General features: G+C 37.3%; 5 protein-coding genes across 6 annotated transcripts; 2 read left to right on the plus strand and 3 right to left on the minus strand.

Annotated features, from left to right (window-relative positions):
• The first annotated feature begins 9,528 nt into the window (after positions 1-9,528).
• On the plus strand, positions 9,529-10,901 carry LOC110777822 (signal recognition particle 43 kDa protein, chloroplastic). Its single transcript, XM_021982408.2, has one exon. The coding sequence runs from the start codon at positions 9,539-9,541 to the stop codon at positions 10,745-10,747; it is 1,209 nt and encodes a 402-aa protein (XP_021838100.2). The 5' UTR covers positions 9,529-9,538; the 3' UTR covers positions 10,748-10,901.
• A 169-nt stretch (positions 10,902-11,070) lies between these two features.
• Positions 11,071-14,376, minus strand: LOC110777823 (uncharacterized). Of its 2 annotated transcripts, XM_021982409.2 has the most exons (4): positions 14,116-14,375; positions 13,915-13,983; positions 13,109-13,534; positions 11,071-12,967 (listed from the first exon to the last, which is right to left on the minus strand). In XM_021982409.2, the coding sequence occupies exons 3-4, from the start codon at positions 13,508-13,510 to the stop codon at positions 12,221-12,223; spliced, it is 1,149 nt and encodes a 382-aa protein (XP_021838101.1). In that variant the 5' UTR covers positions 13,511-13,534; positions 13,915-13,983; positions 14,116-14,375; the 3' UTR covers positions 11,071-12,220. The 2 variants fall into 2 exon arrangements, with proteins under 2 accessions (XP_021838101.1, XP_021838102.1); XM_021982410.2 differs by lacking the exon at positions 13,915-13,983 and having other exon boundaries at positions 14,116-14,376.
• Positions 14,377-15,120: 744 nt separating this feature from the next.
• Positions 15,121-17,815, minus strand: LOC110777825 (GTP-binding nuclear protein Ran-3). Its single transcript, XM_021982412.2, has 8 exons — positions 17,670-17,815; positions 17,497-17,566; positions 17,164-17,220; positions 16,958-17,075; positions 16,073-16,162; positions 15,798-15,977; positions 15,628-15,705; positions 15,121-15,486 (listed from the first exon to the last, which is right to left on the minus strand). Exons 1-8 carry the CDS (start codon positions 17,670-17,672, stop codon positions 15,417-15,419), a joined length of 666 nt encoding a protein of 221 aa, XP_021838104.1. The 5' UTR covers positions 17,673-17,815; the 3' UTR covers positions 15,121-15,416.
• A 7,536-nt stretch (positions 17,816-25,351) lies between these two features.
• On the plus strand, positions 25,352-32,063 carry LOC130465467 (leucine-rich repeat receptor-like protein kinase TDR). Its single transcript, XM_056834237.1, has 9 exons — positions 25,352-25,572; positions 30,507-30,596; positions 30,670-30,797; positions 30,942-31,089; positions 31,176-31,251; positions 31,357-31,464; positions 31,639-31,767; positions 31,872-31,940; positions 32,037-32,063. The coding sequence occupies exons 1-9, from the start codon at positions 25,352-25,354 to the stop codon at positions 32,061-32,063; spliced, it is 996 nt and encodes a 331-aa protein (XP_056690215.1).
• Positions 32,064-36,613: 4,550 nt separating this feature from the next.
• Positions 36,614-41,480, minus strand: LOC110777824 (protein DUF642 L-GALACTONO-1,4-LACTONE-RESPONSIVE GENE 2). The gene is made up of 3 exons (XM_021982411.2): positions 41,231-41,480; positions 38,253-38,750; positions 36,614-37,517 (listed from the first exon to the last, which is right to left on the minus strand). Exons 1-3 carry the CDS (start codon positions 41,307-41,309, stop codon positions 36,991-36,993), a joined length of 1,104 nt encoding a protein of 367 aa, XP_021838103.1. The 5' UTR covers positions 41,310-41,480; the 3' UTR covers positions 36,614-36,990.
• Positions 41,481-72,089: the final 30,609 nt, after the last annotated feature.

Here is a 72,089-nt window from a genome sequence, read left to right on the forward strand (position 1 = left end):
TCATTTCATTCATACTTTGGTCTGTGGATGTGACAATGTGTGTGTGTGTAAGTAATACAGTGTGTAACCAACCTTGTAACTATTTTGATTGGATTGTTAAAGTTGTATTAAATTTTATATTCATTATCCATTCAAGTCTAAGATGTTGTGTTCTATTGTTCTTTGTATTGATTGGATTAGTGCAAATCAGTACAAAATCTAAGTATGACCAAGTAATTCGCGAGTTTAATGAACGTGCAAAGCGTTTATTTTATACATGGTGCAGAATGTGTTTGAGGTGCACACGGGTGGACGAGTGATGCACGGTAGAAAATCAAACAACAGGATCCTTCCCATATGAATTATGGTTTGTTTAGTTGGAGTATTCAAGCATTATGTACCGAGCTGTAATCAAATTTAACTGGTCTAAGTTGTTATAAACTGGTCTACACTCGGTAGTTTTATGTCTATAATCAAATTTCCAGGAAGACATGAATTATGTACCGAGCCCTGAGCTTGCGAACCTGATCTGAACAGATCAGAATCTGACCTGTTCAGCTGCTGATCTGCTGCTGCTGATCTGCAGCTGAACAGATCAGAAACTGATCTGTTCTGCTGCAGATCAGCGCAGCAGATCAGCAGGTGAACAGGTCAGTTTCTGATCTGTTCAGTTGTTGATCATATGTCTTGCGCTCGGGAATTTATGCTTGGGACTATACATGTTAACTAACATTTCCATGTTTATTTGTTTGTGTAGAATCAATTCCATATTGAACCTTCCCAAGCTAAGAAGGACGTTTTTGAATCTAATCTACGTATGAGATTCAAAATTTTCAAAGCCAAGTTGGTGAGTGGCTGGATTTCTAAGACGAGAGAGATAAGTAAGGCAGAGAAAGGTGAAAATGAAGGAGAAAATGATGGTGACAATGAAGGTGAAAAAGTGCCACCGATAAAGCTCCCTTTTGACATTTGGAAGCACATCACACCAAAGGAATGGGAGGCTTTTGTTGCACAAAAAACAACTCCAGATGCAGTGGTAAATTTTCAAACAATCTACCTACGTACTTTATAAATTTATTGTTTACATTTTGCATTGAAGTTGACATGTATACTTTGTAGGCAAAGCGCCAAAAGTGTTCAAATTATGCAAAGAAGAAAAAACATAGTCATCGGCTAGGTCCCGAGACTTATGAAGAAAAGAGGAAGAGATGGAAAGAAAAAGGATTATACCCCAACGGTGGCAACACCCGTGCCAATGATTGGTGGTGTTCGATGCATAGTCTCGACAAAAATGGGAAATATGTAATTGTTAATCCCGAAACAAAAGAGGCTTGTGATAAACTAGTAAGTAAATGGAGTGATTTTCAATAATTTGAATTAATATATATATATATATATATATATATATATATATATATATATATATATATATATATATATATATATAATACATTTTGTCTACCTTTGGTATTAATATAACAATCACTTTCTATATTGTTTTCATAAAATAGGTTGAATATCAACAAGCATGTGCCGAAGGCAAGGTTTCTTCAGTTTTAAACAAGGATCCCTTGTACATGACTCTTGGACCTGACCCTTCCGGGCATCCAAGAGGTTTCGGAGGGGTACGTGTTAGCTTGAAAAAGTCGTATGGTGAAGAATATCGCAAGCCCACCAACTCAAACTTCAGTGCATCTTCAACAGCTTCAGATATAGCTTCGATGAGAGAAGAACTGAAGAAGGAGATAACTGAGGCAATCCTACAACAGATAGGCTTACAAAGCTTGGAGTTGCCCCGCCGTAGCCCTTTGGATTCATCAAGCCAACCAATTCTTGACCTTCAACCATCTAATGAAGGTCAAGAACCTACTGGAGTTCAACCACCTGCTAGAGTTCAGCCGTCTACTGGAGTTCAACCAATGCTTGGAGTTCAACCAATGCTTGAATTAAAGGTGAGCTGAATTCTGGAGTTTAATTCCGTAATGTTCTTATATAAATTTTGGAGTTTTAATTCATTCAATAACGTGATGGCTAAATTTTTACTTATTGCATATCCTGATGGTTGAATGTTAGGAGGAGACGCCTTGCGAACTACTACACCCGGGACAATCAAATGGTGATAAATTGTATGTGGTGGCCGATGAGAATGCACAACCAAAAAGTGACCGACCACTAGTCCACTTCAAGCAAGTCCCGAGTGGTTATTATGCGGTCAGCCCATACAATGTTCATGAAGACTATTTGGATTGGATACTTCCGGTGCCCAACAATTTCCTCCATACTTTGGCCGATGCCTCCGGTTCTTATGTACTATGGCCATTTGCATGGGTGAAGTTTTCAGACGAGGTGTTTTGTGTTTCTAATTCCACGCCTTTCTATTTTGCATAACATTTCCTATATATTTCAATAAACAAGTTTTTTCATAATCTCTTGGTTTTTATAAATTAACCTTGCAGATCATCAAGAAACTAAAAGCGCCACCAATGAAAGCTAAACCAAAGAAACCACCAACTCAAGCTAGCAAAGATGGTCAACGATCAATGGAGTTGATTGCAAAAGGAAGTTCACAAGGCAAGAGTCAAGACTCCAAACTTAAATCATCGAAAGGTCCAGTTTCTCATGCAAATTTACTTGTGGAATCAGATGTTTTTGACTCTCTTAGTAAGTCGTGCAAATGGTTGCATAGTCTTGTTAGTGAGTTACCGGGTGATAATGCTATTGGAGTTCAGATGGACATGTCATTATTCCACTTTTTCGAGCATGGCATAGCATGGGTAACTAAAGACGATATATGTGAATTCCTCAAAGGTGATATGCTTAATATTTCAATGATACAAGTCTTCATGAGGTAATTAATATAGTTAGTTATGGTAATGTATTTATTAAGGTAAATGGTTTGCCAAGTTTCGATTATTCTTATGTTTGCTTGTTCTTTAGGTCTCTTCAGTTCGATGATTTTAGTTCGGATAGTCATATTGGGTGGTTGGATCCACAATCAATAAGTGGTGCTAGTTGCATGAACAATCGAGCCGAAGTCAGTCAATATCTCGATGACGGTATCCGTCAATGCACAAAAGCGAAAAACAAGTTCATATTAGCCCCGTACTTTGAAGAGTATGCCTTTGCTTTAATATCTTTATTGTCCTACATTAGTGTCGATTATAATGATATTTTGTGATTGTTGTGGCATATTATGGATTATTAAACCACTCTTTTGTGATTACAGCCTCCATTGGATGCTCCTTGTGATATGTGTTTCAAGCCACACAATTTATCAATTTGATTCTTGTCGTCGAGATCCATTACGATCCGTGTTGGTCAAGTCACTATTGAATAAGTACATTCTGTATTTAGTTTTTTTTGTACATATCAAATAAAACTTGCAATCATATTTTACATTCAAGCATTTAATGTTAATTAACTTCCAATGAATTTTGCAGAGTGTTGATGAAAATGAATGTCAAAAAAAGCGCACTTCCTCAATGGAAATCAGTTAAGGTAAATAATAACGTGTTCACTACTTATTGTACTGCCAAAACAATTACATTTCCTATTATCTTATTTATGTTGTCTTTAATCTAGTGCGCCCAACAAGAGGGTGGGTTCGAGAGTGGCTATTACGTGATGAAATTCATGCATGACATATTCAAAAGTTGCAAGGAAGTTCAAGATCTGGAAAAGGTACATAAAATAGCTTATTTATGATGTATTATTAGGCTAGAAATTAGTTAAAAAAAATATTCGCCTATAATTGGCATGAACCGTCGAAAATGCCATTTTGGACCAAATATGACCTATATCGACCCAAATGACCCATAGACATTCATAAATATCATGAAATGAGTCTTATAATCATATAACTAATCATATGAATAATGAAAAACGTTTAGAATATCGAAATAGGTTCGTTTGTTGGTAGTTGGGATCGAAAATGCGATTTTTGGCCAAAAATGACCTATATCGACCCAAATGAACCATAGGCGTGCATAACGAACTTGAAATGAGTCTTATAATCATATAACTAATCATATGAATCATGAAAAACGTTTAGAATATGGAAATAGGTTCGTTTGTTGGTAGTTGGGATCGAAAATGCGATTTTTGGCCAAAAATGACCTATATCGACCCAAATGAACCATAGGCGTGCATAACGAACTTGAAATGAGTCTTATAATCATATAACTAATCATATGAATCATGAAAAACGTTTAGAATATCGAAATAGGTTCGTTTGTTGGTAGTTGGGATCGAAAATGCCATTTTTTACCATAAATGACCTATATCGACCCAAATGAACAATAGACGTGCATAACGAAGTTGAAATGAGTCTTATAATCATATAACTAATCATGTGAATCATGAAAAACGTTTAGAATATCGAAATAGGTTCGTTTGTTGGTAGTTGGGATCGAAAATGAGATTTTTGGCCAAAAATGACGTATATCGAGCCAAATGAACCATAGGCGTGCATAACGAACTTGAAATGAGTCTTATAATCATATAACTAATCATTTGAATCATGAAAAACGTTTAGAATATGGAAATAGGTTCGTTTGTTGGTGGTTGGGATCGAAAATGCCATTTTTGGCCATAAATTACCTATATCGACCCAAATGACCCTTAGGCGTGCATAACGAAGTTGAAATGAGTCTTATAATAATATAATTAATCATAAGAATCATGAAAAACATTTACAATATGGATATAGGTTTGTTTGTTGGTAATTGGGATCGAAAATGCCATTTTTGACCATAAATGACCTATATCGACCCAAATGAACGAACTTGAAATGAGTCTTATAATCATATAACTAATCATATGAATCATGAAAAACGTTTAGAATATGGAAATAGGTACGTTTGTTGGTAGTTGGGATCGAAAATGCCATTTTCGGCCATAAATGACCTATATCGTCCCAAATGAGCCATAGACGTGCATAACGAACTTGAAATGAGTCTTATAAACATATAACTAATCATATGAATCATGAAAAACGTTTAGAATATGGAAATAGGTTCGTTTGTTGGTAGTTGGGATCGAAAATGCCATTTTTGGCCATAAATTACCTATATCGACCCAAATGACCCTTAGGCGTGCATAACGAAGTTGAAATGAGTCTTATAATAATATAATTAATCATAAGAATCATGAAAAACATTTAGAATATGGATATAGGTTTGTTTGTTGGTAATTGGGATCGAAAATGCCATTTTTGACCATAAATGATCTATATCGACCCAAATGAACCATAGACGTGCATAACGAAGTTGAAATGAGTCTTATAATCATATAACTAATCATATGAATCATGAAAAACGTTTAGAATATGGAAATAGGTTCGTTTGTTGGTAGTTGGGTTCAAAAATGTCATTTTTGTCCAATATAATTGTTTTCGCAACCAATCTAATTTGTGTTTTCGCATATGAAACTTAATTTAATTTATTGGTTTGCATGTACGGTGTTCTTTTGGTTTTCAAAACTCCAAGGGAGGAGCCCTTTACCAAAAAGGAGTTGGATGAAGTTCGAGACAAGTGGGCTATTTACTTCAACGATTGTGAACTACCCTCAGTGTAATAAATAGAGCAGACTTTCAGTTATTCGTGACTCTTACATTATTTTGTTATTTATCGATTTAATTAATTACATTTGAATTAATTTGGTAATTTTATTGGAAAATTGAAATTTATATCATTTTTGAGAATGTCAAGCTGATGTTTGATGAAACAGAAATTATATTGCAAAATCAGAAATTATATTGCAAAATATTAGGAATTATATTGCAGATTTTTTTTTTTTTTTAAAAAAAAAAAAAAAAAACTCAAAAGTTGCCCTTGTTTGCAACAAGAGCAACTTATGTGCAGCTTATAAGGTGCCCTTGTTTGCAACAAGGGCACCTTATGTGCAGCTTATAAGGTGCCCTTTTTGCAACAAGGGCACCTTATAAGTTTCACATAAGGTGCCCTTGTTGCAAACAAGGGCACCTTATAAGATTATAAGTTGCCTTGTTAAGGGCAACTTTTGATAATTTTACAAAAGTGACCCCCCCATTGGTGGCACTTATGAAGGGAAACTTATAAGCCACTTTTAAGAGCAACTTATCAAGTTTTTTCCTCTAGTGACATCTTGTATTGACTGAGTTCCACTTGTAGAAGGATGTTTTCATTTCTAGCTTTCTCGAACGATTCATTAATGGAGGTATTCCTATCTAGCAATTCAAAGAACCTACCCTGAACATCTAATCTAACATTATTTAGATAATTTATATGGTCTTTACTGAGTTCCAGTGCTCTATCACTTTGAGCTTTTAGTATACTTAGCTTTTTATAATCATCTAGAGTTTCTAGCAATAGTTCAATCAGTTTTGACTTTGAAAGACATTGAAGAGTGGAGGGACTTACTTCTTCTGGTGGAACTAGGTCAGTTCCATCTGTTCTTGCCATAAGACAAAAATTTGTCGTTTCTTCATTTGGTTGTTCCTCATCCTCTTCTGAGTCTGTTGCTTCGCCCCATGCAGCTATCATAGCCTTTTTAAAGTTCAAAGTAGGACGCCCCAGAATAATATTATAGGCCGTCAGATCTTTCACAATGAGGAAGCGGACGTCCATTTGACGGGATTCTTTCTTATTTCCCATCCGCAGAGGGAGAGAAATGATGCCGACTGGATGGATGACACTACCTCCGAAGCCTATAATGGGATAGTGAATTTTCTCTATCTTTGAGGAATCAGGTTGCAGCCGGTTCAAACACTCAAGACTGATTATATCTGATGAAGTTCCTGTATCAACCAAGATACGCCTAACCCTCAGATTGGCGACCTTCAACTAAATTACCAACGGGTCGTCATGCGGGGTGGCTATTTTTCCACGGTCGGCCTCGCCGATTTCTACTTTTGGAAACGGGTCGGTTGTGGCCTTTCCTGACAACATCACTTGCCCCAGCCGCTTGGCATAATCTTTCTGACCTCTCATGGTTGGACCTCCGGCGGCCAATCCTCCTGATATGACGGCCACAAACTCTGGGTCAGTACGGTTTCCATCTTCTTCCGAGGGAGGTGATTTGTTCTTTTTGTAGAACGATTTTCCAGAACCTCCTGTGTTCCTGCTGATATAATTCTTTAAGCATCCCTTAGCAGCTAGGCCGTCCAGTGCCCTTTTTAGGCTCTTACATTCTTTGGTGTCATGTCCAATGTCACTATGAAAGTGACAATACAGCTTGGGGTCCCTACTTTCTGGTGGCAACTTCATGGGAAATGGCCGGTCAATCTCATACTTGGACCCAACGTCCATCAGGATTGTGTACATGTCTGTGTTATACTCAAATCGCTCTCGGTCATAAGTTTTGGACCTCTTCTGACCTGCCGCCCCAGGAGCCCTGTCTGACTCCTTTGCAATAGCCTAAGTCCTATTAGGCCGGCTCTTCTTCTCAAATTTTTCTTTCTTTGCTGCCGGCTCAGCGGTATCACTTCCTCGAGGCTCTTTCGAGACGCTGTAAATTTCTGTTGCGTGGATAAAGGCCTCGGCCTCATCTAGCACCTCTGCCATGGTTCGCACACTTTTCTTTACCAGATCAAACTTGAATGAGCCCTTCTTAAGCCCTCTAATGAAGTTATCAAATGCAACACCATCCGGCAAATCTGGAATTTGCCCTGCCTCTAAGTTGAATCTTTTCACATAGCTCCTCAGAGACTCATCTTTCCCTTGCTGAATTCGACTCAAATGCATGTTCGTCTTCTTTTCTTCCTTGTGAGCCTTGAACCGAGTAGAAAACAATAACTCGAGCTCCGAAAAAGAGCGAATGGTTCCAGTTGGAAGCCTCTCAAACCACTTAGAAGCTACTCCTTTGAGTGTACCTGGGAAATACTTACACCAAGTTGAGTCGGTTGTTCCTTGAACGTACATGTGATGCCGGTAAACAAAGAGATGCATGTCTGGATCTGTAGTCCCATCATAGGCATCAATGTTGGGCGGCTTAACCTTGGGTTCCCTCAGTGCTCTCATGATGTTATCTGCAGAAGGGGTGGAATGTCCTAGGGCCATGTTGGACACTCCCTCCTGAATGTGATACACAGGATCCTGGTACCTTGAGTACGGCTCCCGCCGAGAAGACTCACGACGGCGAGTTTGAAGAGTTGGACGAGTGACCCCTGTGCGCGCTTGACTCAAGTGCGTGTAAGTTGGGTGAGGTAGAGGTCTGTCCGGCATGACGGGGGTTGACCATGTATCAGAAAGTTCAGATTCAGAATCAGGTACCTGCTCTGCGTGTGGCTGCTCACGTCCTCGAGACGTTTCGCCGACCAGCCGTTGAGGCAGTCGGCGCGGTAGGTAAGACAGGGTCTGATTGGCCTGATTTGCTGGCAACCGCCTCCTGACATCCTCGCCTGTCTTCCTGGTCCAGACGTTCGGGGGACGCAGAGACAGTGATGGCCTATTATCTGTCGGCCTCTCATGATTGGCAGCCGCAGTGGTGGAGTAAATCAACATGCTCTTCTGCACCTCAGCGTTGACTGTCTTGCCCATATCAGCTTGGAACTCGGTCAAGATAGCTCGTAGGGCACCCACGGACACGGGCATGTCTGGATTTTCCTCCATTACTGTGTCTGATTGAGGATCTAGGTGTCCACCAGGGGGAGTGCGGTTTGCCTGCTCGTCCTCCTCACTGAGCACTTCCACCTCGGCGGCATGACGGGGTGTGTGCTCTGGTGCAAAAACCCGGGCGACATCTCCTGTGATTCTTGGAGCTGGCGTCTGCTGCTGCTCAGTCGGCATTTCCCTTTCCACTGGTGGCCGCTCCACCCTTACAGGCCGCCCACTATCATTTTCCTGTCGTTGCTCTTCCATACTACCGTACCTCCCCACAGACGGCGCCAAATGTTGTGGGGTTTTTCCGGTAAGCTAGACTTTGAGGTTTCCGGTAGCCGATGTTTAAGCAAGGATGCGTTTTAAGAGAGAGAAAGTAGAGAGAAGGCAGAGCAGTAAATGTCCTTGTTGTGTTGTGATTCTGACCCTTTTTTCTTGGAAAATGGGGCTTTATATAGTACTATGTTATTTGGGGAATGACCTAACATTTCCTTACGTGATTGGCTGAAGTAGGAGGAGAGGACAAGTGTCCTTTCCTTTGGCAGTTTTCTGGATTTTATGTCATAAATGGGTTGTTTGGGCTTTTGTGCCATCATGCGGTACTGACCACGTATACCACTTATGTATAAACGAGAATACATACATTTATATGTACGTGAATACGGGTACGTATGCTTCGTAGTTATTTAGATAGGTATTTATACATCAGAATAGAAGTCGTATGGTTTGCTTACGGGGCGTAATACGTGCCAAGTGTCGTACCTTTATTGGTACACGTTGGCATGGTAATTTTGCCCACAACACATATGACAATTAAACTTTTATTAAATTGTGTTAGATTCTAAAAAGTATAACATACAAGAACGAAAAAATAAATTATAAAAAAATAGTTTGAGTTGGATTAATGGGTAACTTGGTTATTCAAATGAATCAAATAAGTCCAAGATGTGATAAAAGAGGGAAATCCCAAACACAAAGTGGATATGATTTCTTATCTTCCCCATATAAACTCCCATTCCCATTTCTCACCCTCAAACAATCATCAACTTTTCAGTCTTCCACCCGAAAAAATGGACACTCTATCCCTCACTCCTCACCTCTCCCGCCTTAAACTCACCCTCCCTCCGGCCTCGCCACCACCCAGTTTCCTCTCTCCTCGCCCTCTCCTCCTTCGCCACCGCTCCCTCACTTTCTCTCTCTTCGCTGTCCAACCCCAACAACAACCACCCACCACCACAACCTCCTACGACTCCTATAACGAAGACGAATCCTACGGCGAAGTTAATCGTATTATTGGCAGCCGTGTTTCCCCTAACTCACCAACCACCATGGACTACCTCGTCGAATGGAGAGACGAGCACGCCCCTACCTGGGTCCCCTCCAACTACATCGCTAGCGACGTCGTTTCAGAGTACGAAACCCCTTGGTGGACTGCCGCCAAGAAGGCCGACGCTTCCGGGCTCGAGAACATCCTCGCCCAGCCCGAGTCAGCCCGAGACGTCGACGCTGTGGACTCCGATGGGCGCACAGCCTTACACTTCGTCTCCGGGCTTGGGTCCGAACCGTGCGTCGCCCTCCTCGCCTCGTACGGCGCTGATGTCAACAAGAAGGACGTGACAGGTGGAAGCCTCACACCACTCCACATGGCAGCGGGATACGCGAGGCCTGACGCCGCGCGCGCTCTCATCGAAGCCGGCGCGGATTCTGATTTAGAAGACGACAAGGGACGCACACCGTTGGATCTGGCGCGGGAAATCCTAGCCGTTACTCCAAAGGGGAATTTAATGCAATTTGGAAGAAGAATGGGGTTGGAAAACGTAGTGAAAATATTAGAGGGAGCCATTTATGAATACGCAGAAGTTGAGGGGGTTTTGGAGAAAAGAGGAAAAGGTGAGAATTTAGAGTATTTGGTGAAATGGAGAGATGGGGGAGAGAATGATTGGGTTAAAGCTGGGCTTATTGCAGAGGATTTGGTGAGAGATTTTGAAGATGGACTTGAGTATGCCGAGGCCCAAGGCGTGATCGGGAAGAGAGTTGGAGATGATGGCGAAAGAGAGTTTTTGGTGAAATGGGTTGATTTTGAGGATCCCACATGGGAGCCTGAGGCGAATGTGGATCCTGATTTGATCAAGGATTTTCAAGACTCCGAAAATAATAGTACTAGCAATAGTAACTCGAGTATTGGCACTTGATTCTTTTGGTTTTCGAATGTAGTGTATGATTGTGTATTTGAGTCAAACGTACTTAATTGTAGAAAATAGAGAAGCAAAGACATTAATTATATTTTTGAAACCAAATTTGTCAAAATAAAACAAGACAAAACATGATTACATTTTGAGTTTTCTACTAAGGCCAAGGAGAGGGAAATTTAATCTCAAAGAAAGGGATATTTGATTCGAGTTTTACAAGACACAATTCAGATAGAAAACAGCACATGAACTCGTCAAGTACAAAAGTTCTAAACTCAGATATCTGGATCCAATACAAACCGGATATCTGATTTAACAAAGCAATATGTTGTGGTTAAATTTTCATTATTATTTTAAGTGTACGGTGTAACTTATTATGGTAAAACAAGGCAAAACAGGGACATTTCCGTATGATTAGTTTTACAACGTATGCAAACACTACTACTACAGTTCCACATTTAAGCAACAACTCAACTGAAACTCTAAAGAGGGAGAGACTTGAAGGCATGTTCAGAGCTCCGCTTCGCTTTCATGCTTCACCTCCTTCCAAAAACAGGTCGATCAAAGATATCGTGCAGCTCAAGCAACTGATCCAATTGTTGGAACACTTGCAAGTTACAACATTGGAGTACATTATAAGAGCTTCAATTTGCATAGTCCTCATAATTTTCAGATGTTTGACATTCTCACCCACAAACATCAGCACATTCTTGAAGCACATTGCATCAGAAACCACAACAAAATTTCTGTGGCCACAGACTGTTTAGAGCTTGGCTCTGTCTATAGACTGCAGTTTGCTGCATCCAACTGTCTGTACCAAATGCATGACCTATACTGCAACCTCGAAAACACTTAAATATTGAAACAACACAATTAGCAACAACTCTGTACGTAACTGTTCACAACTATGATCAATGTTCCGAATCTAAAAGGAATAGAACACGGGTAGGCACGGTATTTATTTAATAGATGTCTGAATAAAATTGCAGAACAAGATAAAAGGATGGAACAAAGAAGCAGGGACAAAAGAAATACTGCATTTGTAACTTCCGCAAGAAATTTCCAGGTAAAACATTCACTGCTTTGAAAAGTAAAAACTGTTGCAATATACAATTAGAAAACTCTTGCCTGCTTTAAAAGATATATAAAGCATGCATACAAGAGCTAGCGCAATGTCCCCTCAAAGAACAAAGAAGTCCTAAAGTATCAGTAATGAAGTTTAACATCCCTTCTACGAAGAACAATTAAACCATCTCATACATGCTAAACAGATTTGTACACGTTTTCGTAAAAACTTACCCAATTTTCTATCAACCTTAAACTGCATTAACAATTCTCAGAATGTACAATTTGAACATTCTCGCGACCTTCTTACACAGGGTACTAGTTAAACAGAACTCAGAGGTATGCTTAAACAAGCACTTGGCTAGTAATAAGCTCAACACAAGGCCCTCCAATTGAAATTAACCTCCTTAGCTAGTAACAACTCAACCCAATACCTCTACTAGACTTTAACCTCCTTAGTTCCACCAAATGTTCATCAGTTGAAACAGAATACTTCTGGCGAAGGTTTGTTAGGTAGGTTTCCAATTCCCAACTCAAGGGACCACAAGCATACAATGCTTCTAGAGTGCTACGATAACTACTTAACTCTAGCTCATGCGATCTTAAAGTATCTACCCGTTTTGAGTGACCGGGAGACATTCCTTCATCATCTCCCTTATGATTAACTGATTCAGCGGAATCGGAATCCTGACTACAGCTGGATGACAAATGGCTGACCAACCTATCAAAATGGGCATCACAATTGCTATTGCTACCAACAGATGATTTATCATCAACACAATCATGTTCAAAGGTTCTACCAAGAGGCTGGGGATTATCATATTTTTTATAGCTAGTGTTGTTAAATTTGGTTGTTTCCTTAGAAATTTGCACCTTCTCCTTACCCAGAATTTTCCTTAGTTTACCAGGTGTCTGTACCTTCCCAGTGAAAGAATACGAGTCCTCAACGTGATGCTCAACCTCCTTGTTCACTGCGTTTTGTTGCTGACCACACTCCAGATAAGCTTCATCATTTGATAGGTAGTCCTCCAATGACCTTTTCCGTGTCTTGGACAGTAAGACAAATTTCTGATCCTTCAAAATGTTCAAGTCACCTTGTGTTTGCATATGAGCCATTTTCTGCATCCTAGATATCAGTTTCTTATCAATTCCTGAATCCTGCATTTGTCAAACAAGACTAGTAAGTATAACCTCAAATAAACTCTACTTGGGAAGTAAAAAACAAACAAAATACAAGAACTGTTATGGAAGGTCGACATCGTTGCATACGAGAAATATACAGTGATAGTAGAGATTTACCTTCTCCATAGGAACCCACTGGTTATCTTTCCATTCTTGCCGTGCTCTGACACCAGATTTCCTTACTCTAAACTGATCAACAGATCCAATCACCTGGATACCATAATACTCATCATCTTCAATAACCTCTTCAATCATACTAACTCTCCAGTAACCATCATCCAACACCTCTAAAACATCACCAACAGCCCAAACTGTAGACCCCGTCAATGATGGAGGACGAGGTCGGACTATCCCGGAGGGAACTTTGTCAACACCCTCTTTAGCTACGTGAGGACTGCGATAATATCTCACTGTATAACCATCTCCGTTATCCTCCACAATCTGTGCACACCGCCAAACACCTGAAGGATCCTTCTTCTTAGAAAAGACCTCCACCATACTCCCTTTATCAAACCTCATATTCAACTTATTGTAAATCAACACCTGAACAATCAACACATAAAAAGATCAGCCAATATGAAAAATAATCAATCAACACCTGAACAATCAACACATAAAAAGATCAGCCAATATGAAAAATAATCAATCAACATATGGAATAAGTGTTAAACAGAACCACATTACTGCAAAACCATAAACATTACAAGGAAATTTATCAAAGTAACTTATAAATCTTCTTTTCCGAAATTATCAACAATTTCCCCTTTTTTTAATCAAAAAGATCAAAATTTTCAAAGAAATTAGTCTACTTAGTACTTAGTAAACAAGATCATGATCTCACATACGGCTGAATTTCACATAGATAACCAAAAAATTAAATTAAATAATTTCAAATAAAAATAACAATGCAAGTAAAATTATACCTTTTTTAATAACTTTAAGGTTTCTTTTTACAATTTCAACTTAGGGTTACTGCTCAAGTAGCGATTTATCTGCGGAAAACAAAAACAAATAATCCAGAACTTGAATATTTCATACAATCGGAAGAACATCAATCACTAAAACCTAATTCGCAAAAATCGGAAGATAAAAATTAGAAATAGAGAAGAAGATGAACATGATACCTTTCTTCGTGAATCGGAACAACGTCGAATTTCTGCGCTACGAACTGATTGATTGCGATAATCTTCGATTATTGATTGATTTGTAGCACAAAAGCCAGGGTTTTTTGGATTTAAAGCTGAAATTACTTGACCAAAACGTAATTAATTTGTGCAAGTCAGTTTTTAGGTTTGCTTGAGGCTAAATCTTTAGCAAGAGGTTGGTCTTCAACTGAACACGCAATTGAAAGTCCTGAACAGAGTAGAATTATGGGGCTATCAAGGTAATCATATATTATCATTAATTAAATACTTGCTAATTTCGAGTTATTTTATTTTTTATTTGTTCTAAATAGTAACTATATCTCATAGTTTGATAATTGTTGTTAAAAAAATAAAAAAATAAAGTATTTTTAATGCTTATCGAAATTAAACCTAATTTTTTTTTTAGAGAGAATAAAAATTACTACTTATATTACATTAAAAAAAATTTCCCCGTACAAGAAACATTTACGTAAAATTTTAACCTAATTGTCAAAATTACAATAACAAACACGAAAGTATAAGTCGAACACGAATAATTGATCAATCTGATTAATCTATAATAAACACGAATATTAGTCTCGTTCTCCTCTCTCGCCTTCGTAGTAGTGTATTCTTTTCTTGCTTCATACAAATTTATCCCTAATTTTTACTTTTTCACGTTCAAAACTCCAAATTATTCGTATAATGCAAGGCTTAACTAATTTTGGAATTTAAGAGGTCCGACAATAATCGAGTTTCTTAGGTTCATTGGTAATCTTAGCAATTTAGGTACAGCCATCAATACAATTTGTAGTCTAGATGATTAAACCTCCTTAGAACCTCAATTGCACATCAAGAATCTTGAGTTGCACATACCAAACAAATTGCTACATGCAAACAAGTTGATGAATGTTAAAACAAACCAATTTTTGTTTGAGTACTCTCATTCAAATGAGAAAAACAGATCGTAAAATCAACATGAAAATTGCCGAAGAGCATCTTAGCTGAACATGAAAATCAAAACGCACATGATAAAATCGGGAACAAATACTTCCCACATTCATACAAAGTCTCAAAGTCACGCTCTAGATTGAGCATTTGACCTTCTAATACAATGTAGCTCTCTGCCAGCCAATACAAAGTTAATAAAAAACCATTATCAACTGTCCCAAACTCTCTATTACTACCTATTCAAAACCCACCCTTAAAGAAGAAAAAAATTCAACTTTAGTGATACAGTTTAGGGACTGCGGAGAGTTTTAACACACAAGGAGAACGAAAAATAAAACTGATCTTCCAATTTACTCAAATGCGTCATCATCATCATCTGGGAGTGGCTGTGCAGCTGCAACAGCAAGCTCTTGCTCATGCCTACAAAAAACACAAACATGAAACATTATTCCCAGTCATAATAATACTTGCTCATGCCTATAAAAACCACAAACATGAAACATCATTGACAGTCAAAGTAATAACATCTTGCACAGATTTAAACCAAGCAAATCAAATTACCTCTGCTGTTCAGCCAAGTCAATTTGCACCTCTGGGGGGGCCAAAGCTGGAGACTCCACAAAATGTAAGTTTTGATCCCTGAATCAACAAACAACATCGTTAATAAATACTCGGGTGACGATTCACATTCTGAGATTTTTCACCAATTTAATAAAATCATCAATTCTTACCCTGCAAGTTTTCGGGCAAGGTAGAGGAAGGGCTTCTCAAAGTTGTAATTGCTCTTAGCTGATATCTCATAGTACTGCAAGTTCTTCTTCCTGTGGAAGGTAACTTGCTTGGCCTTCACTTGCCTGTTCTTCACATCAACCTTGTTTCCACACAGCACAATTGGAATGTTCTCACACACCCTAAACAAAATTAAAATAGAGTGTTGCAGTGAAATGCATGATCACAAGAATACAACACAATCACAGCAAGAAAAGGCAAATGATTCAAACATTACCTGCAAAGGTCCCGGTGCCATGTAGGAACATTCTTGTACGTCAATCGAGCGGTCACATCAAACATGATAATGGCACATTGACCATGAATACTGAAAAATGACAACCAAAATTAATACAAACACCTAAAGCCAAATGGGCAATATATACACCAAAACAGCATATAAGATGTAATCATTTACAAATAGAAGGAGACATCAATCCCGGACTTGTAGCAATCTCCTCAATTGCGGACAGACTTGATACAAAACTCAATAACACGAACAAGAGGAAAAAAAAGTGGGAATACAGAGAAACAATTTCATTTACAGAGGACACGGGTAATGTTTTTGTTATCACGCAAACTCCAGTCATCAGGTAACTCGAATAAGCACAAGTTAACAGATTAATACTCCAGCCCAAAACCAAGGCGAGGACATAATGCACCACAGAGAATTGCTCGAAATTAAGACCCAAAATCCAAAATAAAGGATGCCAACAGATTTAACAAAATGCACCACAGAGAATTGCTCAAAATTAAGACCCAAAATAAAGGATGCCATCAGATATTCACAAAATCCATCGCATTCGAACACTCTTCCTCAAAATCTTCCTACACTAATGATATCATTTCTTACTTGTCCCTCTTCTAAAATTGGGGATAGGCAATTGACATCAAGACTGAACAGACATACATACAGACTTCAACATTCATTAATGATCAAATTATGACCTTATGGCTTATGGGTACAACAGATAAAATTGAAATCAATCATATCATATTTCAAACACATATCACTTGTTTTGGACGAAGATGGCAAGCAGGTGATGTCAAGATATTTATACGAATAAATAATCATCAAAGAAAGTAACTGAAAATGTTAAACCGTAGTCAAACGATCACTCACTAATATCCATCTCTCAGACCACCGAACTTCTCTTGGCCAGCGGTATCCCAGCAGTAAAATCGGATTTGCCCACAGTTAGTGTGGAAATCCAATGGGTGAACTTCGACACCAATGGTAGCTGCACAATCAAATTACCCCAAACAAATCATTCACCGCCGCCAAATTTATGATTCAACACTAACAATGAAAACAATTACAGCACTTACGTTCATATTTCTTCTCAAATTCACCAGAAAGATGCCTTTTAACAAATGTAGTCTTTCCTGCATATCCAATCACATCTCAATTAACATCACTATCTCTCCAAATTCATCGCATACACAATCAATTGAAAAAATCCACCAAATAAATTATAATTGCAAAATGAAACCCAGGTGACGACCCACACAGATCCAAAAGAAATCTTAATTCAAAAAAAATATACTCCAACCTTACCCTAATCACACTCAATTAAACCCAAATATTTGGTTCTAAAGCTTAATTTCATATGAATTAATATGATGAAATGGGCAGCGAGGAAACGATCGTAGAAAAATTACCTGTACCACCATCACCGACAAGAACAAGCTTGAAACTTGGGTAGTCCACAGTTTGCTGATTCGGCAAAGCCTAATAATCCCAGAAAAAAAAACAAATCAAATTATGAAATAATTGAATTTTAACACGATAATCAAATTAACAACACAATTAACATCAAACAAATTGAACTAACCATATTTAGAATTTGAGTATTAAGCTGTAAATTGGAAATGCAGAGGAGAGAGAAAATGAGAAAGAGAATGGGAGAGATGAACCCTAGGGTTTGAGGTGAGGGTTATATATGAAGGGTTTTTGAAAGGGGGAAAAGGAGGTGTAATAAATTATTAAATTGTTTTTTTTAATGGGAAAAGTATAATTTGAATTTTTGAAGGGGAAGGTGGCGTTTGGCCAACGCGAGAATCTACACCGTTGGATTTAGGGGAATTTTGTTCCGTTGAGATCTTTCGTCTTTGTTTTCTCTCTCCATTTTTTTAATACGTTTGACACGTGTGTGACACGTGAGTTGAGCCGTGAAGAATGAAGGAGGCTGTTTCTATCGTTCTAGAACTCTCCAGAAACGAAGGGTGAATATGTAAATTTGTAATTACGATATCGATAGTTCAGCCCACAAGTTCATCACGGCCCAGTTTGGAAACCATATACTTCATTTTGTTTAGGCCCAGTGCAGTACGAGTTTGTATATGGATATTTCATTTTCTGGTACTCTAATGTTCATATTTATTTATCATTAAAACTAAACATATGTAATTTGTTTATTAAGTTCTGGAACTTGTACGTTGATTTTTATATTCTAAGAATAAAATATATTTTTTATTGATGTAATATCAGAAAATAGTGTTCACATGAGCGATTTTCGTAGATATTGCTTAAAAATAACAAAATTCCCAAAATACACCAATTTTTAAAGTGTTTTAGTAATTTCCACCATACCATCCACGTCATCAAGTGTTTTATAATTTTAAATTTTTTTCTGGTTTCACTTATTATGAAACCGTCGATTGAATCGGTTTCATTACACCACTAAAAAAAGCAAGATCCGAACAGATGAAGCAAAGAAAGAGAGTCAGAGAAAAAAAGAATAAAAAAAAAAAAAGTTGTCTTCCCTGCAACATCACCAATTCACCATTCCATTTTACCATTACCAACAACAAAAATGGCAGAGGAATTAAACAACAAGAAGAATAATTCATACTTTTAGTAATCTGGATTTATACAACCATCAAACAAACTTAAATTAGTATGAATTTTTATTTAGTTAACAATTTCACACGACAATTATACGATAATTTTAAGCAAATTAATTACTTCGTTGGGTTGTTGAAGCCACCGAAATTGTTGGTAGTGGTTTTGTGGCAACACCAGAGTAAGAGACGAAGATGGCGGACTTTGGTGGTTGTTTGCAGCTACGACGAGAGGAGATCGGGAGATTTTGTTTATTTTTTCAAAAAAAAAATCGGATTTTTCATGAAATGCCCCTGAGGTTTATCTTAATGCACCAAATACCCCTAAATTTCCAGAATGCACCAAATGCCCCTGAGGTTTAAAACAATAACACAAAATACGCTTAATGAGCATTTTCCGTCCATTCTGTTAAGTCTCCGTTAACTTTTTTTTTTTTTTTTTAAATACTCTTTTTTTGTCCTTTATCTTTCTCTATCTCTTTCTCTTTCCTTCTTCAATCTTCATGAACTTCACTCACAGCCACCACCAAGCCACCACCAAACCCCATTATTACGTGAACTCAAGGAGAAGCTTTCTACTACCTCCCTTTTCAAAGATTCAACTCAAACTCAAACAAACACATTCGATTTTCCTCTCTCCTCAAAATTAAGATCTAAAACACAAACCCTAACAAAAAAATTGATCCCCAAATCAGCAATGGGGGATTTCAATCTAGCATTGATGCTTGTCGCAATAATCGTAACGGTGGGGGAAGTGCGGGGGAGGGAAACAACGCTGATGAGGAAGGGGGAGTGGGGTTTGGTGGCGGCGGCAGTGGGGAGGGGGAGTGGGGTTTGGTGGTGGCGGCATTGAAGTTCAGTGCGGGGGAGGGAAACACCAGGGGGTGGGTTTTGGTGGTACCTGCATTGAAGTTCGTCGCCTGGGCTGCTTTGGTCAATTTGTTTTTGGCGATGGTGGCGATGAAGAAGCAAGCAAAGCAGCTTCTTAGGAGCTTAATTTGTTGGGTGACAACGATAAAGAAACAAGCAAGCAAGCAATTTTTGGTCAATTTGTATTTTTAATAGTTAATTAGATTTTTAGGGGCTTAATTTTTTTTAAGATAATAGTTAATTAATTGTTTAGGGGTTTAATTAATTTAATTAAGTGTTAATATTAGAATTAGTAGAGAAAATAGTTGAGTAAGGGCAAAAAAGTAAATTCACGCTAACGGAGACTTAACGGAATGGACGGAAAATGCTCATTAGGGACATTTTGTGTTATTGTTTTAAACCTCGGGGGTATTTGGTGCATTCTGGAAAGTTTAGGGGTAATTGGTGCATTAAGACAAACCTCAAGGGCATTTCATGAAAAATCCGAAAAAAAATTGGATTTTTGGCTTACTGGTATTTGTTGTTGTTGTTGATTAGATGATGATGATGATGTGAGGAAGATGATACGAGGAAGATGAGGATGAGGAAACAACCTCTTCTCTGATAATCTTTCGTTTTGATTTTTGGGTTACTGATTTGTGGCGAATTGTATAATTTACACCATAAAAGTAAGTTGGCGGTTCTTTTATAAGACCGCTAACTCAATTAGCGGTTTACCAGCAGTTTACCTATTAAATCGCTAATTGAGTTGGCGGTTTTGTGTTGGCTCGTTAAAAAAAACTAGACCAAATTATTTTGCTGACGTGGACGGTATGATGGGAATTACTTTAAAAATTGGTGTATATTGGGAATTTCGTTATCTTTAAGCAATATCTACGGAAATCGCTCTGTTCACATCTACTATTATAAATATTAAACTTATGATGGTTAACTTGATTAAGTTGTTTACTTAAAAATGTTCATTTTATGAAAATGAAATGTTCATTTTTATAAAGTTTTATGTTCAAATTATGGAAAAGTAAGAGGTATGATGTTCATAATGTAAGTGTTTAGTATGTATAACTATTTAAGTTCATTTTTTTTATAAGTTCTCTCTTCATTTTCAATAACACATTTTCATATTCACTAGTTGTTGGACCGTGCGCTAGCGCGCACGATCCCCCAAAATATAAAAATTTAATGTTTAAAAATATTACATAAAAGACGAGCACTTGCAAATTAATGGTAAATGCTAGGATTCGATTTACATGTAATAGACAATATGAAGTTATAAAATGTTTACATTGTAAGTGTTGATGATAGTAATAACAAACCAAAAGATCTACATGTATTTTCTAGGAAGATGAGATTTCAAATTCCTCCATGTTCCTCTAAAATACTCCAAACCAAAATACCTAGAGTTAATACAAATTTAACAAGTTTATGGAAACAACAAAACCTAACTAAAGCTTGCTTGCAAAAGACATACACAATCATAAAACACATTCTTGCAAATGCGTGAAACCTCCATCAGAACTTGATTTACGGAGAAACTCCTATGCAGCCTCAATGGTTTGTGCATGAACCTGTAATAAAAAGTGATGCGAAACAAGTGTATGAAATCATGGCTAAAAGCAACTTGTACAAAGAAGTTTGCTGCGACAAGATGTGACTACAACATGTATTAATTATCAAGTTTAGTCTAGTATTATATGAAATTGAAAGTATTATGTGGCTTGTGTGTTCTGTAATAAGCGTAATTTATTGTTTTTGACCTACAACTCAACTATTGTTTGAAAGGGTATGGTTTAATTTCCATATGCAATGTTGTTTCATTCTGACCAGATGCTTATATAGCAAGAGATTTTCTCACGAAATCGTCCAAGTATGAACATATTGTAAATCAATAAATGAAATTGCATGAATAAGAATAGGGAATAGGTTGTTTTGTTAGTTGTTACTCGTAAAAAAAATTAAAAATAGTGAAGGAAATATGTCCTTCACCCAAGGTGCATTAGTCTAATACCAAGGTTCAGATTAATTACGAACAATTAATTCAGTGAGATCAAGTGATCGGAACAGCTAGCTGGAGCAATGCTTCTGATCAGTGAGTTCTAATCCATATTAGGCTCACAACTTACTCTTGACTGAACCTATAAGGACACACCATTGGCATGTAACAAATCATCGGATTAAATGAATCGGAAATTCATTTAATAGCTTTTCTGGAATTAGTTCGGAAAAACATAAATATACGATATGACGTTGGATCGAAATCGTATATCGTATCGCGAATATTAGTAAGCTAGGCGAAACAAATAATCGTATCGTACGACGGTGATTCGTCAAGTACTATACGATAAACAATAGCCGTAAGGCATTGGACGCGGATACGAGCAAGGTAAGGCTGCCGGCCAGTCGAGCCAAGCGCGCAAGGCCGAACGAGTGCAGCAGCTCGCCAGCGCGAGAGCAAGGCCCGTAGGCTTGCGGCTGGGCGCGCGCGGACATCAGCACTGGCAGCGAGCAGCAGCGAGGCCCAAGGCCCATGGCTGCGTTGTCGTGTGCGCGGTGCTTCATGGGCTTTGTGCGTGAGCTGGCCGGTTGAGGCCTTGTGCCTTGGTCAGTCATGTTATAACCCTATCACCTCAACTCTCCTTATGTTTTTCAACACACACAATCAACTAATTTACGTACATCAGTTTTAACCTAAATCAGAAAGACCAATCAAAATCCTAAATAGTAAAGTGTGTAGTACGCGGATTAAGGATGTTAAGATTGTCAAAGTGTTATGGTCTAACCAATAAGCTACCTGGGAAGCCGAGGAAGAAATGAGAAAGAAATATCCCGAACTTTTTCCCGAGGTTAGTTAAGTTATGGGGCCGTAACTCGTTTCTTTTAAGGGGGGGTAGAGTGCGGTAGAATTTCGCGCTTTTTACCTTATTTTCCCTTATTTTATGCCTAATTTAGTGCTTTACAGTGAAGTTTCTCTCTATATTTTCATGTTGAATTACTTAAAGAGTACATCAACTAAATTTTTTTGCAAAAAAATGCATTAAAGTCTCATAAAGTCTCAAGTTTTGATTTTCAATTTGTGATTTCCGTGCCCAAGTTTCGGGACGAAACTTCTCTTAGTAGCTCTTAATAGCTCATATCTTTCGGAATTTATAAATATATTTTTAGGTATTTATAAAGGATTTCATGGATTTAATTACATTTAATTTGATTTAAATGTATTTTATTTTAAATAATTTAATTATTAAGTATTTACGAAAACCAGATTCTGTTAAATAAATTAAATGAATTTATTTATTCAGGAATTGTTGGGTCGTGTTTCAAAACTATTTTAATTATATTCCGAGCCCAATCCAATTTCGTTGGTAAACCCAACTAGGCTTGCAAGTAATTGATTCTAATTACACAAATTCTTATTTACAAGGGTTGTACAATAAATATTGTACACCGTAGTAAAAGTTAACTCAAAATGCTTAAAAGTTAAGCTTATATGTGTAAAAGTTATCTATTTTTTAATGATAAATTTTTTCATTTTAATAAAACTTATTTCTTCAAAATCACTAATAAGGTATAAAATTAATCATTTAACCCTTTAAAATGTTTATCTATCAACGTTTATAAAAGTTAATCAAAACTAGGTTAAAGTTACAAAAAAATGGGTAAAAGTTATCTTGGTGTACAATAAATTTCTTGTACATCTTGTGCGCGCAAGACCTTTTGTTCTAATTAAACCCAATTGCAAGCCCAACACAATTTCCTAAAACCTAAGCCCACTAGGGATGGAAACCTATAAATATAACCCTCCCTTCACTTGATCCCCTCTAAAAATTCAGAAATCTCTCTCTCTCTCCTCTCCTCACTTTCGGCCCCCTCTCTCCCCCTTCGTCCGTGTGCCTTCACCCGCAAGCAAGCACGAGCACTCGTGCCTTGCTGCCTTGCCTCGCAGCCCGCACACTCCATGTCTTGCCCCGTGCCTTTGTGCACGCTTGTCGCTACCTCTCTCGTGCGTTGCTCGCACCACTCGCCTCACCCTCTCTCTTTGTCTCTCACTCTCACTCCTCGTCGCACAAGCACATCACTTTGTTTTTGATGTGATGTGTTGTTGGTGCGTCGAAGCGAGCCAGCGCCCAACGAGGCCTCGCCCCGCGTCGCTGCCCCTGCTCACTCGTGCGCACCCCTGCCCGACGCTGCACCTGTTGCTGATGTCCGTCCCTTGTGCTGCACACACAGTGCTCATGTGTGTTGGTGTTCCGTATACCCCGTATACTTTTTATCCTAATTCAATTCCGTATTTAAATTATTATTTTATTATTATTGATTTTAATTGGAAAAGTAATAATTTTCAGATTTAATAAAATATTAAAGTGTTAATTTTTATTATCAAAACATGTTTTTATGATGGTTTATTGCTAGGGTTTTAATCCCAACTTAATAGGCAATTGATTTGCATAATTTAATGACGATCGATTTAAATTATGAGAATCAAAATTAATTTTCAGATTTAATATAAGGCCGTAAAGTGTTGATTTTAAAGGCCAAAAGTCAATGTTTTTGTACTAAGACTTTAATGACCAATTGAGGCTATTAATTTATTAAGGAACGATTAATTTCTAATCAAAACAAAGGTTTTAGAATCTATAATAGTTGCTGAAAATTTAGTAAACATGAGTACTAATTAAGTATCATTGGTGGGGATCTAAACGGACATGTAGGCTCGAGTCGCGATGGTTTTGAAAGCATTCATGGTGGTTTTGGGTATGGGGAGCGGAAATGAAGCGGGAAATGCTATTTTGGATTTTGCATAGGCGTATGACTTGGGTATAATGAACACTTGGTTTGAGAAAAGGGACTCTCACCTAGTAACCTATAGGACTGGAGATAATACGAGTCATATTGACTTCTTTTTAGTAAGGAATGTTGTGAGACAGTGCTACACCAATTGTAAGGTGATTCCGGGTGAGAGTACAGCAACCCAACATATACTTGTGGTACTTGATTTTCGAGGTAGAAGTTATATAAGGAGGAGAAGACCACTAGTAGAGCCAAGGATCAAGTGGTGGAAACTTCAAGGGGATCAACAACTAAAATTCGTGGAAAAGGTGGCAAGTGAAGGTATTTGGGGCGGGGATATGGATTTGGATATAGACTCATTATGGACAATAATGGAGCACACCATAAAGGGAGTGGCGAAAGAGGTCCTAGGGGAATCTAAAGGAATCATGCCACCAAGTAAGGACACATCTTGGTGGAACGAAGTTGTGCAACATGCTATAAAGAGCAAACGAGAATGCTATACGGAGTTGGGAAAATGTAGAAGTGATGAGAACTACGAGAAGTACAAGGAGGCTAAAAGGGAAGCAAAGAAGGTCGTAAGAGAGGCTAGAGCAAAGGTGAATCATGATCTTTACGCAAGATTGGATACAAAAGAAGGGGAAAAGGACATCTATAGACTTGCTCGAATGAGAGATAGAAAGAGGCGAGACATCGGTAGGATTAAATGTGTGAAAGATGTTGATCAAAAAGTTTTGGTGGGAGATAAGGAAATCAAGGATAGATGGAGGTTCTACTTTGATAACTTGTTCAACGGGGATCAAGGGTGCGATATTGGGGATACAAATATCCCTCGGGATATGGTTAACCTAGACTTTATGCGAAGAATTCAAAAGAGAGAAATCGAAATGGAACTGAAAAAATGGGACGCAAGAGGGCAGTGGGGCCCGATGGTATACCTATCGAAGTCTGGAGATGTTTGGGAGAGAGAGGGGTTGTATGGTTAACAACTCTTTTCAACAAGATTTAGGGAATTAATAGGATGCCAGTAGAGTGGAGGAAAAGTACTATCATCCCCTTGTACAAGAATAAGGGTGATGTCCAGGATTGTGCCAAATATCAAGGAATCAAAGTAATGAGTCATACTATGAAATTTTGGGAGCGGATTATTGAGCAAAGATTGAGGAGAACTGTGAAAATTTTGGAGAACCAATTTGGATTTATGCCCGGGAGATCGACTATGGAGGCCATTCATCTTATAAGGCAACTAATGAAGAGTTTTCGGGATAAGAAGAAGGATTTACATATGGTTTTCATTGATTTGGAGAAGGCGTATGATAAGGTACCAAGGGAAATTCTTTGGTGGACATTAAGTAGGAAAGGAATTCCGAGGAAGTATATTGATATCATCAAGGACATGTATGAGATAGTTAGCACGAGTGTGAGAACTAGTGTTGGTAAGACCCCCATTACGATTGGAGTGCATCAAGGTTCCGCACTTAGCCCGTTTCTTTTTGCTATAGTCATGAACGAATTGACGAGGTCAATCCAAGATGGTATACCCTGGTGTATGATGTTTGTAGATGATATTGTGTTGATTGATGAAACAAAAGAAGGAGTGGAAAGTAAGTTGGAGTTATGGAGACAAACTTTGGAATCTCGGGGTTTTAGGCTAAGTAGAAACAAAACGGAATATATGGAGTGTAAGTTTAGTTGAGTCCAAAATAGAGAGATAGGGGGGATTACCTTAGATGGGAAAATTGTCCAAGCCTCTGAAATATTCCGTTATTTAGGATCTATTATCCAAAAGGATGGAGAATTGGATGGCGATGTGGCCCATAGAATCAAAGCAGATTGGTTGAAGTGGAAAGATGCCACAGGGTTCCTATATGATTCAGGCATGCCCCAAATATTGAAGGGAAAAATTTACCGCACGACAATTCGACCGGCTTTGTTATACGGCACGGAATGCTGGGCAGTGAAACATTGTCACGTGCACAAGATGAATGTGGCGGAGATGCGCATGTTACGTTGGATGTGTGGGCATACAAGAAAGGATCGTTTGAGGAATGCGATTATTAGGAAGAAAGTAGGGGTTGCACCGATTGAGTTTAAGATGATGGAAAATCGTTTAAGATGGTTTGGACATGTAAGCAGAAGATCAAGTGATGCCCCGGTTAGGAGGATAGAATTAAGGGTGGCAAAGTGATAGAATTGCAAGGGGTAGGGGAAGACCTAAAAAAACTTGGAGGAAGGTGATTGAGCACGATATGAGCTTTCTTGGGATTGAGGAAAATATGGCGTTGGATAGGACAGAGTGGAGGGAGAGAATATACATTGATGACTTCATTTGACTTATACAGCTTTCATGTTTCTGTTTCTTTCTATTATTTTATTTTATTTGTATTTTTATTTTATTTTAAAAATTCTTTTTAATTTTTTTAAAAAATTTTACATGCTATTTTGAAATGTACTTATTTTACTTATTCATTTATTTTAAACTTTACTTTTCTATTATCTTTTACAATATTTCTTCTATAATATACATACATTTTTCTCGTATTTTACTTTCATTAATTCCACTTTCTCTTCTTTGTTTTTTTTCTTTTTACTTCCTGCTCCTTTCTGGTTTGGTTGGTGACAATGACGATCATGACGATTCATGTTAGCCGATCCCAAATAATTTTGGGACTAAGGCTTTGTTGTTGTTGTTGTTGTTTTTTTTTTGGATAATAATTAAGTACCTTTATTTTAATTATAGGAGGTGATTTCTAGCTTTGAGTCGTGATTCGCAAAGTGGCCCCCGTACTTAGGTACTCAAGGTACGTACATGACTAGGGTGACCATCTATTCCATGAGGATTATATGATGCATATTAATTGTGAATCATGTGAACTTAAAGTGTTGAGAATTCATGTTTGATGTGTGAACAAGCATGTTGTGAATTATTATTGAATCTATGAATTCTATGTGGACAACCATGTTGTGATCTTTATAATCGTTGAATTATGTCAAGCATGTTGTTCAAGTTTATATGCATGTATGAGTGTTTCACATGCAAGTTTTTATGGTTATGCTATTGTACGGGATGTCTAGCATACTTTGAGCCTAGTGGATATGCCGTAGTGCATTATTTATTCTACCGCCGAGTAGAATATGTTTGGAAAATTTATGTGAATTGGACTAAGGAATATTCGTGCTATGCGCTTGTTAACTGGCAATGTTGGGTTATCCCAACAGTGTTTTGAGAAGGAACAATGGGAGTAATATCACTTGAGTCCTATGTTTCACCACAAGTCCGAAAGGATTAAAATAAAGTGTCATTGTTTAATTGCTTGTATGTTATGCTTTGTGTTGAGTCTTGAGTCGCCTTGAACATAACATATTAATTAACGTAAAGTGTAACCTGAATGAGCTTCAAAACTCTTGGAACGTATATACCTTGAGTATGAACAATGGGGGGAGTCTTGCCGGAAAACTTGTACTCCTTGAATGATACAAGACGTTGTTTCATTCTTTTTGTTTTTATGATTTTATGCACTGGAATTTCGTCGGTACGGCCCGACTGTCGGTAGGAGTCCGACCTTTATTTAATTTGGTGGTTGGAGGGCTCCCAACACCTTTTTCTTTCCTGTTATGGATATTTTCTTTTACCCGTTCGAAGCTAATTCATATTAATCTGTGAGTCAAGAGTCATGTCAAGTGTCGAGTCTTGTCTCCATGATTATTTATTTATTAAATGGCTTTTGCATGTGGATTATTATATATTGTTGAGTGAAGCATGTTAGATTAGGATCTCATTCTAGCTTGTCCGTACTCAACTTTCGCTGACTTCATGCTTCATGTCTTTCGGTCATGGCCTTTGCCTTAATGACCCTATGATGATCCATCATTGCATTTGCGTTGTTGGGGAGTAGATTATAATAAACAGGTTTGTAGAGATAACTTGCGGGAGAAGTTATCATGGGATTGTGTTCGAGAGATTAATTATTCTTCAGTATTTATAAACTCTACATTTATTTTCTAGTCATGACTACTATATTTATTTAAACCTTAGTTAATGGATTTGGAACTATTTAGTGTTTGTTTTTGGGCCTTAATGGTTCCGAGTTGTTAACGACCATTAACTATTTATTATATTTGAAAGTTAGTTAAATTTTGCTACGTAATTCTGGTAAATAGCCTTAGCCTTTATCACGGTGGCGGTAATATCTTGGTAATTCTTTTGTTATAAGTTGGAAAATATTTTATAAAAAGCAAGGAATTATTAGGGTGTTATCAAATTTTGGCATTAAGAGACTTAAGGAATTTATCATTGCGTTGTTGTCTTCGGGCAAGTGGGAGATTGAAGGAATTATGTCCTTAGACATTTTCGGCAATTATATTACTAAATATAAATAAGAATTAATTATGAAGAAAATACGTTAATTATTTTAGTAATCATATTTTCTTGCTAGAGAATACATGTGATTAGTAGGACGATATTGGTTGGGCTACAACTAAAATATATTAATCTTATGAGGTCACACAATGCAACATTAGTTGAACAAAAGAAAACAAGCCCATTAGTGGGCCTTGTACCAACCGGCCATAAGGGAAAAGGGATGGAGATTTGCTCTCCTAATTAACCTAAAACTCTAATATTATATATTAACTAGTTTAGGGCCCATGCAACGCATGGTTATTACTAAAACAATTTATTATTTTAGTAGTAACTAAAAGACTTGTGATATTAGGAAAACATGAAAGCAAAAAGGATATATGAAAAAGTATAAATTCAAAGTTGTGTAAAAAAAATATTCAAATGAACTAAATTTGCATATTACTATACAAAGTTAAAAATTATAGTCGTTTACTTGTATGTAGAACATTACAAGAATTTGTATCTTTTATGACAACCTAATAACGACGGGTAAAAATCCTGTCGTAAAAGGGCTTTTGCGACGGGGATAACAACCCAACAAAGACGGGAACAACCGTCGCAAATGTTTTTACGACGGGTTAACGACGAGATTTTCCATTAACGACGGCCCCCTTTTATGACGGGTTCGCGACGGAAAATCCCGTCGTTAATCAACAATTATTGACCTTTAGCGACGGGAATTCCCGTCGTTAATAGTACAATTTCTTGTAGTGGAACCAACTAACAACGTTAACCAAACCCGAATGGCTCAAGACTAATTTTCGAAAAGACCCGAGCATAACCGAGTTAGTCAAATACAATATATTTTGAATTGAGTAAAATCTTGATAAATGAACTTATATGTTAGTCTACTTACCATGTATTATTATTTTAATTAACATTTTTACTTACCAGTTACCATGTATTATATTATTAATAGTAGACTAACATTAGAATTTCATTTATCAATATTTTTTATATTTCTTATCAGATTAAAAAGTTATAATAATACATAAATAAAATTATATCATAAAGGAAAAAATAATATTGATTTAGCTTTCCTCCAATAATAGAGATTACATATTATCTCTGTTCTATAATACAATAGTACCACGCACTAGTAGAAAAAACCCCTGTTGCAGCCCCCTTGTTGCAGCGTACATGTATAAATACGCTTCAACAACCAGTCGGTCAACGCGGGTCAAACCCTTTAAAGGGTTATCGCAGCGTACATTTTAGTTGTTCGCAGCAAATGTGTTTGTTGCAGCGTACAAAATAAAAGCCCGCAGCAACAACCCGACTTTATTGCAGCGTACATGTTATTGCCCGCTGCAACAAGTCCGCGTTTCAAATTTTTTTACTTTCCTAGGTTGCAACAAACCGCGCTCAAACGAGCGGGCTCAAACGTACGTTGTTCCTTCTCTTCTAGCTCCAAGCTTTTTCCCTTAAACAAATATCCAAGAAGCCGTCGAACTCAGCCCTGCGTCGCCGTCGAACTCAGCCCTGCGTCGCCGTCGAACCCAAGCGTTGCTCAGCCCTGCGTCGCTGTCTTCGCCGGTGTGTGGTGTTCTTGCCTCATCTCCCCCATCCCGTTCAATTCTCGCGCGGCCTGTCACTGAAAGATATATTCTTGGTCGGCCGGGGGTTCAGCATCTCCCCGTCGCGTCGTGGTTCCGGTGGTTGCTCGGCGTCGTGGTTTCGGTGGTTTCGGTATGGTGTGTTCAATTTCTATTTTCGTTTTTTATTTTCGTTTTCAGATTAGGGTTCAATTTTAGTTTTTGATTTTCGTTTTCAGATTAGGGTTCAATGTGTTCAATATTCTTGGTTCATCTCTGAAGGGATTTATTGCTCCTGAATTGGATTTACTGACCAATTTACAAGAATTGTATGTTTGTATAATTAGTGAATTTGGTTTTGGTGAGTTTAAACTGATGGGATTAACTATTTTTTTTTTTCAGAATTCTTCATGGGAATCATCTGATTGGGATTATTTTGAAAGAAATTGGCTTATTGAATAACATTACGGCAATGGATGTTGGGGCAAAACAATTTTCTGGGTCGATACCTCATGAAATAGGGAACTTGAGTAGCATCAAGAAGATGTATGCAATGCTTTGCCTACCCTAATATTAATGCTTCGTTCCGAGGATCCAGCTATTCTCTATGAAGCGGTTAGTGCTTTACTGTTCTGCAGAATAAGCTGTGAAGCTGTGATTAATTCTATGTATAGATTGTCGTTGGTTGTTCACTTCATCACTTGCGCCGGTGTGTCAAGCTTTGCAGGTTGGTGTTATTGGGAATTTGGTCCACTCATCTCCTAGCATAAAGAAAGATGTTCTCCTAGCTGGTGCCTTGCAACCTGTCATTGGGCTGCTCAAGTATGTGAATTGAGTTTTCTGTTCAAAGTTTACTATACTCTTCCTGAGCATCTTATCATCTGTTTCATCTTGTCTACTTGATACAGCTCCTGCTGTTCTGAGAGCCAAAGAGAAGCAGCTTTACTCCTTGGGCAGTTTGCCTCGGCTGATTCAGATTCCAAGGTTTGTTCTCTAGTTGCAATTGGAAATGATACTTTCTGCACATTAGATTGCTTAGCTTTTATGGATAAAATTATCATGATGTTGTCACCAATGATAATTATGCAGGTACACATAGTCCAGCGAGGTGCTGTCCCACCTTTGATTGAGATGCTTCAGTCGCCAGATGCACAGCTTCGAGAAATGTCAGCTTTTGCTCTTGGAAGGTTGGCTCAGGTATGCTGCTTCTGTTGTTCTTATGCTTTACATTCGTTTCTCTTTGTAATAATAGTCTTTTCTCTCCAGTGGTGGGCCTGTACGCTGTTTGTGATATTTCTTATTTGGTCACAGTGATCCATAATCTATGATGCTTTTGGACTAAAAAGAATCTTACTCTTATTTGTTTTGAAGGATTCACACAATCAAGCTGGTATAGTTCAATGTGGCGGTATCGTGCCATTGTTAAAACTTCTTGATTCAAAAAATGGTCCTCTACAGCACAATGCTGCATTTGCTTTATATGGTCTTGCAGACAATGAGGTATAGTTGGGAAATGGTAGATAATTTATCTGCTATTTAGTACGCTTGTGTTTTTTTTTTTATATAAGTTTAATCAAAATCAGCTCATTAGGTTTCTATGATAGGATAATGTTGCAGATCTTATTAAAATTGGTGGTGTTCAGAAGCTCGAAGAAGGGGATTTCATAGTTCAGGTATGATAATGCTTGTATTGAAGTTTTGTGTCCTTTGGTTCTGGGTTTCCATCTCTGTTTCTACTTCGTGTTTCAATTTTCCAATTTCACTTAAAGAGGAACTTTTTAATTGCGTCCTCATGAGTCATGACAGGACACACACTTGACACTATTATGGAAAATTTTATGCCTATAAATGAACTCTTTTATTATTCCTTCATTTTCCAACAATACAGCTTTAGGAGGGAGTGTGGCCTGCAAAGTGCTTTGCGTACTCAAAACACTACTTTTATAAAAGAGCAAATGATAAATATAGTTAGATACTGTTTTTTATTTAATAAAATTCCCGTAGAATAATAAAAATAGTAATGAAAATAAGAAACTTATAACAATTTGTATTTTAAATGGAGTGTTGTGACCTATTTTAATGTAAGATAATTTCTTATTACTTACAAAAGAAAAAGGATAAAATCCCATAGATGAAAGGTGAATGAAAGGTGTGCAACTTTACATGAGATGGGATAGGTCACTAGCCTGCGTCACTTCAATTGCTTTTCTCTCTCATTCTCTGCCTCCATGAGATATTTGAGGTCCATGCACATAACTTGAATCTCTTCACTATTCTTCCCGTGCTGCATTAATTGGTACGTTGTTCAACTTATGTTTCACTAAACATGATAGTAACAAGAGCTGTAGAGGGTCGATCATTTCTTTTTGTTCTTCTGTTAAACCATCATATCTATGTTGCATATCCAATCGCTTAGGAGTTAGGCCTCTTTAGACTCGCTTTTTCTTCTATACAAGCTTTTGGAAAACTACTCTCGCTTGAAATATTCTTCCTAGTTGGGGGATAGTGTTTTTCATGCTTGGGTGTATGAAGTTTAAGCAATATTTAATCATAGCTGTTTCATTCTTCTAATTCAAATTTGAGTATTAAATATTTTGGGACTTGGGAGGTTACTCTATGATGGGCTTAAGTTCAGACTTGTAGAAGTTATAGTGATCCATGATGTTTTGACTCGTCACCTAGCCTTGACGTAGCCATGTGGAATAAAGTGTCATGATCACTCCAACCATCCACAATTATCATCTCCTTTTTCTTTCCAGTTAATATAAGTTGTCGTGTTACCCTCTCCACATCAGCCTTTTCTTGTTAGAGTAATGTCATTCATGATTTATTTTAACCAGGGATGTGACCACCTAAATTATGGCTAACAACAACTGCATAGAATGACAACCCCCATCTGTGAAACGTTCTTGCAATTTCTTGATCTAAATGGTTCCTAGTATAATTATTTTCGCTCCCAACTTTAAAATAAAGAACCTAAGGACTCATTTAAAACTTATTACATGTTTAATATGCATAATTTTAACGATCTAAGACTCGTTCCAATCTATTTATGCACCTATAGGCTCATTGGGTCGTTATAGGTCATATTTAGGCTAAAATGACATTTTCGCTCCCAACTTTGAACTAAAGAACCTAAGGACTCATTTTAGACTATTAGGACATTGTCATTAGTTTCTTGAATGTTAAAATGTGATATTTAATTTGTATTTAATCTAATGTTTAATTTAAATTTCTGTTTTTGTAAAGGTCTACACTCCGAGGATTGCGCCTTATGCGAGGAATTTGATGTGGTTCGTGAGCAATGGGCTAAGTTTTTTACCAACAAGTATTTATTATTGGCTTTAGCGCGCTTGATCGAGTTGGTTTAGTTGTTATAGAATAAATTTTATATTAAAATGTATGTTTATGTTGAAATTGGAACTTATATTTAAATGTAATATGTGCACTTTGGTTTTGGGATATATAGTATACAAAACTCCAGTTGTTGTTTTTATAATTGTTATACAGGTTGCGTTATTCTATTATTGTTTTGACAGGTTTCTATATTTGGTGCAAGGCACTCTAGGTATCCCTAAACAAAATTAGAATTTTCTCGCCAAAAGTGCTTTTTTGCAGCGTACATATATGTTGTACGCTGCAACAAGGGAAAAAAAATTCGCAAAAATTCAGACTTGTTGCAGCGTACAAATAAATGTACGCTGCAAAAAATTGAGTAATTCAGACTTGTTGCAGCGTACAAATAAATGTACGCTGCAAAAAGTTGAGTCTTTTGCAGCGTACATATATATGTACGCTGCAACAAGTCCAAAATTTTGCCAATTTTTTGGCACTTGTTGCAGCGTACATCTAAAAGCCCGCTGCAACAAATCACTTTTTGCAGCGAACATTGTACGCTGCAACAAGTTCAGACTTGTTGCAGGCCCCCCAGTTGCAGCATACGATGTACGCTGCAACAGGGGTCTAAAAGCCCGCTGCAATAAGGGTTTTTTCTACTAGTGACGTATCCCTCTTATTTCGTATCACCTCTAATGCGCCCTTATTAGAAAATAAACTTTCTCTCTCTGATTTGCATATTTTGATTATGAACGACTCGAGGGATGGATACCCTCGAAAAGAAAGAAAAATTAACAGCGAGATTAAATGTGATCAACCAATATATAAAAAAAAGAACCATATAGAATTTTTACGTTCTTTTTGTTTGACAACCGAATACAAAGTACAATATTAGAAGCTCTCACTATATCAAATGGGGATTGTAAAATAAAATTGGTGCACAATCATGCATGGAACTTTAATTTTTCGAATATTTGTCTTTCGACCCTTTTCAATTTAAATTTGACTGATAGATTATATGTATATTTTGTATATTATTCTCTATATCATATTTAGCCATATATATTATTGAACGATATTGATTGATTGATGAGAATGACATAAGTCAACATATATACAAACTAATCTACGTAATTATAGGCTATAACTTAAGTAACGACTAATCACCTATCTAATTACATGAAATATGGAAGGATTACAAATCCTGCCATATTTACATTAATGGTTATATTTATGGGGTATTTTCATTAATAGTTATGCTTAAATAACATAGAGGGTAGTTTAGTAAAATTCTTGGGGACACCAAAAACGTGATTACAAAAATAACCTTCCCCTCCTGGCTTATATAATGGAGATGCAGTACACATATATGGTAATTAAAATATATTTTTATCTTAGTTTCCTAAAAAAACGTAATGTAATTTATTTATTTTAAAGTAAAAAATAAAAAATAAACATTTTGGCGGGAAAAATCGCACCAGGAAATGACACGTGTCATTCCTGGTGTCTCTTTTAGTATATAGTAATAATTTTTTATATTTCTTATCAGATTAAAAAGTTATAATAATACATAAATAAAATTATATCATAAAGGAAAAAATAATATTGATTTAGCTTTCCTCCAATAATATATTATGCAGTACACATCTATGGTAATTAAAATATATTTTTATCTTAATTTCCTAAAAAAAAGTAATGTAATTTATTTATTTTAAAGTAAAAAAATAAAAATAAAACATTTTGGCTGGAAAAAATCGCACCAGGAAATGACACGTGTCATTCCTGGTGTCTCTTTTAGTATATAGTAATAGATATAATATAAAATTTTACGTAAAACAAGTTAATCAATAACTTTGAAACAAAAGAAAACCCTTCCCTTGAAAAAGCCGCTTAGGCTACCACCAAAAGCAAGAGAAGTTTTTTTCTCTTCTGTTCTAGCAGACGTTGATGTTCAACTGGTGTTCGTGGACTAAATAGATGCGCAACACTTGAGGATCTAAAATCTTCGATGCTTGCATACAAACGGGAGAACACGCCATAAAGGTGATTATTCTTTCATCATAATCTGATTCATATTATTGTTATGCATGTGATCATGTGATAGATGTTAGGAAATTATTTCATGAAATCCGCTTTATGCATCGATCTATATTATCCTACACACTCGCCTAAAAAGAATTGTTACTCCTAAGAGTCGCAATGGTCTAGTCTTTTGCCTAAAAAGAATTGTTACTCTCAAGGGCATGCTTGGATTTTGTGTAATGGATTAGGGGGTAATAAAAGTCAAATCACCTTAATAAAAGGGCAATGAAGGTAAATTAAGGTGGTTGTAAGAAGGGTGGTGCGGTGGTATTGTGGTGAGAAGTTGTGGTAGTGGTGGTGTTGCGAGGAGAAGGGAGGAAGGGGGAAGTTATCACCCCAAATGAGGGTAATAATCACCCTAGTGGGATGGTGGATAACTATTCCCCCTATAATGAGGGTATTTGTTTCCCCTTTCCTTTTCTTTTCTTCTTGCCAACACTATTTATTCTCTTTGCCACCACTTCATCCCCTCATCATTACCTTCAATTACCTTGTTTTTTTAGTTTGATTTTTTATTACCCATTAATATACATTACCCTCAATCCAAGCATGCCTTAAGAGTAACAATGGTCTAGTCTTGGTCGAATATAACCCATCGAGGTCAGAATATCTAGTGTTAAGCATGTAGCTAGACTTTTTTTTAATAAAAGGTTTAATTGTTATGAATCAAAAATTAAGTGTTTCTTAAAATAAACCCTGCAATTCTAATTAGTCTATCTTGATCTAGTGGTCGAAATTTTGCATGTAGCTCGAAGGTATATATAATCCTCACAAGTCGAACTCTTAATGTCCGACTCAAATACTTAACATAGCTTTAGATCGAGCTTTAACAAAAGAAAACTACGATCACACTGGGACATGATCACATGAATAATGTTTTTTTAAAAGAAAACGTAATTAAAAAATGACTACAAGTGTGAGAAATTAATTTCAAGCCAAGAAGTACTTATGTTTTTCATTAATTTAAAAGTGGCAACTCAACAACCAAATAAACACATTAATAAGAAAACCATACAAGTATTTTACATTAATAGTATACTTAGATATCTCCTTATTTCGAAACCCTTACCTATATAAACTTGATGCATATGCTAAAGATAATCTCAAGCTAATTGCCTCTCCGCAACACAAAAATACATTGCTTAGCATTTTTCATATAATTACCTCCGCATTCAAGAAAAACAAAGCACCTAATTTCACCACCCTTTTTTCCAATCAAATTAACAATATCCTTAATGTTTTTAGTAGAGTAAAAAAAACCTTAATTCCACGCACTCGATCACTAGTTAAGGCTTAATTCGATGTTCATGGGCGACGGATGCTGAGGAGTCGAACATCGTCGATGACGGGGCCGCAAAGCGAAGAGAAATCATCACTCCTCATGGAATAAAAGGTGCTATAAAACATAATTCGAGTTCTAGTTTGAGTAGCAACAAAGCGAAGAACAGCTCGCTTAAACCCGCCTTTTCCCTTAGACGCGTAAGGGACTTTGAGTGTGTCTTTGCCTGCAAATGCCTCGACAACCATGGATCCGGCACACGCATCGTTAGCGTCACCAACAGCGAACGTTAAAGCGTATCGTCTACCAGGGGTGGTACGAACAACTTGAGCAATGGCACTTTCTTTGCCTGCGACAAGCTCCACTGCACGTTTGCCAGAAGGAACTGAGAAGTGGTTTGAATCGAGATACTTGACCGCCTTCAAGGATTCAACCATCCAACCCGGTAGTGGAGAATGAGCGTCTTCTATGTTTGGTGGGATTAGTGTTCCCCATGTTGTGTTGCGGAAGATGAAAGGACCTTCTTCAAAGTTACCATTCTTCAATAAGTTCACTGCATTTGTTATTCATCATAGAGTTAGACACTTGTTTTTTTAACACTTAAAAAAGAGGCCAAAAAGACTAGCCATAAATGCAATACAAATTACAAATGAAGAAGGACGAAAGTAAGGATTCGAATATGTGATGAAGAAAGATCAACCAACTTTCTAATTTTTTTAAAAAAAATTGATGGTGACATTTTACACTATAACAACCAACATTGCTAAATGGAGGGTCATGTGATGCATTGATTGCTCATGAAAAACTCAAGTCATGACATGTTACAAACTTACAACATATGTCTCAATCACCATGTGGAACATTAAATTTCATCAAGAAAGGAAAAAAGAGCTTATTAATTAATTTGGTGGCCTCTATAATTTATGCCCACAAATTAGTTTTGATACTCATACTAGGCCCAATTCATTTGGTGTATCCACTGGTGTCTACACTAATTGAACCCTCTTATTAATGTCTTCTCCCCCAACAAGATATAGTATAGATTTTAGTTTTAATACTATCATTGTTTCAACAATCATGACTGCTTATCTAACACCGACGAGTCGACAATTACTTGGATCAACAAATAAGGGAGTTGTTTCAGTTTAATCAAGGGCTTAATTCAGACTCAAAACTCGGAATGCAACAGCATTTAGGTTAATTAGTGTATCGATGACATGAATCATATGATGCAACGGTTGTATAAGAAAGAAATAAAGAAAATAAAGAGTATAGGGAGAAAACATACTGCTAGTCCTCTTAGGAGGAACAAGAACGCGCATAGCAACGGAGTCGATAAGAGGTCCACAAGCAGGATCTTCCTCAACACCAGGGTTATGGATAACAAGTTCAGCAATACTAGAAAGTGCGACAAAACCCCAAGCATAACAATCCCAACCACTACTACTATACAAAGTTTGCATGGGAAGTACACCCCATTCAGGTGACACTGATATGTTGAGTTGTTCTTCTTGAGCACAAGTTCTTGCTGCACAAAATGTTATTGCATAGTTCATCCCTTTTGTTACATTCACCCTTTGCTTTATCGATGCCTCGTTTCCTAGTCTTACTGCGAAGGCTCCCTCGGGGACTACTAGTAACATGTCCCCTTGTTTTTGACCTGATTTTATGTACTCCACGAACCCGGATATTTCCCATTTTGGTATTGCGTGACGGTTTATCACCTCTGTGCCCTTCATGTCCGATCGCTTTGGCCCCAGCTCAAAGTCTCCGTTAGGTAGTAATCCTGAACTCAAAATACGCTAACTATGTTATACTCATTATTCGATCTATTCACCAGATGTTCACAAATAATTATCACATAACTTAATCAATATTGCAAATTGGGTTATGGGAAAAAATAAACAACTACGGAGTATTATGAACGACATTACAGCAAATTTATAGAATTATAGTAAGTCGTGGTTATGCACAAACAATGTGATTACTAATTCCAAATGGAGTACTTATTTAGTCACGTGAACACAGATATGAAGGTGTTACAACAATTGTAATCGTCCGATATTCCAATGCGTAATTTTTAGTGTCACTTCAAAATCAACTAGTCTACCTTAGCAACCTGATCGACTTGTTACACGATTCTACTTTAAAATTGGGAGAGGGCTATAATGGATAAGTATGCATACTGCAACAATGTACTCGTATAATTTCTTGTGATTAGAAAAAAGCAGATACTCCGTGTTTTATTAATAATTTGAGAGTTTTGGCTGTATGTATTATATAGATCAAGATATACTTTAGGTTTTGTTCTGTTTTTGGATAATGACAACCATAAGTCGGTCTATATATTATTCTTCTGCTACATTATTTTTTATTTTTTGTCTTTGTCATAATTTTCCAGTTTATGGTTTATGTATGACGTATAAATATCCTGTTTTTTTTTTCTTGTCTTAGCTTGGTTAAAGGATAGGTTCATTAAGGACTAAGAAATTACATGAATCAGAGATACAGTCCCATGAATATGTTTGACTCCGTAATAAAATTAGTCTCGCTCTTTCTTTTAAAAGAAACTGAAATATTTAAGAAGATTCCCTACTCTTTTAATATTCGGAAAACTGTACTATGTAAAATATTATTGGATCAGTTTTTCAAAATAGAAGTTCTATTACAACTTTTTACTACTCCGTAATAAATAATTAAATACCGATAAATGAAGAAACATACTCCGTATATGGGACCGGCCGAAATACAAAAAATCAAAACAATGTGTCAACCGAGAAACAGAGGTACGAAACAGTATTAATACTTGGTACTCCGTATCAAACATGATAGACATCCGACTATCCGAGTAAATCTTAGAAATGGCTGAGCAGCCAGACTAGGGCCACCACGTGAAATCTGAAACATGGCTACTTGTATGTCGTGCTAAAATGACCAACACTAACATTAGTCCACATCAATTTAGCCCCACTAAACTATTACCCCTTTTATGTGCAAGGAAAAAGTGATTCTTGATAATTGAAAACAAATTTGTTGCCTCTCTTTTAAATTAATTACTGTAAATCTGTAATCGTAATATTTTAACTGAACACGCTTGTCAATGAACAACTTTGATCACCAGTATACTTAACTACATATTATAAAAATTTATAAAATTATTAATATTTTAAAAATATATATTAAGATGAAGCAAACAATATATTATATTCTAGCATTTGTTTTCATATAATAGAAATAAAATAGGATCATAGTAAATTATGTAAATAGTGTAAAAAGTTAAAACGGTGTGAGTATTAAGAGACCGAGGAAGTAGTCACCCGTGATAGAGTAATTTGAAATAACGGTTGAAATTCAAATACTCGTTCTATAAGACCTACAAGGCTACAAGAGTACAAGCTACAGGAGCATTCAAGTGTTTGAACAAATGCGGTAAGTTCGGTACTCCCCTCATAAAAGCAAATAGTAGTACGGGTAGAATTTAATTTTTGAAATTCACATTTAGTTAAAAAAAAAAAAAAGATTGGTGAGAAATTCTTTGGCCATTAGAAAATAGAAATTCTCTTTTATTAAAGAAATAAATAAATGGCTACCTAACAAACTAGCATGAAAGTGCAAAGCTCTCAATAATCAATTCATACTTCAATCGGTGTTTTCTAGTTTACTTATAGTTCCTCTGTGTCTAAAGTAGTTGCAAAATAATCTGTTAACGCGCAGTTTAAGAAAGAGATTGAGTATGAACTTTTACTTCAAATGGTGTTTTGCCATGAAAAATTGTTACGTCAATTTTGGGATAGTGTTGCATATAACATTGAATTGAAACATGTATGCAGTTCTAGGTCTTGTACTTCAGTATTTCCTCACATTAACACAAGTGTGCATTTGTTTCGTTAGTAATAATCATTTGAAGAGAACAACCTAGTTACTCGTATACTTTATTTTCGTTTAGTAAAAATCGATTCAATTAGCCGATAAATATCAGTTCAAGAGAACACGGTCACGCTATCGACATATAATAAACCAATTTAAGGTAGCTAAAGTACTAAACTACAATTAGTAACATAAGTGTGCAAATGTTTAAATAATCTTTGAAGAAAACCAACAATATTTAAGCTTCGTTTAGTAAACTACCGATTCAACCCCACTCAGTAATATCACTATCGACCTAGTAAACCAATTTAATTTAAGGAAACTAAAGAATTGAAATTAGAAAAATTGTAGACAAATTGAGGTAGGATTCAAAATAGTTAAGGATAAGAGGGAAATTACCATCAGTGAAAGCAGAGACAAAGTGACACGTGGAAGAAAGTAGAAGCACCGACAGCAAAATCAGATTAACCATCCTCATTTCGACACTTATTTTCAACACTCTGGGAGAGAGAATGTGTAAGTAAGAATGAGAAAGTTATGTTGTTGTTGTTGTTGTTGTTGTTGTTGTTGTTATGTTGAAGAAAGAGAAAGAAGAAATGAAAATGGGGTGAGAATAAGTGGGAAGAGGGTGGGCTTATATGCATGGACACCGCCAATGAAGCCCTTAGAATTCGCCCAAAATAACATAAATTGCCACTTCCATTTTTTGGCTCAAAGAGTTCACGTGGAAGCCGGAGGGTGGGGATGTGGGGGTACTAGATTGCACTTTTTCGACATATTTTACATCCATAAATTAATTACTAATACTCCGTATATTATTATTCTCATTGTTATTACTACCTCCGTCCCTTAATACACGAACTGTTTTGACCGGACACGCTTGTCAATGCATAATTTTGACTACCAATTTCTTAACTACATATTATAAAAACTTAAAAAATATTAATATTTTGAAAATATATATTAAGATGAAGCCAACAATATATTATAGGCTACTCCCTCCGTTCCTAAATACGTGTCCAGTTTCCATTTATGACGTTCTCTTTTATGTGTCCACTTTCCGTTTTTGGACATACATTTTTCCCACTTTTCTATACATTTTTCCCACTTTTCCATACACTTTTCCCATTTTTCTATACATCATTATTACTTTTTCTTACACATTCTATACTTTTCCCACTTTTCAATCACCACCTCCACTTTTATTTATACTTTATCAATAAACAATTATCTACTTTTTCCTTTCCAAAAAAAAAAAAAAAACATTCCCAATCATTACCTCTTACACACCCTTCAATTTTATTAATTAACGTGTACATGTCCAAAGTGGACACGTATTTAGGAACGGAGGGAGTAACATTTGTTTTCATATACTAGAAATAAAATAGGGTCAAAGTATATTATGTGAATAGTGCAAAAAGTCAAAACAGGTCGAGTATTAAGGGACAGAGGGAGTATTATAATTACTACGGATTATTATTATTATTATTATTATTATTATTATTATTATTATTATTTTTACACGGTTGCTAAATGCAGCCTTGTTTTACTTGACGCAACCCTTTTTACTTTTATTTTTTCATTCTATAAAAAACTCTAATCCTCATTTTTACTATTTTCTCTCAACCATTATTGATATTATTTTGGTTCAAAAACATTTGATTTTTTATTAGTATCATGTGTATCTAATCAAATTAGAATACATATTTTGATTGCAATGGACAATAATTTTGACTGGGAAGACCTTGGAATTGAGGTAATTTTCGATTTTTTTCCTATTTTTTTGAGCCATTTCATGCAATTGGTATGAAATAAATACTTATATTTTGTACAGATTGAACATAATATAATTAACTAGTTCTTACAGATTGAACAAAATATAATTAACTATTTCATATAGATTGAACATAACAGAACAAACTATTTCGTACAAATTGAACAAAATGATGATACTAGTTATTTCAACTGTCTATAATGAAAGAGATGTCGACTGGTCATGTAGTGGTTGTTTGTTGTACAATAGTAGTGATGATAGAACGTATTTCTATTATGTTCAATTTTGAACGGAATTATGTTTTGTTCAATTTATACGGAATACTTAGTTCTGTTATATTCAATCTGTACGAAATGGTTAATTACATTTTGTTCAACCTGTACGAAATAGTTAACTATATTTTGTTCAATATGTACAAAATAGAAGTGTTAATTCCATACACGTTGTATGAAAAGACTCGAAAAAACAGGAAAAAAACGAAAATTACCTCAATTCCAAGTCAAAACATCGTCTATTGATATCTAAATATTTATTCTAATTTGATTAGATACACATGAAACTAAATAAAAAAAAATTATTTAAACCAAAATAATATCAAAAATGGTTGAGAGAAAATAATAAAAGTGAGGGTAAAGTTTTTTTAGAATGAAAAAATGAAAGTAAAAAAGGTTGCGCCAAGTAAAATCAGGCTGTTGGACCAATATTAATCGCAGGTCTGTTGTGCAGTTTAATTTCTACCAAACCTTTTGGTTTGTGTTTATCTTCAGCCGTGGTGGATAGTCAATTGTCAAAATGAAAAAATTTCTTTGCAGTGGTGTACGTTAAGTAGTACTTGGTTTCCTGCTGTACGGGGGAAGGTAGACCATTCTGAATATTTCATTATTATCTCTGTGCTTTAAGCATTAAGTAAAATATATAGCAGTGTAAATATTGCAACGCTCAGATTGGGCAGGGGTGTGCATGGTGCTCTTGGTGCACCTGTCCCAAAACGCACATAAATAACAATAAAACGCAACAAAAATAAAAATCGCAAAAAAAAAGAACATTAACAAAAAGAACACTAACAAAAAGAACACTAATATTGACAAATCAGACAAAATGTACAAATATAAAAAGCAGTTATATTTTTTCTTGTTCTTTTAAGTTCTGGAAATGTTCTTTTCCAACCAATTTACAGTATGTTCTAATTAAAAAATAAAACGACGAACCTTTGATGAACTTTAAAACCAGATTTATAATTTTTCTTGTTCTTTTAAGTTCTGGAAATGTTCTTTTCCAACCAATTTATGTTCTAATTAAAAAATAAAACGACGAACCTTTGATGAACTTTAAAACCAGATCTATATTTTTTCTTGTTCTTTTAAGTTCTGGAAATGTTCTTTTTCAACCAATTTATGTTCTAATTCCGTTATTTTATTTATCAAAAGATATTTGAAAACAACACTATAAATATGTAAAAAGAACACACTGTTTTGATGCCACAGAAATAGAAAGTTATAAGAAAAGAACATTAAAATTTAAAAAGAACATAGAATTAAGAACGAGAAAATTTACCTTAATCACCCGATGCACCTTCATCAACAGCATAAACCTCTTTGAATGAATAAAAAGATTCAAAAAATAGCGAAATTGAAATAGTATTTCGCTTAATAAACTAGTTTTTTGTAAACGTAATTCAATTAAAATCACATTTCAGAGAAAGAAGGAGGAGAAAATTTGTTTTGAACTTTCTCTCTCATAAAATCTCTCTTTTGTTGGGAGAAACTAAAAGCACTCCTCTTTCTCTCTCAAGAATGTGTTTCTAAAATGAGAAGTTATGAATCCAATAGGAGAAATATTATATATATAGAAAATGAAAAATAAAAAAAATAAAAAAAAGAGGGGGAAGGAGAAGAAATACAAGCCATGTTCATGATAAGAACGGTGCACTTGTTTTTTTTTTTTTTTTGGGGTTTTGTTGTTCTGTTCTTTTATGTTTATTAGATATAAATCTTAATGTTCTTTTATGTTTGTTCTTTTTTCAAAAAGTACAGTATCGAAGAGCAAAGGAAGCTTTTACTTGACCAGCAACAAATGATGTTAAATCTTCAAAAACAGCTGAGAGAACAAGAAGAGAGGCTGAATAAACAGAGCAATTCCTCAAAAGAACAAAAAGAGGATGAACCTAAAAGAACATTATAAATAAAGAAAAAGAACATTATAAATACAGAAAAGAACATATCATGTAGAACACTTATTTTAACCATGTAAAACAACATTACCAATAAAAAAACGAACAACAATAGAGCATAAAAGAACATAATAAAGTAAAGAAAAATAACATTAAAAATAGCAGAAAAGAACATATCATGTAGAACACTTATTTTAACCATGTGAAAAAAGAACAACAAAAAAGATAAAAGAACAACAAAAATGGTAAAAGAACAATTTGATCTGAAGTGTGTAATATCAAAAGAACAACAAGCTTAAGCAAAAAAGAACAAAGAACAACAACCTAAAGCAAAAAAGAACATGTTCAATAATTATTTTCTGTATTATTACAATCTCTTAATACATATATGAGAACCAATATATAAAAGAACAAAAGATAAGACTAAAAGAACATATAAAATCGAAAAAAGAACAGAAATTAAAAATCATCAGAAATATATAATCAAGATACATTAATCATCAAAATTATCAAAATATAGAATCAAAATACATTAATCAAGGTTATTGAGAAATGCAGAAATCGAAATTATCAAAAAAATCAAAATAAATTGAAATGATGAAAACAATGAACATGGAAATCAAAATCATCATAAATAAGTAATTCGTTTTAAAAAATTGAAAAATTACCTTCACAAATCGGATTATCAGCAGGGGAATTCAAATTTGAAGAAGAACAATCAATAGAATTTGATATTGAAGTAGAAAAATCAACCAATATCTGAGAATTTTCCATTACTTTCTCTCTCCTCTTCACAGTTTCTCTCTCCTTTCCATAGTTTTTCTCTCTCCTCTTCACAAATTCTGATTTGAAAATCATAAAAAAGAAGGTATATATACCAGAAAAATGGAGTGAAAAACAAAAGAACGAAAAAACAGGGACAGAGCAGTCATTGTTCTTTTTTTTAACAAAAGAACAACGTTTGTTCTTTTTTTTTAACAAAAGAACAACGTTTGTTCTTTTTTTATCAAAAAAACAACGTTTGTTCTTTTCTTCTCCGGATTCAACAAGATATCCGCGTTTTATATTTATTGCATGTCGTTTGGACACCAGTGCACCAAGAGCACTGTGCACACCCCTGCACCATCATATTTGCGTAAATATTGTTGGTTGGTTTTATAGGTTATTTAACATGTTGCGGCGCTTCCCAATTGAATCAAAGGGGCGAAGAAAGAAACTTCATGAGGTTTTTCCTGTCCCAAGCTTTGCTCCTGCTGAACCATTGGCAAGCTATCAGCTGCAGAGTGTCTACTGCCTCTCTACACCACCACCCTCCCAGTTGAGATACCCCTAAGAAGCATTCAAGTGTGATTTCCTTCTGTTTTTACTTGTAAGTCTAAGGTTGTTTGTTCGGAAATGTAATACCTCGTATTTTTATAATATTTATAAATATATTTTATTATATTTATAAAGCATTTTACGATTTATTAGCATTTAAATAATATTTAAATGTATTTAATGTATTTAATTAATTAGAATATTTATTATTTTAATTAATTACGAAACGAATTTAGTTCTTGAGTCGGGAAATTAAATGAGTTGCAAATGATTTTTAAGCTTCGGGTTTTAAATAAAAAGTCCAGTTCGTTTTATTAATCAAGCCCAATCCAAACGTTTTAATTTAAATCCTAAGCTAGCCCAATTCATTTAATTCCTAAGCCCAACTCAAATATCCTAAGCCTAGCCCATCAAGGGATTAGGGAGCCTATAAATAGGACTCCCCATCATTAAATAAACTCCTAAAATTTCATAAAGCCCCTTTTTGATTTCTTGCACCTCACTCCTCTCCCTCTCTTCTCTCGTCCGCACGCACGCATCCGTGCTCGTGCCTCGTGCGCTCGGCCTCACGCCCCGCACGCTGCCCTTGTGCCCTCGTGTGTTGTCGCGCCCAGCGCCCAACACTCCCTCACTCCCTCTCTCGCTCCCTCGTGCACAGCGCCGAGCACCCCCTCTCGCTCACTCGCTCTCTCCCTCGCGCTGCGCCCAGCCCGCGCGCGCGACCCTGCTGTGCCCCCTCTCCTCGCTCGCGCTCGTCGTCCTTGCTGCGCACACGCACGTTTGTGTGTGTGTGTGTGTGTGTTCGTATTCGATTTCTTTTTCGTTCAATCACCCTAATTCGTGATTGTTCCGTGCTATAGGCCGGATTGGTATAATTCTCTTCTTCCTTACCTATTCTATTTAAATTCCGTATTTTAAATTATTATATTAATATTGTTTTGAGAAATTAAAATGCTGGGAACCGGTTATGAATACCGTGGTTTGAGGATTTGTGTGTTGTGATTCATTAGGTTTGTTTTAATGATTAAAGGATGAATTTTCAGATTTCTTTATTTAATAAAGCATGGATTTTTATGATATTAAACTAGTGTTATTGGGATTTTCAAGTTAGCGTTTTAACCTAGACCTAATGAGTCAATTGATTAGCATAATTAGGTGATGATTTTAATTATGATAATCAATTATATTTTCAGATTTGAATAAAGGTTTAAAGTGTTGATTTTTATTGATTTTAAAGGCGGAAAAGTATGTTTTTGTACTAGGGATTGATTTTGCAAATTGAGACGACTTTATTATTGAAAGACGATTGAATTCTAAAGTCTAAAGGAAGTTTTAAATTTTATAATGTTGCTGGAAATTTAATGAACATGGAAATAATTTAAGTTTCATTATTTTGATGATAGGAGGTGATTTCTAGTTGAGTGCTCGTTATTGCAAGTGGCCCCTACGCTTAGGTATTCAAGGTACGTACAAGTCTAGGGCGACCACACCTTTTTGTCAATGACATTACATGATTGTTGATGATGTGAATTACATTATGTGAAATCATGTTTATTTTGGTGAACGAGCATGTGTTTTGTGATGTTGGATTTATTGAATTAATTGTTGAACAAGCATGTTGAAATTATTATGAGTATGGATTTCATTGGCAATCATGTTGTTCAATATTTATGCATGTATGGTTCAATTCACATGCAAGGGATGGATTAATAATTTGTATGCTATTGTACGGGATGTCTAGCATACTTTGAGCCATTTATTTGTACCTCGTTGTACTATTATTTTACCACATGTGAAGGGTTAGCTCCCGTAAGCCACCGCACATGTAGGGTTCAGTTGGGAATATTATGTATGAAATGAATTAGGATTTGTTGTGCAAGGGCACAACCCTCATGTTAATATGCATGATGTGGAGTCTCACTTTGGTGAGGAGGAACATGGTAGTAATATCACAAGTGTCTTGCTTGGTTGATCACAAGTCTTAAAGCATTAAAATAAGATTGTTTTGGTTGTCGTTTATTAAGTGTATGTATGCATGTTGTCGAGTCTTGAGTTCGCCTTTATTAAAATATTAATAAACGTAAAGTGCAACCGGAACAAGCTTCAAAACTCTTGGAACGTATATACCTTGAGTATGAACAATGGGGGGAGTCTTGCCGGAAAGCTCGTACTCCTACTAATGATACAAGACGTTGTTTCATTTATATTATGCGCAGGAATTCCGTCGGTATGGCCCGACACTCGGTATGGCCCGATTTTATTATTATTATATTTGGTGTTTGGTTGGCTCCCATCACCTTTTCCCTTTGTGGATTATTCTTTTGGCCCGTTCGAAGCTTATTCTAATTAAATTGTGAGTCAAGAGTCGAGTCAAGAGTCGAGTCTTGTATCTCATGATTGTTTGATGTGTAATTATATGGCTTTTGCATGTCGATTAGTATTTAGTGAGTGATGCATGCTTTAGTTTCATTACTCTATGCTTGTAAGTACTCAGCTTTTGCTGACTACGTGCTTTGTGTGTTTCCGGTCATGGCCTTTGCCTTAATGACCCTATGATGATCCATCATTTGCACTTGCATTGTTGGGGAGTAGATTAATATAGCAGGTTGGTAGATCAAGTACGATCGAAATCATGTGGCTTGGGATGATTGAGAGAGTTGCATGTTTCGTCTTTTGAAACTATTTTATTTAACTTTATTTTAATTATGTTTGAAATATTTGAATTACTTATACTTTGGGGTTTGGGCCATTATGGTTCCAAATTGTAGGAGGCCTCGATATTTTATTAATTATGGTTTTTAAAAGTTAGTTGACATTTAATTCCGCTGCGTAATTCTGGTAATAGCATTAACCGTTATCACGGTGGCGGTAATGCTTTAGTAATTCCTTTATTTTAAGTTGGAAAATGGTTTTATAAAAGCAAGGAATTATTAGGGTGTTACAAAGTGGTATCAGAGCTCTAGTTTGAGAGCTGTTTTGCATTAATTAATAGTGCAAAGTGGTAAATCCTTAAACTACGATTGCGGAACTTTAGGATTTTCGAAAATTACTTTTCCTAAAGTCAAAACGTATTATTTTGAGTACTCAATATTTTAAAGGTCAAATACCAATTATTTTGGGTCGTTTGAAATAAGTTGAAAAGTTTGGATTATTATTTAATTTAATTAATCTTTCCGAATCTATTTTTTATTTATTCGAAAATTTCGAATTAAATTCGAATTTATTTCTTAATTTCGGAAATTAATTTATTTAATTATCCGAATTATTTTAATTATTTATTATTCTATTTATTTTATTCGAATATTTTTTTTCTTTCGAATTTACATTTTAAATTTTTCGGATTTCTTTTATTTTTTTTTATCCGAAAATTATTCATTTATTTATTTAATTAATCGATAATTTTTATTAATTTTCGATTTTAATTTAAATAATTTCAACTAAGTTAGGAGTTATTTCTTAATTAATTTCGAAAATTAATATTATTTTCAAGTGAGAAATGGGTAGACTAAGAAGGGCATATTAGTCTAAGAATGCATATTATGTGACAATGTGATTATTAAGTGCCATGTATATGTTTTAACCATGTTTTATCTTGCTTTATGTGATTAATTGCATCATATTTCATGTTGAGCATATATTTGTGCATTGAAATTATATGGCTCCACGAATTATTTATTGTATCCTTTTGGGGTTGGAATTTCTATGGAAACGCGTTAGTAAGACTTTTGAGTTGTGAATTTTCAGGAATTAAGGATGCTACCTTCTAAGTTCACCAGTTTAGGATACTTAGAGAAGATGGATAATGAGACTCCTCGCACGTATGTTCAGAAGATCGTGTTTGCTTGTGACTATTTGGCTTCGACCAAGAACATGCCCCACCTTAGGCACAAAGATATGATGGCTAGTATGATTATACATTGTTTACCCCATAAGAACCCCTACATAGACCTCAAGAATAGGTTCAGTGACATGCATTATAGTGATGGTACCCCTAATAGGTACAAATATGGGACTAGTGATGGTAGGTGGAAGTATGATTCTGAGGTTCTTGCTACTATCCTAGAGGTTGCGGAAATTAGTCATGAGGATGGAAAGTATTCTGCGGGTCTAGGTATGGGCTATGGAGGAATAGAAAGTGATGGTGAGGATGATATGATCCATGATGAGCAAGCTAGTGATGTTGAGGAGGATAGTGATGATGATGTGGTAGAGATTGAGAATCCTAACCCTATAGTTCATGAACCAACCATTGAGATATCCAGTGGATCTGAAGATGAGCTTGAAGAGAATAATGTGGTTGATAGTGAGCCACAGCAAAATAATGAGGCTATGGATGAAGACTCGGATCCGAAAGAAGACTTGGATGATCCTAATGATCAAGACTTTACTCCAGAGCAATACAAGGAAAGAAATGATCGTCGTGATGACGTTAGTCTCTAGAGAAATGTAATCCTTAGTTTTATTTCTTTTGTTTCTTTCTTTTCGTTGAAGTAATAAAGTGGCAAAGCTACTATTTGTGGTTTTAGTCTATTATAGTTGGAGAATAAATGTTATGGAATTAGTGGATGTAAGACTTATTCATTGGAGTTTTAATAAAAGAATAGAATTTCCTTTTCGTTATCCTTTAAGTTTAATTCTCAATTCTAAGTCGTGTGGGTATCGCAAAGGGATTATTTGTTATTTCTTCAATGAATTTTTTATGTGCAAGGTGGTTTAGTAGCAACCATCTAGATTTACTTGCATCGAATAGTGGGGTGAGAAGGCCCGAAAGTGGCGCCAACTTTTCCCCTAGGTGGCGCCTAAGTGTGTGTTCTTGTTGTGAGTAGGTTCTTTGTAGAACCCGTACCTTAGTAATGTCGTGTCTAACCAATATTGAAGTTAGCCTTTTTATTTATTCAAGGAGAAGGGATATGGCTAACCAAGAGATTTCTGAAGTGGTTAGACAACTAGCTGAGGTAGTTCGTGACCTAGCTCAAACTAGAGCAAACCCAATGCATGACCCGGCTGGGGAAATGTTTAAGAAAATAGCTCAAAGCAAGCCTCCACTCTATAGCAGAGAGATTGAACCAAGTGTGTTGGAGAACTGGTTGAGAGAGTTTGATAAACTCATTGTAGCTGTGAATTGCCCCGAAAACCTTAGGGTGAATAGTGCTGTGTACTACCTGAGAGGTGAAGCTGATCTGTGGTGGCAACGATGTGAAAATACCCTTAGAGCCACACCTAACTTTGGATGGGAAGCATTCAAAACTGCACTAAGGAACAAGTTTTACCCACCCTACCTGAAGAAGCAAAAGGCACAAGAGTTCATTGAACTCAAAATGGGAGGTCTGTCTGTGACGGAATACTATTCTAAGTTTATAGAGCTGTCTAGGTTTGCACCTGAAGTGGTGGCAACGGAAGAGCTCAGGGCTCAAAGATTTGAGAATGGTTTGACCATGGACTTACAGCTGTTGTTGTCTGGAGAGACCTTTACCTCATTAGACACCCTGTACGGAAAAGCTGCTCACCTATATGGGCTACAGCAAAGGAAGAATGGTAGTGCTGAAAAGAGAAAGGATGGTGGAAACTCGAATCAAGGAAATAACCATCAGAATCAGAGGAATTTTAAGAAGCACAAAGGAAATGGGAATTTCTAGTTTAGGGCTAACAATGGTGGTAATCGCAACAACCAAGGTGGTGGAAATCAGTCTGGAAGGAATGGAGTACGGACCTACGAATGTAGGCGCTGTAACATGAATCACCCTGGAAAGGATTGTGATGGGAACTTAGTGACTTGTAGATTCTGTCAGAAGTTAGGCCATAGGGAGTATGAATGATATTCTAAGAATGGAAAGCCTAACCAAGGTAACCACCAAGGCAATAACCGGAATAATCAGAACCGGAATAGGGGAAATGGAGGTGGAAATCAAAGGAACTACCAAAGTGGTAACAATGGCAATAGCAATGGCAATCACCAGAACCATGGAAAGCCTGGATGGAACCAACAGCAGAATGGGAATCGAAACAACAATGGGAACACCAATGGAGGTGGCTATAACAAAGGAGTTGCCCAAGGAAAGTTGAATGTGATATCTAGGCAAGAAGCGGAGACTTCCTCTGACGTCATAGCGGGTAATTTTTCTTTTAATTCCGTTTCAGTTAAAGTTCTATTTGATTCTGGTGCGACTTATTCTTTTATATCAGTAGATGCTTTGGGGAAATTAGGGTTGAAAGAGCCTGAATCGATTGAAGTACCTATAGTCATACCTACTGGTAGTATAGTGAAGTGTACCAAAATCCATAGAGATGTGCCTATGACCATATCCAAGACCGTATTCTTATCTAACCTAATCGAATTCGAGTTAGGAGAGCTAGATGTAATTCTAGGAATGGATTGGTTGGCCAAGTTCAAAGCCAAAATAGATTGTGAGAAGCAGAAGGTTCACTTGAGGTCTAGCCTAGGCAAAGTAGTGTCATATCGTCGTTTTGGTAAGCCTAAGAACATAGGAATCATCACGGCAATGGAACTCGTGAAGCTAGTCAGTAAAGGGAACCCAGCCTTCTTATGTAATGTGAGGAACCTAGAGCATGTGATCAAGGATCAGCCTGAGGATATTGCAGTAGTCAATGAATTCCTTGATGTATTTCCAGAAGAGATCCCGGGGATGCCTCCCAATCGACCTATCGACTTTACCATAGATTTAGTGCCTGGAACCGCCCCTATTTCAAAAGCACCTTATAGAATGGCTCCAGCAGAAATGAATGAGTTAAAAGGCCAACTAGAGGATTTATTGGAGAAAGGCTATATTAGGCCAAGTGCATCGCCTTGGGGAGCACCAGTGTTGTTTGTGAAGAAAAAGGATGGAAGTATGAGGCTCTGTATAGACTACAGGAGCTCAATAAGGTCACAATCAAGAACAAATATCCATTACCTAGGATAGAAGACCTATTTGACCAACTAAAAGGAGCAGGAATCTTTTCAAAGATCGATTTGCGTTTGGGTTATGATCAATTGAGAATCACTGACCATGACATACCAAAGTCCGCATTCAGAACTAGATACGGACATTATGAGTTCACTGTTATGCCTTTTGGGTTAACCAATGCCCCTGCAATATTTATGGACTTAATGAACCGTGTATTCCATGCCTATTTGGACAAGTTCGTAGTGGTTTTCATAGATTACATCCTAGTGTATTCGAAGAGTGAAGAAGATCATGCGGAACACTTGAGATCGGTGTTGAGTACCTTGAGAGATAACCAGTTGTATGCCAAATTCTCAAAGTGTGAGTTTTGGTTGGAAAGAGTTGCATTTTTGGGACACTTTATATCTAAAGAAGGAGTGGCAGTTGACCCTGCTAAGATTAAAGCTGTTAGTGAATGGCCTACACCCAAGAGTGTGACTGACATTCGTAGTTTTCTGGGATTAGCTGGCTACTATAGACGATTTGTTCAAGACTTCTCTAGGATAGCCAAGCCCATGACTACCTTGATGAAGAAGGAAACCAAGTTTGAATGGAGTGACCAGTGTGAGGAAGCATTCCAAGCCTTAAAGACGCGATTGACAACCGCGCCAGTGTTAACCTCACCAGATGAGAGTGGTGCATACGATGTGTATAGTGATGCCTCTAAGAATGGTTTGGGGTGTGTATTGATGCAAAACGGGAAAGTTATTGCGTATGCGTCAAGGCAATTGAAGCCATATGAATCCAATTACCCTACCCATGATTTAGAGCTAGCGGCTATAGTATTTGCATTGAAGATATGGAGACACTACCTGTATGGTGTGAAGTGTAGGATATTTACGGACCACAAGAGTTTGAAGTACATCTTCACACAGAAGGATTTGAATATGCGCCAACGAAGGTGGTTGGAGTTAATTAAGGACTATGATTTGGATATCCAGTACCATGAGGGAAAAGCCAATGTAGTTGCGGATGCCTTGAGTAGGAAATCAAGTCATAGTGTCAATGTGTTAGTAGTTGCTAACGAGCTGTGTAAGGACATGCAGCGTTTGAACCTTGAAATAGTAAGTGGTGAAAGCCTTGTGGGAATAATGAATGCCTTAACCATCCAACCGTCAATATTTGATGAGATTAGAGAGAATCAAGCTGGTGATGTAAAGTTGGAGCGAATCAAGGAAAAGATTTCGCAAGGTAAGGAGTTAGAATTCCGAATCCATGATGATGGAAGTTTGAGGTACAAAGGCAGGTGGTGCGTGCCTCAAAAGTGTGGAGAACTGAAAGAGAGATTGATGAAAGAAGGGCATAATACGCCATATTCTGTGCACCCAGGGGGTGACAAGTTGTATAAGGCCTTGAAAAAGGTCTATTGGTGGCCAAGGATGAAGAACGAAGTGGCTGAATTTGTGGCTAGATGTTTGACTTGTCAGAAGGTTAAAATTGAGCATAGGAGACCTCAAGGGAAGGTCCAACCTTTAGAGATTCCAAGCTGGAAATGGGACTGTATTTCTATGGACTTTGTCACTTGTTTACCTAAGTCAAAGACTGGGAATGATACAATTTGGGTTGTGGTAGATAGGTTGACCAAGTCAGCAGTGTTTATACCAATGAAGGAAACCTGGAAAATGGAACAACTTGCTAAAGCCTACATTAAGAATGTGGTGAGGTTACATGGAGTTCCTAAGGATATCGTATCAGATAGAGATTCAAGGTTTCTTTCGAATTTCTGGAAAAGTGTGCAGAAGAGCTTTGGTACGACATTGAAAATGAGTACAACCTTCCACCCAGCCACGGATGGCCAAACTGAAAGGACTATCCAAACCCTGGAGGACATGCTTCGGGCATGCGTTATTGATTTCCAAGGAAGTTGGGAAGATAGCCTAGATTTGATTGAGTTTTCCTATAACAATATGAAGGAAATAATGCCCTTGGTCCAAGTATGCATTCTATGTTAAGTCTAATAAATGCGGTTCAGTATTAATTAACAAGTTAATAATTCAGTGAGATCAAGTGAGCTGAATGCCTAGCTAGAGGCCGCTTCAGTTCAAGTGGAATTAATGATATTAATCCACAGCTTACTCTTGACTGAACCCGTAGGGTCACACAAATAGTACGTAAACGGATCAAGTATTTAATGGCATTAAATACTCTATCTATGGATATTCGGAACCGACGGATCTTGGTTTCAGTGGGAGCTGAGATCGTCACAGGCAAGAAATGAATACTCCGGAAACGATGATATTACCGGAAACGGAAATATGGATCGTATCGGAAATATAAATATTATCCAAGTCGTAGATGTTGCCGGAAACGGAAACATGGTACGTATCGGAAAATATTATCGGAAATGGAAATATTACCAGAATCGGAAATATTGCCGGAAACGGAAATATTGTCAGAATCGGAAATATTACCGGAATCGGAAAATAATTCCGGAAACGGAAATATTAAATATTTGTTCGAAACGGAAATTAATTCCGGAATCGGAAATGTTAAATATTGTTCGTATCGGAAATGAATTCCGGAATCGGAAATTTAATCGGAAGCGTATCGTACGAATAAGCATCGGACGAGGCCTGCCGGACGAGGCCCAGCACGAAGCCAGGCCATCGCCCAGCAAGCCAAGCGCGCCGCACAAACAGCCACGCCAGGCCCAGCGCAAGGCCAGGCCCAGCAGGCCGTGGCAGCGCGCACAGCGCGCGCAGCGCGCGCGGGAGCTGCGTGGGCTTGCAGCTCGCGCAGGCCTCGCTGCGTGGGCTGCTGCTCGTGCGCACGCATGGGTGGCCCATCGTGGCTGCCGTGTGTGCGTGTGTAAGTGTTTGTGTTCGTGCACGTTTCCTAAAACGTGCAGAGTTCGATAAATGATTAAATTCCTAATTCTATTTGATAAATTAATTAAATTAGAGTTCTTGTAGGATTCTAGGTTTAATCAATTTGTATCTGAATAGGATTCCAATTCCCTTTCCATACCCCTATAAATATGTGGCCAGGGTTCACAATTTATAACGAGTTTCAAAGTATTCAAAGTGAGTTTTTGAGAGAAAAATTCAGCCACACATCTTGCTCAAAAGTGCCGAAAATTCTAGTACCTTAAGGGCGATTCTAGTTGGTCAATCTTAAGGCGGATCCGGACGTGCTGTGGACTATCTACGGAGGGACGACACTTGGAGTCCTAAAGACTTGTTCTTGTTCGGTTCGGGCGCAGCTAGGGAGGGCACGCAACAAAGAGTATGCATCTAAATTATGCTATATGATTATGTGTAAATAATATGTAATCCTGGGTTAATGGTTGTTTCCGCATGATTTATGTAATATCATATGTATCATAACCTAACACAATAGCTATCATGCTAGCATTGGAATGGCACCATTTGAGGCTTTGTATGCTGAAGACCGCTGAAAAGACGCTCAAAAGTGATAAGCAGGATGTGCTTATGGTGCGTGGGGGCAAGTTCAAGAAATCTGGAAAGAAGAGGAATGCTAAGAAAGGTGGCAACAAGGCCAGCCCAACTAAGCAAACTGGCGCCAAATCTGCAAAGAGGAAGGTCAGTCAACCCACTTCTGAATCCGAATGCTTCTACTGCAAGAAGAAGGGGCATTGGAAAAGAGATTGCTTGAAGCTAAAGGAAGATCAGAAGAACGGAACAGTCGTTCCATCTTCAGGTATTTTCGTTATAGACTGTATACTTGCTAATTCAACTTCTTGGGTATTAGATACAGGTTGTGGCTCACACTTATGTTCCAATCCACAGGGACTAAGAAGAAGTAGAAAGTTAAGCAAGGGTGAAGTCGACCTACGAGTGGGAAATGGAGCACGGATTGCTGCATTAGCTGTAGGAACTTACTATTTGTCGTTGCCCTCCGGGCTAGTTTTGGAACTGGAAGAATGTTTCCATGTTCCAAGTCTTACTAAAAACATCATTTCAGTTTCTTGCTTAGATGCAAAGGGATTTTCTTTTTTAATAAAAGACAATAGTTGTTCGTTTTATTTTAAAGAGATGTTTTATGGATCTGCTAGATTAGTCAATGGACTTTATTTATTAGATCACGACAAACAAGTATATAACATAAATACCAAAAAAGGCCCAAAAAGAATGATTCAGATCTCACCTATCTGTGGCATTGTCGATTAGGCCATATAAACTTGAAACGCTTAGAAAGACTTCAAAAGGAAGGAATTCTAGAACCATTTGACTTAGAGGATTATGGTAAATGCGAATCATGTTTACTTGGCAAAATGACAAAGCAACCTTTCTCTAAAGTTGGAGAAAGAGCAAATGAACTATTGGGTTTAATCCATACAGATGTATGTGGACCAATGAGTACAAATGCTAGAGGTGGTTTCAGCTACTTTATCACTTTCACTGATGACTTCAGTAGGTATGGTTATGTCTACCTAATGAAGCATAAGTCTGAATCCTTTGACAAATTCAAGGAATTTCAGAGTGAAGTAGAGAATCAATTAGGCAAGAAGATTAAAGCACTGCGGTCTGATAGAGGCGGTGAATATCTGAGCTATGAATTTGATGACCATCTGAAAGAATGTGGAATTCTATCAGAATTGACTCCTCCTGGAACACCACAATGGAATGGTGTGTCGGAACGGAGGAACAGAACCTTGCTAGACATGGTCAGGTCAATGATGGGTCAGGCCGAACTTCCATTAGAATTTTGGGGACATGCACTAAATACAGCTGCACTCACTATCAATAGAGCTCCGTCTAAAGCTGTCGAAAAGACTCCATACGAATTATGTTTTGGAAAGCCTCCAAATGTGTCTTTTCTTAAGATTTGGGGATGTGAAGTATACGTCAAACGATTAATTTCAGACAAACTTCATCCAAAATCTGACAAATGTATCCTTGTGGGCTATCCAAAGGAAACAAAGGGGTATTACTTCTACAATACATCTGAGAACAAAGTGTTTGTTGCTCGAGATGGTGTCTTTTTGGAGAAAGATCACATTTCCAAAATGACAAGTGGGAGAAAAGTAGACCTCGAAGAAATTCGAGTCGAACAACAAACTCTAGAGAATGCTCAAGATGACATTCAGGATGAAACTCAGAGATCTTTAGAAGAATCTGGTGAGAATCATGGTCAATCTAGAAATGTTACCCCGCGTAGATCGCAAAGATATAGATCTCAACCGGAAAGGTACTTAGGTATTTTGACGAACGAGAGCTATGACGTTCTATTACTTGAAAGTGATGAACCTGCGACTTACAAACAAGCTATGACGAGCCCTAGCTCCAAGCAGTGGCAAGAAGCCATGAAATCTGAATTAGACTCCATGTCTGAAAACCAAGTATGGGATTTGGTCGATTTGCCAGATGGCTACCAAGCCATTGGAAGCAAATGGGTTTTCAAACTGAAAAAGGACAAGGATGGGAAACTTGAAGTTTTCAAAGCTAGATTGGTTGCAAAAGGTTACAGGCAAGTCCACGGTGTGGATTACGATGAAACCTTTTCACCAGTTGCAATGCTAAAGTCTATTCGAATAATGTTAGCAATCGCTGCATATTACGATTACGAAATATGGCAGATGGATGTCAAAACTGCTTTCTTAAACGGCGTTTTAACAGAAACTGTGTTTATGACACAGCCTGAAGGTTTTGAGGATCCAAAGAATGCTAAAAAGGTATGCAAGCTAAAGAAGTCAATCTACGGATTGAAGCAGGCATCCAGGAGCTGGAATATACGTTTTGATGAAGCAGTCAGTGACTTTGGTTTCATCAAGAACGCAGACGAATCTTGTGTATACAAGAAGGTCAGTGGGAACAAAATTGCTTTCCTAGCATTATATGTCGACGACATATTGCTTATCGGAAATGACATTCCTATGTTGAACTCTGTCAAGATTTGGCTTGGGAAATGTTTTTCGATGAAGGATCTAGGAGAAGCACAGTACATATTGGGCATCAAGATTTACAGAGATAGATCTAAAAGGATGATTGGACTTAGTCAAAGCACTTATATCAATAAGGTGCTTGATAGGTTCAAGATGGCGGACTCCAAGCGAGGCTACCTACCCATGTCTCATGGAATGACTCTAAGCAAGACTCAGTGCCCAAAAACACTTGATGAGCGTAGACGAATGAATGGGATTCCATATGCATCATTGATTGGTTCAATAATGTATGCTATGATATGTACACGCCCGGATGTTGCGTACGCACTCAGTGCTACGAGCAGATACCAGTCAGACCCAGGAGAGGCGCATTGGACTGCTGCCAAGAATATTCTGAAGTACCTGAAAAGGCACAAAGATGACTTCCTGGTCTATGGTGGAGATGATGAATTAATTGTTAAAGGCTATACGGACGCAAGTTTCCAAACCGACAAAGATGATTTCAGATCACAGTCTGGGTTTGTCTTCTGCCTCAACGGAGGAGCAGTAAGTTGGAAAAGTGCTAAGCAAAGCACCATTGCGGATTCTACAACTGAAGCGGAGTACATTGCTGCACATGAAGCAGCAAAGGAAGCTATATGGCTAAGGAAGTTCATAGGTGAACTTGGTGTAGTCCCCTCCATTAAAGGACCAATAGCCCTGTATTGTGATAATAACGGAGCTATTGCACAGGCAAAAGAGCCTAGACACCACCAGAGAGTCAAGCATGTACTTCGTAGATTTCACCTTCTACGAGAGTTCGTTGAAAGAAAAGAAGTCGAGATAAGCAAAATTGGAACTGATGACAACATATCAGATCCATTAACTAAACCTCTGCCGCAAGCGAAGCACAACTCGCACACTGCAGCTATGGGAATCAAGCATATTGGAGAATGGCTTTGATGTCTCTGTTTAATGTTTTAAAGTTTTAGAGTTTAAATCTTTGTAAAACATTATTGGTTAATCATTCACAATAAATGAAAAGAATTCATTTTTCCATTTAATTTGTGGTTTATTAAATGATGAGTCCCTTCAATTTGACGATATATTCAAGATAGACTGTCAGGACCAGTCCTGTGACTAAGAAATGTCTATCAAGTGAACTTGAATGTCAAAGGTTGAAAATGGTCCCTAATCGGAGTTTTCTATAAAATTGGACGCATAGAAAACGTTAGACGATTAGAATGCAAGATGACTAGTAGTTCTGTTTCTTGAACTATGTGGACATGGCAATGTCATAATCATTTGCATAGATACTTACTTTGGGAAGACTAGTATCGGACAAGACCTATTAAACTTTAATGTAAGAGATGAAAGTCTGTCATAAGTAAATTTCATTAAATTATTAGACACTAAATCCTCAATACCTGAGAGATTTGAGATTACTTGTTTGAGAACTGGTTGCTTTGACGTTGACCAACCGTCGCACCGTAAAAGGAGGCTATAAAGGCAACGCTCAGGTAATCACCTATCAAACGAAGTCTAATCTCAAGATCGCAAGATTGGGATTGTCCTCCCATAAATCGGGATGAGATGCTTAAAAGTTGTACAAGGCCACTCGGAGAGCTAGAAACTGTGAAATGCATGGCCGTGCTCGGATGAATCATAGGCTATGATTATCTGTTTATTTGATCAGTTGAACTCTGAAACCGAGGAACACCTCTGGACATAATAAGGATGACAACTCTTACCTTATGTTCAAGACCAAGCATCGAGCGACAAAGGAATTAGGAAATGCACACTTGTCCCTAAGGACAAGTGGGAGACTGAAGGAAATAATGCCCTTGGTCCAAGTATGCATTCTATGTTAAGTCTAATAAATGCGGTTCAGTATTAATTAACAAGTTAATAATTCAGTGAGATCAAGTGAGCTGAATGCCTAGCTAGAGGCCGCTTCAGTTCAAGTGGAATTAATGATATTAATCCACAGCTTACTCTTGACTGAACCCGTAGGGTCACACAAATAGTACGTAAACGGATCAAGTATTTAATGGCATTAAATACTCTATCTATGGATATTCGGAACCGACGGATCTTGGTTTCAGTGGGAGCTGAGATCGTCACAGGCAAGAAATGAATACTCCGGAAACGATGATATTACCGGAAACGGAAATATGGATCGTATCGGAAATATAAATATTATCCAAGTCGTAGATGTTGCCGGAAACGGAAACATGGTACGTATCGGAAAATATTATCGGAAATGGAAATATTACCAGAATCGGAAATATTGCCGGAAACGGAAATATTGTCAGAATCGGAAATATTACCGGAATCGGAAAATAATTCCGGAAACGGAAATATTAAATATTTGTTCGAAACGGAAATTAATTCCGGAATCGGAAATGTTAAATATTGTTCGTATCGGAAATGAATTCCGGAATCGGAAATTTAATCGGAAGCGTATCGTACGAATAAGCATCGGACGAGGCCTGCCGGACGAGGCCCAGCACGAAGCCAGGCCATCGCCCAGCAAGCCAAGCGCGCCGCACAAACAGCCACGCCAGGCCCAGCGCAAGGCCAGGCCCAGCAGGCCGTGGCAGCGCGCACAGCGCGCGCAGCGCGCGCGGGAGCTGCGTGGGCTTGCAGCTCGCGCAGGCCTCGCTGCGTGGGCTGCTGCTCGTGCGCACGCATGGGCGGCCCATCGTGGCTGCCGTGTGTGCGTGTGTAAGTGTTTGTGTTTGTGCACGTTTCCTAAAACGTGCAGAGTTCGGTTAATGATTAAATTCCTAATTCTATTTGATAAATTAATTAAATTAGAGTTCTTGTAGGATTCTAGGTTTAATCAATTTGTATCTGAATAGGATTCCAATTCCCTTTCCATACCCCTATAAATATGTGGCCAGGGTTCACAATTTATAACGAGTTTCAAAGTATTCAAAGTGAGTTTTTGAGAGAAAAATTCAGCCACACATCTTGCTCAAAAGTGCCGAAAATTCTAGTACCTTAAGGGCGATTCTAGTTGGTCAATCTTAAGGCGGATCCGGACGTGCTGTGGACTATCTACGGAGGGACGACACTTGGAGTCCTAAAGACTTGTTCTTGTTCGGTTCGGGCGCAGCTAGGGAGGGCACGCAACAAAGAGTATGCATCTAAATTATGCTATATGATTATGTGTAAATAATATGTAATCCTGGGTTAATGGTTGTTTCCGCATGATTTATGTAATATCATATGTATCATAACCTAACACAATAGCTATCATGCTAGCATTGGAATGGCACCATTTGAGGCTTTGTATGGACGAAAGTGTAGAAGTCCACTTTGTTGGAATGATATTAGTGAAACCGTAGTGTTGGGACCTCAAATGATAGAGGACACCATGAACCAAATCCGAACCATCCAATCAAAGATTCAAGCGGCGCAAGATCGCCAAAAGAGTTATGCAGACTTGAAACGTAGGGATGAAGAGTTCAACATAGGTGATAAAGTGTTACTCAAAGTGTCACCAATGAAAGGTGTCATGAGATTTGGGAAGAAAGGGAAGTTAAGCCCTAAGTACATAGGCCCATATGAGATCTTAGAAAGAATCGGAAAGGTAGCTTATAGACTAGCCTTGCCTATGGACTTGCATAGAGTGCATAATGTGTTCCACATATCTCAGTTAAGGAAATATATCCCGGATAAATCGCATGTGTTGCAACCGGAGACCATAGAATTAGACCAAAGTCTAACCTTTGAGGAAAGACCTGTCAAAATCCTGGATAGCAAAGTCCGTAGTACGCGTACTAAAGATGTGAAAATTGTCAAAGTGTTGTGGTCTAATCAAGAATCTGAGGAAGCCACTTGGGAAGCGGAGGACGAAATGAGAAAGAAATATCCCGAGCTTTTTCCCGAGGTTAGTTGAGTTACGGGGTCGTAACTCGTGTCTTTTAAGGGGGGTAGAGTGCGGTAGAATTTCGCGCTTTTTACCTTGTTTTCCCCTATTTTATACTTAATTTAGTGCTTTCTATTGAATTTGCACTTATTATTGTCCTGTTTAATCATGTGAAGAGTACAACAACTTAAAATTTTTGTAAATGAACGTATTAGAAAGTCTCAAGTTGAGTTGAATTTTGGATTTCCGAACCCAAGTGTCGGGACGAAACTTCTTTTAAGGAGGGTAGACTGTAATACCTCGTATTTTTATAATATTTATAAATATATTTTATTATATTTATAAAGCATTTTACGATTTATTAGCATTTAAATAATATTTAAATGTATTTAATGTATTTAATTAATTAGAATATTTATTATTTTAATTAATTACGAAACGAATTTAATTCTTGAGTCGGGAAATTAAATGAGTTGCAAATGATTTTTAAAGCTTCGGGTTTTAAATAAAAAGTCCAGTTCGTTTTGTTAATCAAGCCCAATCCAAACGGTTTAATTTAAATCCTAAGCTAGTCCAATTCATTTAATTCCTAAGCCCAACTCAAATATCCTAAGCCTAGCCCGTCAAGGGATTAGGGAGCCTATAAATAGGACTCCCCATCATTAAATAAACCCCTAAAATTTCATAAACCCCCTTTTTGATTTCTTGCACCTCACTCCTCTCCCTCTCTTCTCTCGTCCGCACGCACGCATCCGTGCTCGTGCCTCTTGCGCTCGGCCTCACGCCCCGCACACTGCCTTGTGCCCTCGTGCGCTCGGCCTCACGCCCCGCACGCTGCCCTTGTGCCCTCGTGTGTTGTCGCGCCCAGCGCCCAGCACTCCCTCACTCCCTCTCTCGCTCCCTCGCGTACAGCGCCGAGCACCCCCTCTCGCTCACTCGCTCTCTCCCTCGCGCTGCGCCCAGCCCCCGCGCGCGCGACCCTGCTGTGCCCCCTCTCCTCGCTCACGCTCGTCGTCCTTGCTGCGCACACGCCCGTTTGTGTGTGTGTGTGTGTGTTCGTATTCGATTTCTTTTTCGCCCAATCACCCTAATTCGTGATTGTTCCTTGCTATAGGCCGGATTGGTATAATTCTCTTCTTCCTTACCTATTCTATTTAAATTCCGTATTTTAAATTATTATATTAATATTGTTTTGAGAAATTAAAATGCTCTCAGATTTGGATAAAGGTTTAAAGTGTTGATTTTTATTGATTTTAAAGGCGGAAAAAGTATGTTTTTGTACTAGGGATTGATTTTGCAAATTGAGACGACTTTATTATTGAAAGACGATTGAATTGTAAAGTCTAAAGGAAGTTTTAAATTTGATAAAGTTGCTGGAAATTTAATGAACATGGAAATAATTTAAGTTTCATTATTTTGATGATAGGAGGTGATTTCTAGTTGAGTGCTCGTTATTGCAAAGTGGCCCCTACGCTTAGGTATTCAAGGTACGTACAAGTCTAGGGCGACCACACCTTTTTGTCAATGACATTACATGATTGTTGATGATGTGAATTACATGATGTGAAATCATGTTTATTTTGGTGAACGAGCATGTGTTTTGTGATGTTGGATTTATTGAACTAATTGTTGAACAAGCATGTTGAAATTATTATGAGTATGGATTTCATTGGCAATCATGTTGTTCAATATTTATGCATGTATGGTTCAATTCACATGCAAGGGATGGATTAATAATTTGTATGCTATTGTACGGGATGTCTAGCATACTTTGAGCCATTTATTTGTACCTCGTTGTACTATTATTTTACCACATGTGAAGGGTTAGCTCACGTAAGCCACCGCACATGTAGGGTTCAGTTGGGAATATTATGTATGAAATGAATTAGGATTTGTCGTGCAAGGGCACAACCATCATGTTAATATGCATGATGTGGAGTCTCACTTTGGTGAGGAGGAACATGGTAGTAATATCACAAGTGTCTTGCTTGGTTGATCACAAGTCTTAAAGCATTAAAATAAGATTGTTTTGGTTGTCGTTTATTAAGTGTATGTATGCATATTGTCGAGTCTTGAGTTCGCCTTTATTAAAATATTAATAAACGTAAAGTGCAACCGGAACAAGCTTCAAAACTCTTGGAACGTATATACCTTGAGTATGAACAATGGGGGGAGTCTTGCCGGAAAGCTCGTACTCCTACTAATGATACAAGACGTTGTTTCATTTATATTATGCGCAGGAATTTCGTCGGTATGGCCCGACACTCGGTATGGCCCGATTTTATTATTATTATATTTGGTGTTTGGTTGGCTCCCATCACCTTTTCCCTTTGTGGATTATTCTTTTGGCCCGTTCGAAGCTTATTCTAATTAAATTGTGAGTCAAGAGTCGAGTCAAGAGTCGAGTCTTGTATCTCATGATTGTTTGATGTGTAATTATATGGCTTTTGCATGTCGATTAGTATTTAGTGAGTGATGCATGCTTTAGTTTCATTACTCTATGCTTGTAAGTACTCAGCTTTTGCTGACTACGTGCTTTGTGTGTTTCCGGTCATGGCCTTTGCCTTAATGACCCTATGATGATCCATCATTTGCACTTGCATTGTTGGGGAGTAGATTAATATAGCAGGTTGGTAGATCAAGTACGATCAAAATCATGTGCTTTGGGATGATTGAGAGAGTTGCATGTTTCGTCTTTTGAAACTATTTTATTTAACTTTATTTTAATTATGTTTGAAATATTTGAATTACTTATACTTTGGGTTTTGGGCCATTATGGTTCCAAATTGTAGGAGGCCTCGATATTTTATTAATATTGGTTTTTAAAAGTTAGTTGACATTTAATTCCGCTGCGTAATTCTGGTAATAGCCTTAACCGTTATCAAGGTGGCGGTAATGCTTTAGTAATTCCTTTATTTTAAGTTGGAAAATGGTTTTATAAAAGCAAGGAATTATTAGGGTGTTACAGGGAATTAATATCGCAGACTCTCCATTTATTAGATGTTGTTGCTTTATGTTGTTACTCTGTTGTATTTGTCAATCTCAGCTTTGTGCACCATTGATCGTTGATCCCTTCTAATAATCTCAGTAGATAATAAATTAAATTATGTTTTTTACTTTATTATAAGCTATGAATACAAAAGCTTTTTTTTAGTAGATAATAATCACAAGTTGTATCCAAATCTATTACAAGATAAACCTGTAAAATGATTGCATATTTTGTTCAAATCAAGGGCCCATTAGGAAGATCCTAAAATCCTAAAAAATGATCTTCAGATCCTAAAAGCCTTCTCTCTGATTTGTTGTTTGCTTTGTGATATGTGCCTTGGATTGGAGGGGAGATGGAAGTGTGGATTCTACAAATCAGAACTGGACTACATCATCAATGGTATGCCTATCAAACACTTTTCACTTTGTACTGTTTTACTTTACAAAAATTTGTTATCCTTTGGATAATACTTCAAATATTTTTGGGATATCCATTAAGTTTATTATCCTTTTGTTTTGGGGGGGTTTTTGGGACTCTTTTCTCTGAGGTTTTTTTAAATTTTTCTTTTTAAATTTTATCCTTTAAAAGGTGTGGGGTCATGCTGTGTATTTGTTATATAAGAGGTTGTTATTTGCCTTTGGTTATTTAGGTTCTTCCTCCATCCGTTCTTCTTTCCTCATCAGATTAAGTGTTAGAAAAGGTAGGTGGGTTTTTTGATTCCTTCCTCAAATTTATCTAGCTAATGACTACACTTATATACATTGTTTGTTATGTATATACATACACCATTTCATCTCAAAAATAACTTGATCTTCCTGGACATTATGATATACCTTCGATTTCAAATTACCTAAGCATAACATGGCACTGAAACATTTTCTCTCTTCCTCATACATCTGGACAGTGGCATATTTGTTGGTTGTGTTGTGTTTGTTTTACAGATTTGTTGTTGATTATCTTCCCTTAGTTTGTTCCTCGTGTCGTTGGTTCCGATTCATTTGTAGTGATGCTTACTGCTGATTTTTTGGAAGTGCTTCTTTCCAGTTTGTTTGTGTTCTTCTTCCACGTAGGTGATGTGTTTGCTGCTGATTTGGTTTTGGCTCCTTATTGCTGCTTGTGATGTAGGTTTTAAAAGAGTATTCCATGTAACTATTGTTAGGTTATGATTCATATGACAAAACATAAATCATGCGGAAAAACCATAAAGCCAGGAAAGCATATTATTTACACATAATCATTTAGCATAGTTTAGATGCATACACTTTGTTGCGTGCCCTCCTTAGCTGCGCCCGAACCGAACAAGAACAAGTCTTTAGGACTCCAAGTGTCGTCCCTTCGTAGATAGTCCACAGTACGTCCGGATCCGCCTCAAGATTGACCAACTAGAATCGCCCTTAAGGTACTAGGATTTTCGGCTAAGTTAGGGCAAGTGTATGGCTGAATTTTTCTTTCAAAAAATTACCCTTTGAATACTTCAATTGTATCTATAAATTATGACCCTAGGCTCCTATTTATAGAGGTATGGAAAAGGAATTATAATCCTACTAGGATTTGGATTTATTAATTAGAATCCAACTTGAACTCTAAATAATAAATATAATCTTATTAGGATTAGGATTTAATCAATATGTAGAATCCCGATAGCTTTAGGATTCGTACAGGAACAAAAACACTTACGTACGCATAAGACGCACGCCCATGCGCAAGCCTCGCGGCCCACGCACGGCGCACAACCCCTTTACCCGCAGCCCATTATGCGCGCGCGCTAAGGCTTGGCTGGGCCTGGCCTTGCGCTGGGCTTGGTCGAGCTTGGCGTGTGTTTGTTGCGTGTGGCTTGCTGGGCGACGGCCTGGCTTCGTGCTGGGCCTTCGTCTAGCAAGCCTCGTCCGATGCTAATTCGTACGATACGCTTCCAATTAAATTCACGATTCCGGAATTCATTTCCGATACGAACAATATTTAATATTTCCGTTTCCGGAATTATTTTTCGATTTCGATAATATTTCCGATTCTGACAATATTTCCGTTTCCGGCAATATTTCCGATTCCGGTAATATTTCCATTTCCAATAATATTTTCCGATACGTACCATGTTTCCGTTTCCGGCAACATCTACGACTTGGATAATATTTATATTTCCGATACGATCCATATTTCCGTTTCCGGCAATATCATCGTTTCCGGAGTATTCATTTCTTGCTTGTGACGATCTCAGCTCCCACTGAAACCAAGATTCGTCGATTCCGAATATCCATAGATGGAGTATTTAATGCCATTAAATACTTGATCCGTTTACGTACTATTTGTGTGACCCTACGGGTTCAGTCAAGAGTAAGCTGTGGATTAATATCATTAATTCCACTTGAACTGAAGCGGCCTCTAGCTAGGAATTAAGCTTACTTGATCTCACTGAATTATTAACTTGTGAACTAATACTAAACCGCATTTATTAGACTTAACATTGAATGCATACTTGGACCAAAGGCACTATTTCCTTCAGTCTCCCACTTTTCCTTAGGGACAAGTGTGCATTACCTAATTCCTTTGTCGCTCGATGCTTGCTCTTGAACATAAGGTAAGAGTTGTCATCCTTATTATGTCCAGAGGTGTTTCTCGGTTTCAGAGTTCAACTGATCAAATTAACAGATAATCATAGCCTATGATTCATCCGAGCACGGCCATGCATTTTACAGTTTCTAGCTCTCCGAGTGGCCTTGTACAACTTTTAAGCATCTCATCCCGATTTATGGGAGGACAATCCCAATCTTGCGATCTTGAGATTAGACTTCGTTTGATAGGTGATTACCTGAGCGTTGCCTTTATAGCCTCCTTTTACGGTGCGACGGTTGGTCAACGTCAAAGCAACCAGTTCTCAAACAAGTAATCTCAAATCACTCAGGTATTGAGGATTTAGTGTCTAATAATTTTAATGAAATTTACTTATGACAGATTTTCATCTCTTACAGTAAAGTTTCATAGGTCTGTCCGATACTAGTCTTCCCAAAGTAAGTATCTATGCAAATGATTATGACATTGCCATGTCCACATAGTTCAAGAAACAGAACTACTAGTCATCTTGCATTCTAGTCGTCTAACGTTTTCTATGCGTCCAATTTTATAGAAAACTCCAACCAGGGACCATTTTCAACCTTTGACATTCAAGTTCACTTGATAGACATTTCTTAGTCACAAGACTGGTCCTGACAGTCTATCTTGAATATATCGTCAAATTGAAGGGACTCATAATTTAATAAACCACAAATTAAATGGAAAAATGAATTCTATTCATTTATTGTGAATGATTAACCAATAATGTTTTACAAAGAATTAAACTCTAAAACTTTAAAACATTAAATAAGGACATCAAAGCCATTCTCCAACATGCTTGATTCCCACAGCTGCAGTGTGCGAGTTGTGTTTCGCCTGCGGCAGAGGTTTAGTCAATGGATCTGATATGTTGTCATCAGTTCCAATCTTTCTTATCTCGACTTCTTTTCTTTCAACGAACTCTCGTAGAAGGTGAAATCTACGAAGTACATGCTTGACTCTTCGGTGGTGTCTAGGCTCCTTTGCCTGTGCAATAGCTCCGTTATTATCACAATACAGGCTTAGCCATATAGCTACACCAAGTTCACCTATGAACTCCCTTAGCCATATAGCTTCCTTTGTTGCTTCATGTGCAGCAATGTACTCCGCTTCAGTTGTAGAATCCGCAATGGTGTGCTTAGCACTTTTCCAGCTTACTGCACCTCCGTTGAGGCAGAAGACAAACCCAGACTTTGATCTGAAATCATCTTTGTCGGTTTGGAAACTTGCGTAATACCTTTTTATCATTCTTTGGAAACTTGCAGAAGACAAACTTCTTTAGCTTGCATACCTTTTTAGCATTCTTTGGATCCTCAAAACCTTCAGGCTGTGTCATAAACACAGTTTCTGTTAAAACTCCGTTTAAGAAAGCGGTTTTGACATCCATCTGCCATATTTCGTAATCGTAATATGCAGCGATTGCTAACATTATCCGAATAGACTTTAGCATTGCAACTAGTGAAAAGGTTTCATCGTAATCCACACCGTGGACTTGCCTGTAACCTTTTGCAACCAATCTAGCTTTGAAAACATCAAGTTTCCCATCCTTGTCCTTTTTCAGTTTTAAAACCCATTTGCTTCCAATGGCTTGGTAGCCATCTGGCAAATCGACCAAATCCCATACTTGGTTTTCTGACATGGAGTCTAATTCAGATTGCATGGCTTCTTGCCATTGCTTGGAGCTAGGGCTCGTCATAGCTTGTTTGTAAGTCGCAGGTTCATCACTTTCAAGTAATAGAACGTCATAGCTCTCGTTCGTCAAAATACCTAAGTACCTTTCCAGTTGACATCTATATCTCTGCGATCTACGCGGGGTTACATCTCTAGATTGACCATGATCCTCACCAGATTCTTCTAAAGATCTCTGAGTTTCATCTTGAATGTCATCTTGAGCATTCTCTAGAGTTTGTTGTTCGACTCGAATTTCTTCGAGGTCTACTTTTCTCCCACTTGTCATTTTGGAAATGTGATCCTTCTCCAAAAAGACACCATCTCGAGCAACAAACACCTTGTTCTCAGATGTATTGTAGAAGTAATACCCCTTTGTTTCCTTTGGATAGCCCACAAGGATACATTTGTCAGATTTTGGATGAAGTTTGTCTGAAATTAATCGTTTGACGTATACTTCACATCCCCAAATCTTAAGAAAAGACACTTTTGGAGGTTTTCCAAACCATAACTCATATGGAGTCTTTTTGACAGCTTTAGACGGAGCTCTATTTATAGTGAGTGCAGCTGTATTTAGTGCATGTCCCCAAAATTCTATTGGAAGTTCGGCCTGACCCATCATTGACCTAACCATGTCTAACAAGGTTCTGTTCCTCCGTTCCGACACACCGTTCCATTGTGGTGTTCCAGGAGGAGTCAATTCTGATAGAATTCCACATTCTTTCAGATGGTCATCAAATTCATAGCTCAGATATTCACCGCCTCTATCAGACCGCAGTGCCTTAATCTTCTTGCCTAATTGATTCTCTACTTCACTCTGAAATTCCTTGAATTTATCAAAGGATTCAGACTTATGCTTCATTAGGTAGACATAACCATATCTACTGAAGTCATCAGTGAAAGTGATAAAGTAGCTGAAACCACCTATAGCATTTGTACTCATTGGTCCACATACATCTGTATGGATTAAACCCAATAGTTCAGTTGCTCTTTCTCCAACTTTAGAGAAAGGTTGCTTTGTCATTTTTCCAAGTAAACATGATTCGCACTTACCATAATCCTCTAAGTCAAATGGTTCTAGAATTCCTTCCTTTTGAAGTCTTTCCATGCGTTTCAAGTTAATATGGCCTAATCGACAATGCCACAGATAGGTGAGATCTGAATCATCCTTTTTGGCCTTTTTGGTATTTATGTTATAAACTTGTTTGTCGTGATCTAATAAATAAAGTCCATTGACTAATCTAGCAGATCCTTAAAACATCTCTTTAAAATAAAACGAACAACTATTGTCTTTTGTTAAAAAGGAAAATCCCTTAGCATCTAAGCAAGAAACTGAAATGATGTTTTTAGTAAGACTTGGAACATGGAAACACTCTTCCAGTTCCAAAACTAGCCCAGAGGGCAACGACAAATAATAAGTTCCTACAGCTAATGCAACAATCCGTGCTCCATTTCCCACTCGTAGGTCGACTTCACCCTTGCTTAACTTTCTACTTCTTCTTAGTCCCTGAGAATTGGAATATAAGTGTGAGCCACAACCTGTATCTAATACCCAAGAAGTTCAATTAACAAGTGTACAGTCTATAACGAAAATACCTGAAGATGGAACGACTGTTCCGTTCTTCTGATCTTCCTTTAGCTTCAAGCAATCTCTCTTCCAATGCCCCTTCTTCTTGCAGTAGAAGCATTCGGATTCAGAAGTGGGTTGACTGACCTTCCTCTTTTCAGACTTGGCGCCAGTTTGCTTAGTTGGGCTGGCCTTGTTGCCACCTTTCTTAGCATTCCTCTTCTTTCCAGATTTCTTGAACTTTCCCCCACGCACCATAAGCACAAATTGCTTATCACTTTTGAGCGTCTTTTCAGCGGTCTTCAGCATACCGTGAAGCTCAGTGAGCGTTTTTTCCAGACTATTCATACTGTAGTTCAGTTTGAACTGATCATACCCGTTATGAAGAGAATGGAGGATGGTGTCTACAGCCATTTCCTGAGAGAATTGCTGATCCAGCCGACTCATATTCTCAATGAGTCCAATCATTTTGAGAACATGTGGACTTACGGGCTCGCCTTTCTTAAGCTTGGTCTCAAGAATTTGCCTATGAGTCTCGAATC

The sequence above is a fragment of the Spinacia oleracea genome, chromosome 1 (genome assembly GCF_020520425.1).
Source record: "Spinacia oleracea cultivar Varoflay chromosome 1, BTI_SOV_V1, whole genome shotgun sequence".
Taxonomy (NCBI): domain Eukaryota; kingdom Viridiplantae; phylum Streptophyta; class Magnoliopsida; order Caryophyllales; family Amaranthaceae; genus Spinacia; species Spinacia oleracea.

What these genes read in the sequence shown, in the direction of transcription:
- LOC110777823 (XM_021982410.2), bottom strand. Translation starts at nt 13,510, where the DNA reads ATGAGGTTTGATAAAGGGAGTATGGTGGAGGTCTTTTCTAAGAAGAAG. An exon ending in AGTGGGTTCCTATGGAGAAG is followed by an intron (nt 12,968 to 13,108) that starts GTAAATCTCTAC and finishes TGACAAATGCAG; the next exon opens with GATTCAGGAATTGATAAGAA.
- LOC110777824 (XM_021982411.2), bottom strand. Translation starts at nt 41,309, where the DNA reads ATGAGGATGGTTAATCTGATTTTGCTGTCGGTGCTTCTACTTTCTTCC. An exon ending in TGTCTCTGCTTTCACTGATG is followed by an intron (nt 38,751 to 41,230) that starts GTAATTTCCCTC and finishes TTTTGAGTTCAG; the next exon opens with GATTACTACCTAACGGAGAC. An exon ending in TCCTCCTAAGAGGACTAGCA is followed by an intron (nt 37,518 to 38,252) that starts GTATGTTTTCTC and finishes TAACAAATGCAG; the next exon opens with TGAACTTATTGAAGAATGGT.
- LOC110777822 (XM_021982408.2), top strand. Translation starts at nt 9,539, where the DNA reads ATGATTTCTTATCTTCCCCATATAAACTCCCATTCCCATTTCTCACCC.
- LOC110777825 (XM_021982412.2), bottom strand. An exon ending in ATTTGAGAAGAAATATGAAC is followed by an intron (nt 17,076 to 17,163) that starts GTAAGTGCTGTA and finishes TTGATTGTGCAG; the next exon opens with CTACCATTGGTGTCGAAGTT. An exon ending in GGTCTGAGAGATGGATATTA is followed by an intron (nt 16,163 to 16,957) that starts GTGAGTGATCGT and finishes GTCATTTTTCAG; the next exon opens with TATTCATGGTCAATGTGCCA.
- LOC130465467 (XM_056834237.1), top strand. Translation starts at nt 25,352, where the DNA reads ATGCCAGTAGAGTGGAGGAAAAGTACTATCATCCCCTTGTACAAGAAT. An exon ending in TCATGAAATAGGGAACTTGA is followed by an intron (nt 30,798 to 30,941) that starts GTAGCATCAAGA and finishes TTCTATGTATAG; the next exon opens with ATTGTCGTTGGTTGTTCACT. An exon ending in AAGGGGATTTCATAGTTCAG is followed by an intron (nt 31,941 to 32,036) that starts GTATGATAATGC and finishes TTTCACTTAAAG; the next exon opens with AGGAACTTTTTAATTGCGTC.